Source organism: Watersipora subatra, chromosome 9 (assembly GCF_963576615.1).
Source record: "Watersipora subatra chromosome 9, tzWatSuba1.1, whole genome shotgun sequence".
NCBI classification, from domain to species: domain Eukaryota; kingdom Metazoa; phylum Bryozoa; class Gymnolaemata; order Cheilostomatida; family Watersiporidae; genus Watersipora; species Watersipora subatra.
The window spans coordinates 49,012,921-49,083,411 of record NC_088716.1 but is presented as its reverse complement, the minus strand read 5'-3'; the positions used below and the strand labels follow the sequence as shown (position 1 = coordinate 49,083,411).

The window sequence follows — 70,491 nt, the reverse complement described above, 5'->3', positions numbered from 1 at the left end:
TTGAATATATAAATATCATTATCTCGGAAATTTTAATTCTGCTCTGTAATTCCTTTACTTAAGCCAATGTCGCCGCTGCCGACCTCTCAGTTTGATGCTGAAAGAAGATTAGACAACATGTTGACTCTCAGCGAGCTGTCGAAAGTTGTGGCATTTGCTCTTCTTTTGTCATCCTGCAGTAAAGGTATGTGACTAACTGGTCTGCTAGTGTTGTGTTGGTAAAATGTTGATAAACTGTAAAAATGCCTTGTTCTTGTTCTTTCTAGTAAGATGTTATCAAGTCCTGTTAGAACTTACTTTTTATCATACTAGAGCTTGCTTTTTAACTTGCCAGAAGCTTTTGTGTATGAGTTATTTTAGTTTATTGTTACTAATAAGCTAACATGTAACGAGTACATTTTAACTTATTAATAACAATGTTGGTTTCTAGATTGTAATAATTGTTACTTGTTACAATCTAGACAACAATTGTAACAAGTAACAATAAGCTTATTGCTTATTATTACTAACCGCTGTCCAAGTTGTAGACCCTTTTAATGTTGCCCTGCTTGACAGATGTTACAGAAGTAATTTTTCATAGCAGTTGTTGCTAGCTGGTTACGTTGTCACCGCTATTTGCTTGGCAATATTTTAGCATTAGAAGACAACAGGAGCCTTCTGAGAGCTCTAAATATGATTCTGTCTGGACAAACGTATGAGCTTCCGGAAGCTTCTTCAGAAAGCAGTGAAAGCGTGGTTGAACATAACCTTGTTGAGCATAAGCATGTTGTGAGTTCAACCATTTAGTCCCTTTTCAGTCTTACACCAAATATTATAAAATCAACTTTTTCCTACACCAACTATAATTCTTATTCTATATTATTTTGTAAACTTTTTTAGCTGTTTTATTGCTGTTTTTAAACTTCATTTGGCTAGGTTAAACTGGCAATGCAAACAAAAAATTATCCACAACAAGTTGCATAAGGCCATTTCAGATTTACGCAGAATTTCCTCAATTTGTTTATAAATTAAGCGAGCAAAAAAATGTGAGCACATTGGTTGGTGTAAAAGTTTCTACAATGAAGTTTTGTCTTTCAATCCTTCTATGCATCCGTCTGTTGTTTTTGGTAGAAAAGAACTGATCCTCGTAAAAGGGTGAATGTGCAAATATCAGAAATGCGACCTAATGTTCAGGAGTTCGCTCCAGCTCCACTGAGAGATGACATGTCAGTGCGTACTTGGCAAGACCTTTGCAGGCAGGTAGGTATTGCAAGCAAAGGCTGTGTGGAAGAAGGTGCCCTCAAAAAGCATGAGGGTGCAGTAGTACATAGCTCTAGGGCTACATCATCTGTCACCTGCTAATGCTGTACACCCTTTGTTAATTAAGCGATAATCACACTGTTTTGCTTAAACTAAGAACATATCTAGTATGTGCATTTGAGAAGTAAAATTCTGGAAAATACAGGGATTAAGTAAGGGCTTACAGCAATGGTTTTTTGGAACACATGCTAAGAGAATGGAAATTAGGTGAAAGACTGCTTTAAAGGTTGACTTGCAACAAAATTCACATTACAGTTATTTAGTATCAAAAGATTCACCATGTCTTACTCTGTTGTGTTGTAGGTGCCAAATATGTGAAAATGTGATTGCAACCTCTTAAAAGCTCAAAAACGAAAAGCCGCCGTAGATTGGAATCTGTTTATTTCTCTGACATAGTCATGAAATTTGGTTATTGTCTTGTGTCACGTGATGTTCTCACGTGAATTAAAAGGCCAATAAAAAGCTCAATATAAACTTATCGTAGCACTAGTTTATGACAAACACTTCAGGTTTTACCAAAGACATCGTATCAAATATAGATGCTCGCTACTTTACAGTTTTGTTTCGGCTTGAACGAATCAAGTCGTAATCTGATCATGTGACCCAATACTTCGAAAATAATTTTTGCAGCACTTTTCGATTATCACAGGTAACCAACAGGCTCGTCATGATTATCTAACAATGATATGTACTCCTTCGGGGTAAGGCTAAAAAATTAAATGAATTTTTACGGTAATTTATAAGATATCAGTGCTAAAAGTGACAGCATTACAATGACGATAAAACAGACGTGTAAGAACAATAGACATGGTTTTATTGAATGCATGAAGTATATTTGTGAAATATTTCGACGAATAATGTTGCATGAAAGTGTAAACAGAAACCATCTAACACAGCTATGTCACATTTGAGCCGTTTTGGAAAGAGAATCCAAACTACGGCAGTCTCGTGTGGCTGCGATTAACTGTTCGTTTTTGAGCTTTTAAGAGCTTGTAATCACATTCCCACATATTTTGCACCTACAACACAACAGAGTAAGACATGGTGAATCTGTTCATATCAAATAACTGTAATGTGAATTTTGTTGCAAGTCAACCTTTAACAGTCTTCTACCTAATATCCGTTTTCTTAGCATAGCGAGGTATTTTAAACACTATAATTATGTCAAACTATTTATTGAATTTTAGCGGCTACAGTCGGCCTGTTTTCTTTGTTTTGTTCTATCGTTGTTGTATGGTATAATTTGAAAACATTTTGGTTTAAGGTGACATCATTGCTAATAAAGTAATGTAAATACATGCAACATAACACTGAGTTGCTCATCCATAAATCTAAGTTTGTTAACTTGTGAATTGACACTTATATATGCCCTAAGCGGTAATAAGGTAATCGGCGTGTTATTACTGCAAACCCACAGCAGCTTTTAGACCCTTAGCAGATATCTGGGACACCCTCTCTGTTAGTATCACCATTAATGTCATCTCTCTAGATGGCTCTTGAAATATATATATTTATAAATATTTATTCATGTTATATTTATATATACTTATATATTTTCCTGAATATACAAGCAAATCATGTGTAAAATTATTTCTTAATTTCTAATTGTTTCAATATGTAGTATTCAATAATCATTGTACATACTGACTACACTGCAGAATCCCCCACTTTGCATTGATTGATTTTCATCTTTATAGATTCCGGTCTTTTTTCCCTCTTAGTAACAAAATTTGATGCTGCATTTAAATGAATACATTCATTGTGCTGTCATGCTTTACACTATTACTTGTAAGCTGTCTTTCATCACTGATGTGCTCCTTCCACAGAGAACTCGCTATGTCATGCTGGAAAGAGCTGAAAATCAGACTGGGTATATTGTGCCAATATGGCAGCCAGATCACATTAAACAGTGGTTCTACACTGTCTCCTGTATCCCACCGCAAGGCTCTTGTGCAGGAGATGATCAGAGGTGAGAAGAGTTTCCTGATGCGCTGCAGTACGATTAGATGAGCCAGGTTGATATCATATGATTAGATGAGACAGGTTGCTATAGTACGATTAGATGAGAGAGGTGAATATAGTATGATTAGATGAGACAGATTGCTATTGTATGATTAGATGAGACAGGTTGCTATAGTACGATTAGATGAGACAGGTTGCTATAGTACGATTGGATGAGACAGGTTGCTATAGTACGATTAGATGAGACAGGTTGCTATAGTACGATTGGATGAAACAGGTTGCTATCGTATGATTAGATGAGACAGGTTGATATAGTACGATTAGATGAGACCGGTTGATATAGTATGATTAGATGAGACAGGTTGCTATAGTACGATTAGATGAGACAGGTTGCTATAGTACGATTGGATGAGACAGGTTGCTATAGTACGATTAGATGAGACAGGTTGCTATAGTACGATTGGATGAGATAGGTTGCTATCGTATGATTAGATGAGACAGGTTGATATAGTACGATTAGATGAGACAGGTTGCTATCGTATGATTAGATGAGACAGGTTGCTATAGTACGATTAGATGAGACAGATTGATATAGTATGATTAGATGAGACAGATTGATATAGTATGATTAGATGAGACAGGTGGGTATAGTACGATTAGATGAGACAGATTGCTATGGTGCGATTAGATGAGACAGGTGGATATAGTATGATTAGATGAGACAGGTGGATATAGTACAATTAGATGAGACAGGTGGATATAGTATGATTAGATGAGACAGATTGATATAGTATGATTAGATGAGACAGGTGGGTATAGTGCGATTAGATGAGACAGATTGATATGGTACGATTAGATGAGACAGGTGGATATAGTATGATTAGATGAGACAGGTGGATATAGTATGATTAGATGAGACAGGTGGATATAGTATGATTAGATGAGACAGGTTGCTATAGTACGATTAGATGAGAGAGGTTGCTATAGTATGATTAGATGAGACAGGTTGCTATAGTACGATTAGATGAGAGAGGTTGCTATAGTATGATTAGATGAGACAGGTTGCTATAGTACGATTAGATGAGAGAGGTTGCTATAGTATGATTAGATGAGACAGGTGGATATAGTATGATTAGATGAGACAGATTGATATAGTATGATTAGATGAGACAGGTGGATATAGTACGATTAGATGAGACAGGTGGATATAGTATGATTAGATGAGGTGGTTTCACGTTGTCAATTGATAATTGTATTAGACTATCAAAGATCTTAGTACTACACGCACAGATGAGCTGCTAGCCTTAGTAACACCTATCAATAGATGCACAAAGCTTTTTCTAGTTGACAGACTAGTTTGGCTAGTTTGGTGTGCTTTTGATGGATATTGTTTTACATTGAATTGCAACAAAAATCATTATTTGCCTCATTTCACAGAAATTATCAAAGTTGTAGAAAGTATCAAATTAAACTTAAAACTCAAACTTGTGAACGGTTTGTCATTCTTAGTTATGGATAAGGATATATATAATAGTACTGACGATGTATTTAGGCTTTAGTCAACAATTGTTAAAGAATTTTAATTATAACACTGCAGAGTGTTATTAGATATGAAAGAGAAAGCTAATGTATTTATAGCTGCTAATGACAGATATTCTGCAGTGATATTTTTGGTATCCATTGTTGGTGGTAAGTTGCGGAAGAAAGAAGCTTGTTGAAATAGGTGAATCTTGGCTGCTTCGTCCAATGGCAAACTGAAACTTTTAAAATGAATCAATGATGCTCTCTTGCTTCTGTTTCTTTCATCAACTGTCATAGTTACTCTTCTGTAGCGCGCTATCTAGATGTGAAGCGCGGTCAGCATGGGTGTTGGCTAGAATCGCCTCGTCTTCTCATAGTCCTGGCTTCTATGAGAGCTATGTCAAAGTTAATGTCAGCTGTAATTGTGTCGTCATGAAGTACCCTGAGATAAGCCTTGCCAGTCAGCTTGGCGTCTGAGACTGAACCAGGTCACATAGTTCTGCATCTCTGACACTTTTTATCAACTCTGATACCAATACTATTATTTATTTATTTATTGTAAGTTTGTATTTATTTTCTAAATCTGTTTAAACAAATTTTATGATTCTGTTTTGCTGATGTTTCGATTACACCAAATACAATGCATTGCATTTTGTTACACATAGCATGTATGCTGATTATATAATATAATACTTTTCACTATTATCTTGTAATCATGAAATTTGCTTATAAAAACTCCTGGTGTGGCAATAGCAATATTTTAGATATGTTCTTCAAAATTCATAAATTCCGACAATCTGCTATTTACAATGTAGGATAAAGAACTACATGTTTGACACTAATTTAACATCAGTTGACACAAGCAAGACTTGAATGCCGTTTTCCTTCATATTAATGCTAACAGCACAGTTCTTTGGTGCATCATCACTTTTTAACTGCTGGCCACTACTGCGTTAGTTCACTGCGTTAGTTAAATGTTAGTTCACAAACAGGGGCTTGCAGTTAGTAAAGAAAGTACATTCAATTCGTGCCCATCGTGTAATTTGCCGACGCTGTTAAAGGATTTCTGTAAAACCTAACAAATTATAATGTCTAGCAAATTAATAATGTGCCATCGTTCATCGTTGAAACGTATTACCTATTTTTGATGGCCTTCGGGCCTCACTCGGGACAGCACAAGCACAGCACTTATGTTTTGTGTTGGAGTTGCCCCATCCGTTAGCTTTCTGGTTGTCGATTTTACAGCCAATAATATCACAAAATTCGTTGAATTAACCAATAGTCGTTTAGCAATGGAGCATTGCTATGCGACGAGTTGGAACTTTCATTTAACGCGTGTTGCAACAGTTGAGTTTATCGATATAGCTCAAACGCGTTTCCATAAAAGGTAAAAATTATCCGTATGTTATTTTTGCTTGGCAAAAGCTATAGACATTTTTTCACATTTGCAAGTAGTGGGATACAGGCTGAATTTCTTCTACTTTTAGCCGGTAGCAGTTTTTATTTGTGTACGTGGACGCATTTTTGATGGCAAAGATCTTGTTAAGAATTACTAAGTTCTGACGCATTGAAAGTTGGTATTCGTCCGAGTTTAAACCATAACGTGCTCTGACAACTTTTTGCTTTATAAACTTTTTCCATGTGTCTTTGCTCAGAAATGAATTATTCTTATTATACACATGGTTAATACTTCGTGTTGCAGCACTGCAGAAACACTGGGTTTTTCTCAGCTTGTTGTCAGACTCGTCACCATTCTGGATTTTTAAAATTAAAGGTGCGTTATTAGGATTGCTTTACCAGCATACCTGCCAACTCTCACGCATTGGGCGTGAGACTCACGCAATCACCCCAAAGAAAAATGAAAATGCGTGAGATTTTTGCCCTAATTTCCGCAATTTTATATATACTATCATTGATATATCAATTACCCCAAAACCAAATCTCACGCGTTGCCCCGCTCTCGGGTTGGCAAGTCTGTTTACCAGATTAGTATTATCATCATTACATTATTCTGGTGCAGCAACTACTTTTTGTATTGATCAGCATACTCTGCTTTTGCTTGTCATTCCATTTTTTACTCTATGTACCTTTTTATAATCCGCTTAACAATGTTTTGAATTTTTATTCGGTGGATTCCATAATTGTGCTTTTCGTTTTTCCTCTGCCACAGTTCTCAGGAAGTTAATTGTAATCCTTCTTCTCTACATGTTGAAACCTTTCTCAAATTTATTTGTCCAGGAATAGTTTAGGTTATAGTTTAGGTTTAGTTTAGGCACTTCCACTCTTTTAATGTTTTAATATTACTGATCTGATTCCTCGATAAGATAAACATAAGTGATCTTAAATTTCTCATTAGATTTGCATCTGGTTTGCACTCTTTAAACAGTCTGTGTGCCAGCTCCATACAGCACAGCTGCCAGCACTGTAGACTGATATGTTCATTTTATTTGAAACATGGTGGTTGCTGAGAGACAAGTCTTTAAGTTTTTATACACTGCAGTAAAATTTGTCAACCTCAGCAAGATTTCACTACCTAATGTAGCTTTTTCAGTTCCTGTCCTGCTGGTCTATTCATAGATTAGTCATTTTCTTATTGTATCATCTTTGATAAGGTTTCCCCATTCTTGATAGACACTTTCTAAAGATTTTGACATCTGATAAAGACAGTTTGTTTTTTTAATAATGGTTTTGAGACTGAATTGTTTTGGAGCAATGGTAAATTTGTTTATCAGGGCTTGGATGTCACCAGGTCAGGGAGTTTCTGGGATGCTATCTTCTATAACCAGCAATTGTTTTACTAGCTTAATAGTTCCTGGGCTCTTGTTTAATTTGAGCTGCAGTAAACATTTGTTTTTTCTGCAAGTTTAGATGTTACCACCATCTGAGATGTCACTAAAAGCTACCTCAAGCACAGTAAACAGATAGCCTGAGAAGAGTATTAGTGCAGATGCATGTTGTTCATTAACCGATGGAGAGCTTCAAAAAAAGTTTTGTGCAGTCAAGCTTTTTAGAAACCTACTAAAAAACAATTCTGAACACGGTGTTAAATTTTTTACTGAATTTAACACACAGTAGCCTGTTTTTTGCGCACTCCTCATGTATCTGTTTTAAACAGCTAGACATGCCTATCACACTCCTTTGTCTCTTGAACCAGCACCAAGACTCTGGTAGTAACTTTAAAGTGCATTCAGCTGATTCAGTAGTAATTGAGAAAGAATTTTGTCTCCAATGGATACGAGTGATATGCTTTGGTAGCTCTACATTTTATTCCTATTACCCTCTTGGTTTACAGGGACAGTCCTTATGTCCTTCCAGCCGTTAGGTACAGTTTGAGCATTCCATACATGCTGTATCAGTTTGCACAGATAAACTGTCAACTTGTGGCCATCATGCTTTCACACACATACCATCTTTACTATGGCCTTCCCATTTTACTTAGAACCAATATCCAACATAGGCTCGTTCATGTCAGGTCAGTCATTCAATCATGGTACAGCTGGTCTCTGCAATCTGATTCAACATTAAAAAGCAACTCCAAAAGATGTTATTATTGAAGGTTTGTTCTCTCAAAGCACAGACTGTCTATCTTTTTTTAGAAATAAAGACGATTGAACTCATTGACCATGCCCTAAAATTATACATTTCTTGCGCGATGCAAGATTGGATTATTCTATGGCAGAACTTGTCATCCAAAACATTTTTATTATGGCGGTTAAAACGGTTAAAGGATTGTATCATGTAGTCGCTGCACAAGTACACAGTAGGTGGTCACCACATTAATCAAAGGAGTATTCCAAAGTTTTCTTTGTTTTAAGAAACCATGTCACAGATTTTGTGTAATGATGAACAGTTAGGGTAGAGCTGTCTTGTTCTGAGATAAGTCTTACATGTTTCTGCATCACATGTCCATGGCATAACGTAATAACACAAAAACTTCTCATTGATATTTTAAATGCATCATTTTGCAGCCACAACTACTATGTTTCTGGTAGAAAGAGCCAATTGTATATAGAAACTACATTCTGGTTTATTACCAGCACTAGTCAAATGCCCGGCGTTGCACGGATAATAAAATAATTGCCTAATGAATTTGAGTAATTCACCTGGAAAGCTTGATCTTCACTAAAATCTTTACTAAAACAATACCTTGTTTTGGGCCAGCTTAACAATCGTTACGCATGGTGGTTAACAGTGCTAGCTGTTAACTTCAAGCAAACGTTTCAAGCGTGAGTATCTTAACTAATGTAATGATTATTTGCCTAATGAATCCATTGTATTTTGTGTAGCTTGATGGTCAAGTTTGTCCCCTCTAGAGCTGGAGGTCCCAAGATCAAATCTAGTGCCGCGCAGATTTTTATCGCTAGATTTTAATTGCTATAACTGGACACAGGGTTTAACAAAAGGACAAACACTGATATATATAGATTAGTCTACAAAAGTTTGTGATATTGTGAGTTTTCGCCGCAATTGAGTGCATGAGTTGAGTCAATTGAGTGCATGACATTGTTGGCACTTGGCATTGTGACATGTTTCTTTCATCTACTAAGTATTTTGGTACTTATAGAGGAAAGCAACACTGACTTACTAACTTAGCTGCTAGCTACAGTAGGAGGTCATCTCACCTTAAAATATTTTATCTACTGCTTTCAGCAATGCGCAATTGGCTAAGAAATTATTCCGTTGATTACTGTCAAAGATACCTAATAAAACCTTTTAACTGAAATCGTTTGCTACAAGACAACTGTTTGGTTATCATAGTCTAAAAGCAATGATAAATACTGACAAACATTGATAAATAATGCTCACAATAACCTTTTCCCGTATGCATTCATCAGCTGTTAATAAACCATAACTGGCTATATTACTGTGTAGGGTTATGTGCCTCAATTAGGAGGGAAACTGTGGAACTTTTTCAAAATTTTGAGGGGTGCACAGTTGAAATCCAAACCCTTTGACTATACTAGCTTTCACTAACTAAAAAAAAATAAAGCTTAGTTGTTGGCCACAGCGGTTAGCTAATATGGAAGTAAGGCTTTTTATTAACTACCTAGGGTAAGGGTAGGCAACTTCTATAAGAGCTCGGGTTCTTTTTGAACAGCCTGCTGGTAACCACCCTGTGCTCGCGAGCTTCAGCTATCATACCTTGCCTATGTGCTCTGGCAGTATTTCAAATACACTACACACTTTGACCTTCCTTAACAAAGCATACTCTATCCGGCTGACAAGCTGAAGAAAACCCACCTTTCTGCTGAAAGGGAAATTTGCATAACTTATCTATAGTGAATTAGTATGTGTGGTATTTGGTTGTGCTCTGTTGCCAGTTGGTGGTTATATAAATACTTTGTAAAATCTAGGAAAAGCATGAGAAGAAGGTTTGCTCAGAAGTACAAGAGTTCTGTGCGTGTAGATTTTATACTGACAAAAAGTGTTTAGTTTATGGTACTTTGTCCATCTATAAGTTCTGCATAAGGCGCAATGAAGGGAGTGATCATTTTTTTACATACACTTTATTCTATTTATCAATATAAATATTTGTTGGTGAAGAAATATATCACAGCATTTATGCACTCATACCTTTTACACCATTTGTGTAGTTATGACTAACTCATCAGTTGTGTATTAAAAGTGTTTCATTTTTTTTCAGACAACTCACAGATGCATCTAGATTAGAGACTTCTGCAAGAAATCAGGAAGCAGAATAGCCATTTTATGATGAAATAGTGGATATTGCTTTTTATACACTTTTAAAATATAGCTGGTCAAAAACACAAAAGATTGTTTTTTGAATAGCATAAGTTTTTATCTAGCTCAGCTGCCTGCTGTAGCAGCATTGCTCTGCGCTGACAACTTACCAGCGTAGTCTTTTGTTCTGCATTTTGAACCGCATGTGGGTGACAAAAACGGGAGACATTCCAGCGTCCAAGTTATCCAGGCTAAATGTTTAGGAATGTAGATGCCGCTGGTTTGAATATTTTAAAAGTCAGAAGTCACAAGCTGGTTTGAATATCTTGAATTTCAAAGGTCACTAGAATTTATTGCAGAAGATTCATCCCTAGACTCACCTTGAGAAAATAAAGTTCATAAAGCTATGTTAATGCCTGGTTCCCATATACGTCGCAAAGCACCGGCGGTAATATCGCGCAGCAAAACACTTGCGGTGCTCAGCGCAGTTTAATGTTCACATAAAAGCCACATCGTTAATAATATCGTAAACATAATTGCGTAATCAAATAAAATGCTCGCTCGCTATGCCGCTCTTATAATGGTGACCTTTACCCGTACAGTGTATTTCGGGCAGGTTTTGCCTGCGGCAGTTTGCGAAATTTGAACAGCGCTAAACTATTGCGATGCCGCCGGCAACTACCGGCGAGCCTCGGCGGTCCTCGGCGCATACGTTCCCATTTCATCGCTAATAGCCTGCGGTGTGTCGCCGGTGCTTTGCGACGTATATGGGAACCAGGCTTTAGTATGTGAATATTTTGTTGTTATGCCTGAGATGCTGAATGTCTTATGCATTGATAGAGGTTCCTGTCTCAATACATCACAATAGAGTATGTCGAGCATATCCGAAACAGTTAAGAAATATGATGAAACTTTGTCAGCGATGAAGTCACCCCAGGCTACATACATAAAGGAAGTGTTGTTAAGAGACAAGCAACTTTCAGAAATGTGAGTAGCTTGTCTACATAAGGCTTTCAGTACGTACACAGATCCGTTGATAGCTTTTGTAAGACTTACTTTCTGTTAAACATGATTGCTGATCTAGGTATCTACGTATAACATTGTATCGTAATATAATAGTAACATAATGATAGTATATGTATAGATATCTATGTATGATCGATAAATAGATTACTAGACTGAAACAGAATGATTCTCTCATTAAAAGTAGTATTCAATTTTATGTATTCATCAAAATCTACTGAAACTTTGTTACGTTTCTAGTCTGCATTTTGCTGCTACAAAATTTTGTTTTGAAATTGATAGTAATTTTTAATCAAACCTTCAGTGCAGGTTTAGAGCTTAATATTTTTTATTAGGAAAATAACAGTTTTTTTATATTTTATGTATAACTGATATGATCAAAGTTGTGGTCAATAATGCTGCCAAAATGCACTCATGTTCTAAATCTGTGTACCTGAGTGAAGAGTTGTCTACAGCTGTGTTTATCTCAAGTTAAATTAACAATGTTGTAAGATTCCCTTTGCTACCAGATTCTGATACGTTAAAAAGGTTATAGATAAAAATTGTGGAATGCCTTGATTACAGTTTGTTCAGGACTAGCTAAATTTTGTTACCACTTCATGTAAGGTTCACCATAAGCTCAATGAATATGTCCTTATGTATAGCTTTATTTGTAAAAGGTGGAACAACTGTAAAGATTTTCAAGCTTTTTCGAACGACTATAACTTTTGAATTTTATATCATGAAAAAAGTACTTTGATAGCATAAATTAGGAGAAAAAATAAAACGTTACCAACTAATGGCTAAATAAAGTCTACTTTGCTTCGATTACAATGAAAAATCACTTGGTATACAATTATATCATGGTAACTCGTTTCAGTGTTGGCATCACAAGGCAAAACATCGTATAGAGTGGTATAGAAACCCATTGTAATTATCTAATGCAAACACTATATTATATGTTCTCAAATATCATATACAGTAATACTTCAACTTACGAGTGCTCCAACGTACGAGAAACTTGAAATACGAGCCATCTTTTAAGCAAGTTTTAGCACCAACATACGAGCCATATTTGAGATACGAGCACTTGAGCCAGTTGCCAAGTATGCCGGAGGTGTTTTATGACAACAGCATCAATCTGTATTTTCAACTGCACAGGTTATACTTTTGTACCGTGTTTTTGTGCACGCTTTTCAGTGCAGAATTATGTGAATTAAAAATACTGTGCGTAGACCGAAAGTTTGCTAGTAAAATGAAAAATAATGCAAAGAAAAAACAAATGATAACAATTAATATTAAACGGAAAATTATTGAAAAATATGCGAAATGTGTATGCATGATTGAGCTAGCTCAGCAATATGACAGAAATACATCCACAATTATCAAACAGAAGGATTATATTCAGGGCATTTAGCTCGCAAAAGTACTAACCATAGGTTCTAAACGGCGCGGCGATCTTCACCATCGCTGATGGAGAGACCGCTCAGGCATTGGATATACAATAAACAATTGGCCGGTGACAGTGTAACTGAAACGACGCTTTTTGAAAAGGCCGTTGCTATCTATCAAAACTATAAAAATAGACATTCGGACAAGTTGGCTAGTGGTCGTGCATTAAACCTTTGTGACGACACCTGTGTTCGTCCTAATCGCGACATGTTGAAAGGGTGACAAAGGCAAACGTCCTTAGATAGGTTCATTTTAAAACGGCCGGCTAGTCGTGAAAGCGAAACAAAGGAAAAATTAGCTAACCAGCGAGAAACTTCAAACTATGAATGCCGAAGAAATTTTAATTACTTTAAGTTAAAAATGAAAGTTTGCTTTTAGATTTGCTTCCAAGTTTGTCTTTTAAGACTTTGATAAAATCCAAATTTATCAAAGTCAACTGTTGTAATGAAGGATAACTTATATATCTCTCTCCGGCAAATGCTAGCGTTAGCTGCTATTGTATGTATTTAATTTTACATTTTGATTTAACACATTTCCTTGCATTATGTTTTATTTGTTGCTTTTTGAAAGCATGTGGTAAGTTAGGACAATAAGCAACATGTTCTTTCTGTTACAATATCTTGTTTTGCGTGTTTTATTTGCATTTTACAGAGTATGGAAACCAATAAATATATATTTAATTGTTCTGTATATAAAAAAATTGCACCAACATGCGAGTAAATTGACATACGAGCTCATTCTCGGAATGCATTAAGCTCGTAAGTTGAAGTATGACTGTATAATTATATGTCGATAATAGCATATCGGCATTTGTATTATTTCGTTGTAATCAGTACACCAACTACTAACTTTTAATTTCGAGAAATTTTTTATTGATATCGTATAGCGAAAAAGGTTGGAAAAAAATTAGCTCTCGTGTGGTGGGCACAAAAACAACATCGCGTTCCATATAGTGAGGCAGAAAAATCTCATATAAGGGCATCGAAAGCCGATGGCACACTGTATCAATTAATAATAAAAAGTGCACGTTTAGTGTGTGCGACCACGAAAGGAATATACAGTATATGATAAGAGCAATAGGTGTGATAAGAACGGCCTAGCCTTGTGGTTACACGCACTTGTTAGTAGACACTCGATTTGAATGTCATGAGTTCTAATCCAGTACAAAGGGGATTTTTTGTGGCTAAATTTTTATCACTATAGCTGGACAGACAAACAACAGACAAATTTTGGTATTTATATATAAAAACTAATCTTTGCTATGATAAGAGCCATAGCTGTCTGTCTGAAGCCACTCTTGGAATGTCAAAAAAAGAAGTAGGTATATCGCACAGGAATTAAATTCAGATACTCGGCTTGGTGGATACTCTACTCAGCCAACCGATACTCTACTCAGCCAACCCACATCATCATGGAATAATTGTGCAAATCATAATTATACATGATGATCTCACGTCATCGCTGGTATGTTAGTAGTAGTAGTACTACATGCGTTAGATGTTGCTAGTGATATGGAGTTTTACCGGTTTTCTCCAAGCCTTATTTAGCAACATCATTGTTGTAGTGACCCTCATGAATCTATGCATTTGTCGCTGCCTGGTAACGCGCACCTCAAAGAAAACCAACAGAAATTGGTTGATGCCGATATTGAGGCATTAGCAGTGGTGTTGAAAGGTAACACTTACATCACAAGCTTAGACCTGCGCTATAATAGGCTGACAGACAGCGGGGCCAAGGTCATAGCTCAGATTATAAAGGTAAGTGGAGTAAATGACTAAGTATTTCTTTGCAGTTTTATAAAATATTTATTTTCTGTAACAGAGTCTGTTAATTATAGGAAACTCAGTCCTTGGTTCATATCAACCTGAATGGAAATGACATAGAGGCAGAAGGAGCAAAGGCTTTAGCAGATGCTCTGCAGGTAAATTTATTAGTTTATCCTATTATTAGCTCTAGCGAGGTGCAGGCCAATTTTAAGGTTTCTAATACAGTAGACACACCTATAACGTGAATCCTACTAAACGGAAGGAATTTATGTAAAGTTTTGCTTTGTTATAAGTAAGAAATTCCATATAACGTAAAGTCTCAAATCTCAAGTCTCAAAGTGTCAAGTCGGTGCAAGTTCTCTAAGTTGACTTGAATAACAAGAATTTCGTATTTAGCCTTAAAACATTGCTTTCTCTCTTGTCACAGTGAGGGGAGAAAACGCCGTATAGCGGTATAAGTATAGGGTATAAGGCTATTATATGTACTAGTACCCTGACAGTCTAGTTCGTTTTGAGAAATCATCAGGAGTGTCAATAAAGCACAGAGAATAAGTAGTTGCGGAGTTATTAAGAAAATCTTGAAGGAAATGGATCGGTGCAGGTGTTAGAGTGTCGGTATATCACGCTGAATGTTCCGAGTTGTAGTCTTGTCGAAAGCTATCTTTTATTCTAACCTCAAACCCTGGCAACAGATAGATGGACTACAACTCTTATTATAGTAGAGATGTATTTTTGTTTCACTTTATTTTAGACAAATAAAATATCTTTTTACAAAGTTTATTTTGCAAAATAGCTCTTGCTGTCTAGAAGAAACAGGGAAAATTGATGTACATTGAAGTTGAAGGCGTGTGCGCGCGTTCCTTGACTTGTTGTAAAATTACCATAATCGTCGACTATAAGAAAAAGGAGAACAGTTGTCGTTACCAAAGAGTAATACTACAGTTACTGGATTGTCATTAGATGAAAAGGTCACGTCTAGTTTTTTCCTTTTGTATGGCCAAAGAGATGAGTTTGGAAACATCTTGGAACAGATGTGTCAATTTACATGTATTCTACTGTTTGAATAACGTAAAATCCTATAACATAAACATTCTTGGAATGGATTATTTACATTGCAGGAACTTCTACTGTATATAGTAACTCGAGAACTAAGACTAGAGAAATACAAAACTTTTTATGGGATTTAACTAAGCTTACCTGGCAATTTACTCAACTAGGATGTCTTGTACATTGAGATGTTACTGTCAGTTAGCAGTGCCTACTTTGTGAATGCAAAAAATAATCTTCAGCCACACATTGATGTACGTGGATACTGTAACCCCTCGGTACTTCGCTGCTCACCTTTAACAGTCTCAGTATTTCGCAGTTAAAAAAATGTTTGTTAAAAAGTGAAATATAAAAGAAAATTAACCAAAAAACATTAAAAATTAAAATACATAAATATACATACATAAAATACATAAATCACTCTCATACTCAGACCTAGTGAGATTTCTCCATAAGGACAATTTTTTCAAACATGTGGCTTCCTTCTCACAACAAACCTAGTTAATCGCAAGTGCGAATATTCAAACTAGATGATTTTGAAACTACGTGCATACTACGTAAGTACATTCTCTGGCCTAGAATACTGCGACTGATGTTGGAATATAAACTGAAAATCAACTAAGATAACTACAATTTACTTACTTATTACATAGGAAATAATTACTATATGTTTAGAAAGCAGTTTAAGTGTTCTGGTGTTAAACTTGTGACTCATACACTTACATTAAAAAATTACTTTTTGTTTTCCGGATTTTCTCATATCGCAGGAAACGCCAATACCCATTAGCCACGAAAAGTGATGAATTATTGTAATTAATTCGGAGATTTGCGTCATGCATGTAGTTTGAGTCAAGTGAGTGGAATAAATTTTTTTTATAAGATTACCCTCTATTTTGTTCAGTTCAGTCCAAAGCTTAAAAAGCTTGCTATTACAACAAATTCTTTTAGTAAATGCAGATGGCATTAAAATAAATTTATTATTTAAAACTATGTAAAAGACTAATTTACACATAAAAGCTAAATTAATAAAGTAATAATCTATAGAAATAAGTTCCTGCTGTTTGTAATTTGTATGAAGGTTTGAATATTAGCTCAAATCTTTTTAAGTGATCACAAAGTTAATGTTTGGGTGTTTCCTAGCGAAAAGCTATTCTGTACACAAATGATTACTGGCTGCTTTGGATCTGTAGACCACTTATAATCCAACTTTATCGTTTCGTCCACCGCCCTTCATTTATGCGAGCGACCTCATTAATTTTCTCCCTTACGACATGAAGTCAAGTGCTAATTGGTTCTGCTCTGGTTTATATTTTAGGAAAATGATACAGTGAAAGAGTTGAGACTTAGAAGTAACAAAATTGGAAATGCTGGAGGAATGGCTTTTGCTCAAATGCTGCAGGTAAGAATTCTGCAACAAATGGATTATGCCTTAAACTTCATTGCTTTTTTATATAAGAAAAAGTTTTTGGCTAAAGCAGCTACAAGCTTTTTTGGTGGAGTAGCTAATGTTTTTGGTCCAAGTGGAACTTAAAACATGCATTTCACATTTAATGTTATTCATAACTCTTTCCATACATAATTATTTTTTAGTTGGCGTGTAATTTATTTTCAGAATGTTTGTAAATGGGCCACATTTTGTAACACAATTAGAAAAGTATTGATCCAATTGCCACGAAATAAAAACGAGAGTGATCAGCACATTTCTTCTACCAAAAGGACTAGTTTTAACAAGTGTAAATAGTGGTAATAATATATTTATATTTTCTATAATTCAAGATTCAAAATATCGTTAATTTGCTGTAAAACATTTCTCTCTACTCTACTTTCCTAGAAACATTAGCTACAACGTAATCACAGTTGCCATTGGAATCATCAGATTCATTGCTACTTTTACTACTATATGTGGCGTCAGGGTCTCATTGAGATAAAATATTTGCAGCATCTTATGCACAAAATCAAGACAAGTTTTCTTCACAATCATCATCCATCTTGAATATAAAAGTATTGAATCAAACGATTATATTACGGTATTTTCCATATTTACAGTTACAATGGAGTGTAATAATTAGTCAGATGAAATGCCTCTTTGTTTATTTTTGGTAAAAAAAGAAATCATAGGTCTACTCTTAGTAGATCTATGATTAAGTTAAGCTACATCACTTTTCCTGATGATGCATCTGGCGGCTTCTAAATTTGCGTCCCGTATTTAATACACGATGCCACATGTCACAAAAGTGGAGTACCGCATGTCACTAAAGTGTAGTGCCACAGGTCACTAAATTGGAGTGCTGCATGTTATTAAAGTGGAGTGCTGCATGTCACTAAAAGCGAGTGTCGCATGTCACTAAAGTGTGGCACCTCATGTCACTAAAGTAGAGTGCCGCATGTCACTGAAGTGGAGTGCCGCATGACACTGAAGTAGAGTGCAGCATGCCACTAAAGTAGAGTGCTGCAAGTCACTAAAGTGAAGTGCCATATGTCACTAAAGTGGAGTGCCACATGTCACTAAAGTGGAGTGCTGCATGTCACTCCAGTGGAGTGCCGCATGTCACTAAAGTGGAGTGCCACATGTCACTAATGTGGAGTGCTGCATATCACTAAAGTAGAGTGCTGCATGTCACTAAAGTGGAGTGCCACATGTCACTCAAGTTGAGTGCTGCATGTCACTCCAGTTGAGTACCGCATGTCACCCAAGTGGAGTGCTGCATGTCACTAAAGTGAATTGCCGCATGTCACTAAAGTGGTGTGCCGTATGTCACTAAAGTGGTGTGCCGTATGTCACTAAAGTGATGTGCCGTATGTCACTAAAGTTATGTGCCATATGTCACCAAAGTGGAGTGCCACATGTAACTAAAGTGGAGTGCTGCATGTCACTCCAGTGGAGTGCCGCATGTCACTAAAGCGGAGTGCCGCGTGTCACTAAAGTGGAGTGCTGCATATCACTAAAGTAGAGTGTTGCATGTCCCTAATGTGGAGTGCCGCATGTCACTGAAGTAGAGTGCGGCATACCACTAAAGTAGAGTGCCACATGTCACTAAAATGGAGTGCCACATGTCACTAATGTGGAGTGCCGCATGTCACTAAAGTGGAGTGTCGCAAGTCACTAAAGTGGAGTGCTACATGTCACTAAATTGGAGTGCTGCATGTCACTAAAATGGTGTACTTTAGCGAAAGAGTTCAAATTAAAATCTGAAGCCAGAGTCTATCAGTTTGATGAAGCCAGAGTCTATTAGTGTGATGAAGCAAGAGTCTAGCAGTGAGATGCACTCGCTATACTAGCCCTGAGGCTTTGCCTCAACCTCTCACTGAAGACATGCTATGCTTATATTTAGCCAATTCTTTACAACCATAGTTCATACCAACAAGAGAAGAAAACTCTCTTTCTTTTTTAGGATTATATAAGTATTTGTAATATATGATTGCAAAAGATCATACTTTATTCGATTAAAACATTAGATTTGACATTTTTAAATGAGAAACTTAGCTTGCTGTATTTCAGTTCAGCAGAGTGAATAGCCAAATATAAGATCAATGAAATGCATAAATGCTTATTGTTTCAAGCCACAGATTTGTTATTATATTTACTAGTACGCTGGCAACCAAGTGTACTTTGAGAGATTGCCAGGTGTAATAGCTATATGTACAATAAGTTTCCAATATGGCAAGGGGGTGAAGTGATGCAGTTGGTAGTATGCCTAGCTGCTAAATGAAACACCGGAGTTTGATTCCTGTGTGAAGCAAGCTCTTAGCGGTGCTTAGACGGACAGACAGGCAGACAAACCGACGAACAGACTTGGTTCTTATTATAGCAAAGATTATTCATCATGATGTTGTGAGTATCACTAGTTTATAGAGGTTGTAGACAGACCATTTGTATTATAGGTGAACACAGCACTGCAAAGGCTGGACCTGAGTGACACAGACCTCAGCACTGAGTCCATCATTGCCCTTAGCACAGTTCTTCGGAGCAATCGAACCCTCAAGTTTCTTGAAATCAATCGTCCTCTTCTTTTCACACACCAAGAAGAGCCAACCGTACACTTTGCAAAAATGCTAAAGGTGGGTTGGTGGTCTGTAGGGTTGTTTTATTTGGGCAAGTCAACTGTAGTATGCATAACTTTTTATTGGTGTTGGTAATCCTCAATGAAAATATGTTTTTCATGACATGCCAAAAGAAAAAAAATAGGTTAGTCTGCTAATCATAGCATCTTACTGGTCTGCAATCATTATACCTCACTACTTCGCAGTTCAAAGTTCACGGCTTCAGTACTTTGGAGAGTAAAAACTATTTATTAAAAATGAAAAATAAACTAGAAATTCCTCTGTCATACAGCCCACGACCAATGTGATAATGGAAAAAAGAAAGGGTACTGCTGGTTGTTGAAAAAGTAGTGACAAAAGATCAGAATTCTACAAAAGTAGAATTCTTTAATTAGATGTTGTAGGCTTCGCCTACAACATCTACTAAAGAATTCTCTGAATCAGATGAGTTGTTGCTGTTATTTTGAGTAGCGTGTTGTTGAACATTAGCATTTGATGTTGATGGTTGCTGTGAGGACCTTCTATTTCTCTTCCTCCGTAATAATTGGGAGACACGTGGATGGCCAGTGCGACGACGTGGTGTTCTGGGAAGTTGTATGTCCATGGTAGTCGTCAAGTTGTTTTGAAATGAAATTCGAAAGGTCAATTATGCAAAACAAAATGACCTTATCTACTACTATCTCAAACCTATGTTTTACAACAATAAAATAAATATTAATTCAAGCTGTAGGCCTAACCTACTGTACGTAGTTTAACTAACAATAGCAATAATGAAATATACAGTATGTTTATTATATCTCTGAAATGCAATATTAAAAGTAAAATGGCAAGCTGCCGTGTAATATACACAGTTTGAAAGTTGCGTTGGAAAGTTAAAAGTTGGTTGTGTTGAATGTAGAATGGTTTTGACAGCGATATGTAACAGAAAGCAAGCATTAGCATTAACGCGTCTGGCAGTTTTCTGCAAACTGGAGTACCCTAGGACACTTATATTTCACTAGTATTTAGTTTCGTGAGTAGCATACAGATTAAAATTTTGATGCAACTTAATTTCGCAGCTGTGATGAGTGCGGAAATATAGTGATGTGAAAATAAATGCAGTGGAACAAACATAATTAGATTCCTCAGGTTCGGTTCACCGGTAAGAAAATGTTTTTCATTTTGGGACTAGTTTGTAGTTGTAAACCGCAGGTAGAGTTGTGTGGCCAAGATCGATAATGTAATTTGATCGCTTGCTGCCATTTTTTTCTTGGACTATCAATGAACAAAGCTATTTAATTCCGCGTTTTCGCTCGTTCGTTATGATAGTTTAGTTTCGCTCATGAAATTTTCGCGAGAGGATGACTCCGCGAAAACGCGAAAGTTAGATGAGGCGAATACATAAGTGTCCTAGGGTAAAATAAAGAAATATTCTTGTCACAAAGGGGGGCATTGTAGTTTGGCCCTAGCTTGTAGATAAGATGTAAAGAAATCTGGCTAATGTTCTAGATAATTTAATGAAACCTTCGGTAATTGGACAAAAAACATAGGCTGATAAATTGTGTACCACATTTTCGTACCTGTAAATCGGTCTACGCCTCAAACGGTCTACGTTAATTAAAGAAACCTTCGGCAATTAAACAATGCAATCATTATATACCTCGATGTTGTAAATTCTAATGATTAATCTTATAATTAAATATTATAATAATTTTTTATAAAATCAAATAATTAATTTGAATAATAAAATCGGCAAAAAAGAAACAATCACTTTTCAGTACTTCTAAGTTAATTACAGAAACCTTCGGCAATTGAACAATTCCATAGACTGGTGAAATGTGCACGCTTTTCTCATGAAATTTGGACGACCTAATAGTTATACTATCTGTTGGATGGCCTTATTAGCGTTTTGTTGGCCGGTCTTAATTTTGATTAGAAAAGGTTTCTCAAGTTTCTATTTCAATTTTAGGCCGAATTAATCTGTCTATTTATGTATCATCCGATCAGATGGGTTAGTTTTAGGATATTGCGGTAACCTTTCAAAGACTTGGTAACATATTTAAATAGATTTATATGTGTTTTGTATCGTTATTATACTTGAACGACTCCACACAAAAATGGTTAAATTTGTCAAAGAAATGTCGGTACAAGGGTTCGGTAACGCCGTTAACGGATAATTTTTCGGGAGTTGTGTGCACATATGCATTTATTATAAATCTCCCAAACCAATCGCTTCGCTCGTGTTTGGTCGTGGGATAATAATAATAACAAAACTAAAATACTTAAAATACATAAGTCTCTCTCAAACCAGCTGAGAGCCAGTCGCGTGCATCATTGTGATAATAGCCATTGCAGTTTGCTGTTTTGCTCTTTGGTGAAGTGTAAGAGTGGTAAGTACCTGTGACATCCTTTACCATGCCTCTTAAATATCCTTGACCCTCAAAATTATTATGCTTATATGACCACCTGATCCTTACTGATAATACCTTAGTAAGGCATATACATAGATTTGGCTCAGCGAATCTAGTGAAGGCCTCATTTTCTGCTTCAGAAATCTTATTGTTGTTGAAGATGTCGCATTCCATGGCTCTTTAAGGTGCTTATATAGGAATTAAATCTATTAAAATTTATTTAAATGTATATTTCAAATATGCGCCTAATAAATTCATGTTTGAACTTACGCCAAAATCAATTATAGATTTGTTTCCCTTCCAGTTGGACGACGGGCTATGGAAATGCTGACAACTAAACAATTGGGGTGTTTTTATGTTTTCAGTGCCGCTTAAAGATAGAGATTTCACCTGCGTAGTTCTTCCACTATCTAAATATGTTTGAAAAAAGCAAATATATATTTAGCTGCTATAATATTTTGCTGACTTTGGTCCCGTCAATCTCAATTGTTTCAGTCCTTTTTAAAAATAATATTTACTCTGTGTGAGATTACACTGTAGGATATTCTAGGTTTATTACCAAGTGTGCAACAAATCTTAATAGATGCGTTAGAGACTTCAACAAAAGTTTACTACAGCATGCTCATTGGTTATGTAGCAGTCGATTGCTAAAATTAATGCCTGTTAATAATTAATCTGTGTAAAACGGTTTTAAACTCCACCTTTGATGAAAATGTCTTTTATTGTCATTGTTACTCCAATATCAGTGAAATATCTTATGCTAAGACGTAGAACTGTATTACATGTAATGACTATTAATGGAAAACACAATTTATTTGCATAAAAATAATGAAAGTAATGTTTTGAAGAGGTTAAGTCATTTTTAGTCAATTGAGTGTTATCGTTGGAAATATCTGAACATATGACACTGTCTGCAGGTGAACACCACTTTGGAAGGCCTCAGCATGATGAAATATGACATGCGAGACTTTGGGGTTGGCCAAATAGCTGAGAATATTCTAGCTAACATGTCCCTGACTCACCTTGACCTCAGCTGGTAAGAAATGTTGTTAACTTTTTCTGAGTAGTAGGACCATGAGAGATGTCAAAGGTATAAAGCTTCATAATTTCCAAAAATCACCAGACGATTCGATATTACAAATTTGCAATAACGAATCGTGATATATCACGATTCGTTTATTTATAGATAATTCGCAATACATCGCAATATTATTTTGTAAAAAAGATTTGTAAATTTTTGTTAATATTTTTTTTGTTCATTTTAACTTAAGAAATAAATTGTCTTTTGTTTATGATGGTTAGGAACATTGATTGTATGAATTCTTGTGTGCATGGAAGGCCATGGAATGAGTTTATTGTAAGACTAAAAGGACTGTGTGTTTTAGTTCCAGTATTGCTCAATCTGATAATCATAAGGTGTGAGATAAATTGCTATTACATGATTGTTAATATCTATCTATACATTTATCTGATTGTCGATATTTCTTTAAATGGTGGGATTTTCAAATCGTCTACCATAAAAATCGCCACCAAACAATTAAATTGCCATATTGTGAAACTCTAGCCTTTGGCCTACGTCTCCGCCACTTATGGCAAATCTTAAGTTTTTTTACAACGGCTCTTTATTGCTTCAGCCTCCATCACCATCTCAAAACCATCATTTTACAATAATCCATTTATTTTTATAATTCAAACAGTATTCAAAATTAGGGTCATGTCCAGGTGGGTTAAAGATGAGTGCGGGGCAGCCATGTGGTTTCATCTATATGAAATTTTGCTATAGCAATATTCTTCTCAGCAATCATTCCACTTTTTTGTGAGATCATACAGATCATCCGCGATTGAATCGTGGCGCCACACAATCCTTCACAGCTTCTAAGAAAACCTATACTTAGGTAGATGTCTGTAGCAACGCTACAAACCTTTGACATGGCTTGCAGCTCAGTTTGCTACATTGCGTTTTGCATTGTGTTTGACATTCCACTTACATTACTCAGTTTTTAAGAAGAAAACAAACAACAGAAGGATGTAGATTAAAGATTGATTGGTGTAAACATTTAAAAATTTAAACTTTCAAGTGTTTTTATTTATATATGAAGCCCTAAGTCAAATAACACTTGCACACGCTTTGCTGATCCATTTAAATGTGCCAGATAATGTCAAACTTTGTTTAGCAACAGAATAACTCGGGACGGAATGGAACTGCTAGCCCGTGTTCTTAGAAACAATACAGCCATCAGTCACCTAGACTTGAGCAACAACAGGCTAGAGTGCTCAGGAGCCAAGTTCTTAGCTGATGCCCTTGCGCACTCCAACACTAACCTTACTTGGTAAGAATGCGTGTCTAAAACCAGGAATCCAATCTGTCGTTAAAATTTCAAAAACAAGAGTTGTAAGCCGCTTATTTACGAGGAGGTAACTCCAACATATTCAGTGACACAGTTTGTTATATTTGGAGTAGAGTACTACAGTTTTCCTGCATTTATGACATTTAACGGAGTCTAATGCTGATGATGAAACGGAACATCTGGAAGCAGAGTGAAACATTAGTATTTGCAAACATTAGTTCAAGATCATCGAATGTAGTTTATGTGTTGCGAGGCAGTTGGATTGAAAACAAATTTAGCCTGTGATTAATACAATTGGTTTACTGTGCTGCTTTGTCTGAAATCAACAGTCTAGACCAGTTTGTTCATCTTTTTAATGGTAAGGAACAAAAGCAAAGAGAACTTACAAGTAAAACAATTCGTATGAATAACTTTCACCTATGTAGCTTTTGATAATTGACAAGCAATGTTCATTTCGCAAATCTATACTAGCTAATCCAGATGCTTGTAAGCTAATTGCTTGCTATTTTATGATATTCCAATTCATTTTGACCCACCCTTTATGTCTGTGTCACATACAACAGAACTGGGCTACTGAAAAACTTGTTGTGCACTGAGACCGCTATAGATGAAGCGCATAGATCACTATAATTTCAAAATATGATGCAGGTATCGACTGTTTACAGTGTGGTGATTATTCTCTGGCATGACTTGGTAGTGAGCTCAGTGAATAACTAGTTTATTTCTATTTATAGAAATCCTAGTTGTGACGCTTTTACCAGCTTTTTTTGGCTGAGGCAAATATGTGAGACTCGCTCAACTTTTGTCATTGAAGTTTAATACAGTATGCATCTGCTGCGTTCTCCATATAATCTTCAACTGCTGTAGAGCGAACTGAATTTTGGAAGGTCTTCACTGATGTTATTGATTTCATGATAAGCATGACACCGTCAAGACTAAAAGACCAATGCTCAACAATCTCCAAGTGTGTCATTTCAAAGCATTAAATACAAAAACAAAAAGGTGGCAAAGTAAAGAAGAATAAAATAAAACATACCTATTAGTTTCCTCAAATCAGTTTACTAGTAAAAAAGCAAACAATGACTCATCCCTGTTAAGGCTCACTATAAACTCGGCAGCGGTCCATTGTCTGCTAACATAAACATTGCGTCTAGTGTAATGTAGGGTGCTGGTGTGTGCAAGCTACAGCTGCACTTTAGCTGGCCTATATTAAGCGCACAACTTTAAGATTATATGATTGTAATATCACTACAGGCTGCAAGTTGCTATTCATTGCCTCTTTTCTTGCAGTGTCTCCGTAAGGTTCAACAATATTAAGGGGAAAGGATTGTGTCAACTTGCTGATGCACTCAAGTACAACACTACCCTTAACAAGCTCTATATCTGGGGCAATGTTATGGACGAGCCTGCATGTATTGTAAGTCATCCAGCCACATACATCACCAGTTATTTTGCTATTAATATGCTTTGACTCACCGGTTTGCATGTAAAATATTTGTTACTTGTGGATTGCAGGCTATCAATCAGCTGTTGCATGCTGGGAGGCTGCATGAAGGTGACTTAGATGTCCAGCCTTACGTCATTGATGAGGTGACATACCTGTGTGAGCTAAACAACGCACCACATCGATTTGATTACTGGAAACCGGTCTATGGTGATGACATACCAGATGCAATGGTTTGACATTGGGCTGTAGTTGTCTATTTATATATATAAAATTCTAATGGTAACAATTTATCAAAGTTGGTGAAAATCTTTATTTATCTTATATGGTATATTATAGCATATGAGAATATATTTAAAATATATTATCACAATTATTTTACATCAAGATGTTATTGTTGCTCAAGTCATGAGATTTGTCATCCAAAATCTATTTTGAGTATATATTAGCTGTCCTCCGTATCCAAAGATGGCTTCTGACGAACGACACTTCTTCATTGACCTCTATTTCTGTTGAGAAATTGCTAGCTTCCAATGGTTATCTTCTTGTTCTTTAGGTTACGTTTCACTATGTCTTTGCACCTCAATTGCGGCCTGCCAATACCACAATTCCCTTCGCTGAGTTGTGAATAAAGAATCTGTTTGGGTAGTCTGGAGTCTTCCATTCTGTGCGCATGACCCATGTACCTAAGTAACCAACTGACTTGGGATTTCTTTTAAAAGAGTTCAGCTGTGAATAAAAGTTTACCTACCGTATTTTCAACGGAACTTTTTCATTTGGTTTTGGGCCTCTAGTACCTCTCTAGTCTCTAGTGCCTCTAGTAGGTTTCTAGTATCTACAGGAGCTATTAGGACTAACATTCCAATTGGATGGTGAACTTTGTGTCTAACTCTGTCTAGAAGATGTACAAGATTTCGGTTATGTTTAGCTTTTTTGCTGCCCTAAAATGTAGCTAAAAAGCTAAGGTAAAGCTTATAGAATGAAACTATAGTTAACATTGCAGTCTACTCTATCATTAAATAAAAGCGTAACACAAAATAAATTCAATCTAAACACATAGAAAATGTTCCATTTTCTATGTGTTTAGACTGGCTTGTGTTCAGACTGGCTTGTGTTTAGAAAGACAGTGAAACTCCATATAGATCATAGGTCCATATAGTTCCTACTCTATGGATGATGCTCTGTGTATAGCAATATTCACTTCATCTCTTCTCTGATAAGCTCACTACTAGCTCCAGTTCATTTCACTAAATATTTACGGAGTAAGTTTGATAGTTGTGAACTTCTCTGGTGTTTCTCAGCATTTCAAAGCAAATCTAGTTTTCTAGTATGTCAGATAGAGTAACTCCCTCAAGTCTACCTCATTGCACACTCACCAAACATTCCAATCTGATATCTTCCTGAGCCGTACTTTACTAATGCCTCATCATATGATATTCTAACAACTTCTTCCTTAACCTCCTCAAAGGTGGAAAGATTTTGTTGCTCGCCGAGGTCCAACGACTCTTCCATTCTGGTTGTTGACATAATACTACCTCCCTACAAGCCCAATTAAGTCAGGTTTCCAGTACGCTATTGATTGCTTTTCTTGTTAGAACTGGCATGAAGACATGAAACCAGCATCTACCTTGTAAATTACTAACCATCAACTTTGATGGCAGGTAGCATTACCACAATTTACCATAAAACTTGATATAAATGGAAAGAGATATTACAAATATTGGCTAGTGTCACCAGCGCTGAAAAAACAAAATTCTACACTCATTATTAGAGCGGTATGATTGAAATCAAATATTATGCACACATTTTGTTTGTCATTCATAAAAAATGATGGGAACTCCGATATTTAGAATTTTAGCTATAAAACTTTGCTATAAAAAGGCACCCCTTCGTTGTAGATTACAATGCATTGAGCAACAAATTTATGCAATTGGAGATATATGTAGCAGATGTTTCAAGGATCATAAACAATTTATACAAATAACGTACAAATGAAAAGCACCAAATGAAAATCATTAACTGGGAGCTAATAACCTACCATTAGGAATAGCTAGATGAATGCCTGGCGTTTCCCGGGTAATAAAAAGTCTTTGATCAGAAAATGGATTTGTATTTAACATATAACAACAGTTATCATTCCAACTTTCAAACTACATATCATGAAAAAAGTGTTTTGTGCAGTTCAAATAAATTAAGAGAAAAAATAAAATGACTGTAAGGATTTTCAAACTTTTTCAAACAGCTGTAAATTTTGAACTTCATATTATGAAAAAAGTGTTTTGGGCAGTTGAAATAAATTAGAAGAAAAATTAAAACAACTGTAAGTGTGAAATAAATAGCAAGTTGTGGCTAAATAAAGTATGTTTTTACGATTGCAATAAAAAAGTATTTAGTACACAATTATATGATTTTGATTTATTTCAGTGATGGCATCGTAGGGCGAAAATGTCGTACAGAGTAGTATAGAAACCCATAGTAATTATCTAATGCAAACACCCCCTGGTAAAAATCATCAAAATTTCATATACATACTGTACATATTAAAAATTAGCAACAACATAATATATCAACCTTAGTAACTATAGTTACCTACAGTAACTTTAGTGTATTTAGTAATTATGATATGCAAGAAAGTGTAACATTACGATGTACTATGTGCAGTATGTACCATGGGGAGTTCTTACCTTCGAGACAGATGTATACCATGAACGCAAATTTAACTTGAATGAATTTAGCTTACTAAACACATACTTAAAGCTAAGTGTTAGTATGTATTTTACTCCAATTTAAGTCTGCCATAGGCTAAAGTTTTACCACTTATAAGTTTTCGCTTTCATTTTTGCTATAACTTATAACGCTGAACTGAGATAGAGCATCTCTTTCAGGCGTTGTGGGAGGAATTTTGGTGAATAGCATATTGAAATTTTTGCTATTTTGTCGTAATCAGTAAACTCGCTGCTAAATTTTAATTTGGAGAAAAAACTTTGTTGATATCATATGGCGAAAACAAGTCAAAGAACTTTCGTCGTCATATGGTGATGGACAAAAAAACATGTTCAATATCGTAAGGCAAAAAATCTTATAACAAGGGCATCGTAACCCAATGGCACACTGTATTAATTAATAGTTTAGCAATCGCGGTGCTAAATTATTAATTCGAGCATAACCACAATGTCGTAGCCTTGTGGTTACGTACACTTGTTAGTAGACTTGCAATTAGAATGTTGTGAGTTCAAATCCAGTACGAAGGTGATTTTTTGTTGCCAAAGCTTTATCGTTATAACCACACAGACGAACGACAGACAAACGACAGACAAATATTGAGATTTATACATAGAGTTAAAGAGCTCATGTTTGAAAGCATAGTACAATATAACACTAACTCAATTTTATAACCCCATTGTAAAGTCACGCTCTCCATTTAGCCAAATATTCTTGCTAGCAGCTGATTTATATTTGTGAAACCTAGGTTATGTGTTGTCATACTCGAACCTTGTCAGTTTTTACCTGAAGTTATGTTATGACACTTGCACCGTGTCAGGTTTTACCTAAGTTATGTGCTATGACCCGGAAAACCTTTCAACATGTTATGCATTATCTGTTATGTTATGCATACATCTGTTACAAGAGGTAAAAGTATGCTTAATTATGCTGCAGATACGCATTTTTAGAGAGTTGCTTTCATAAACTACCCTGACTTCTATAAGAGGTTAATATAGTTTATAAAAGTGGATCAACAGAAATAATGCTCCAGTCGCGCTGCATGACCTGTGTCACAATAATGTTGTTATTGCTATGAGACTGATATGCAGGGATCTTCCATTCAAGTTCATATCTCTTTCAATGGTGCCTGTTTCATATTATATTTATTTCAGATAATGTTTATTTCAATTATATTTATGTTTATTCATTTATATTTATTTTCTATTCATATAATAATATAATACTATACTATAATACTATTCATTCTATTTATTTATTTCAATTCTATTTAACGTCCATTTAAGAGGTTGTTATCATGTTTTTTGTATATCTATAATATGTCATTTAATATTGCACAAATATTCAAGTGGAAATTTATTTATATCATGTGCCTATTTATGTTTGTCTATTTCACACATGTTTAATAGGATTACAAATATGCCTGCAGCATGTCAATTAGTACCCAAACCATAAACCAAATCTATGGTGTGAATTAGATATGCGAGACAAAATATCTAAGAGGTATTTCTTGTGCAACCTCCGTGGTAAGTTGTGTTGTACATCATGCTTATTTAAGACATAGAATCATGATTTCATATTAGATATAAATTTCATGCCTATGTCATGCAGGGTATATTATACTTGTAGCCGAGCTTCATCATAATGAAGCAACTATGGTTCAGTGGTTAGTGTGCTGACAATCAATAGGTCAGCGGTTCGAATCCCACAAGGACCATTGGTGGTGTTAGGAGGGGCATCCAACCACAATTGCTCCTGCGCCAAATCCCATGAGCAGATGATCACAGTGTATTTAGTTCCAGGACAAATCTGATTCATATCAAAGTCCCACACATGCAGAGAGGGAATAAATCTTGATAATGAAATTAAATTGAAAAGGAAATAATAAAATACTCCATAAATACGAAATCACAGAAAAAATCTGACTAATATCATAAGTCTGAAATTTTTAGTTTAAACCAGAATGTAAAACCTTCAAAGACTGGTATATCTGTTATTTAACAGAATAACAGTTCAACAACCCTGCAACATGTACTGTAATCAGAGTGACTATTCACATGTGCTACAATTCATCAGAAGGAATAATAGACAGTTGTATAGTTAAATTGGTCTGTTGCAAAGAATAAGTACAGTCAAACATGGATAACTCGAACTTCAAGGGACCGAGCAAAAGTGTTCGAATTATCAGAGCGTTCGAGTTATCAGAGCACTGTCACAAGTCCATATATTTACTTATTTATTAGTAGATACATGTACATATACAAACTATAATATAAATCAAAAGCACAAATGACTTGTTTCAAATTTAATGCTTCTAATGTAAAGCTTAAAACGTTTTCATGAAAAAGTATAGAGATTTTTCTATCACTTGAGATTGGTTTGTTGTTTGAGGTGATGTTATTGCCAGGACGTTTTTCAGATTGACATTGGCAAAACTTGATTGTTGTTGAAATGCTCAAAAGAAAAGACATTTTTTTCTTTTGGGGTTTTACCCACGATCAATTTTGCCGTTTTTTCTTGAAGTTTATGCAGATTACCTTACTTTACCTGGGATTCGTTAAGAGCAACACTCCGAGGCAGTTCAATTAAAAGTTTTACGAGGTTTTACGGTACATTCTATATCACCCACGCTTTTTTAATAGATACTTATTGAATGTACACACGTATTCTGTGTTTAGGTCAAACGATGAATAGTTTTTTGTAGCTCAGACAACGTATACGTTTAATTACAACATTTTTTAAGACGTTTTAAACATTCAACATTCCGACGTTGATTCAACACGGAATCAACGTCGGAAAACTATTCATCACGGGTTAGCCGGGTCACGCACTCAAGGATTTTCGCCACGCACATACAAAACAACATGCGATTTTTGTTTTGTATGTGCGTGGCGAAAATCCTTGCGCGCGTGACCCGGCTAGCCCGTGCTATTCATCGTATCGCAGTATAAATCAAATTTCACCAAACTTTTAGAAAAGTCGTTGACAAAAATATTTTGCCGATGGTGGTAATAACGACGCTTATGAATTACGAAAAGATGAAGTTTACCTCTATGGCTTTGAATAAAGTGATTTTCTAAAGCGATAACAACCGTTTCGGTAGCCGTTGGGCAAAAAACAGTTCGAATTAACAGTGTTGAGTTTGAGTTATCTATAGCAATTTATCATTACGTGGGAACGGACCAAAGGAAATGTTCGAATTAACCATGTGTTCGAGCTATCTGTGGACGAGTTATCCATGTTTGACTGTACTTTCTTTACAAAGATATCCAACTTTGGAAAAGATAATCAGCCCAAGTACTGTACACAACCCTCGCGGTTCACTTACCGCTTCATGAGTAGATCAATGAAGTCATATCTCCGGTTTGCATGCAATTCTTAATATGTGCAGAAGTTACGATTCATTTAATGTGCGTTGACCATTAGAAAGCAGCATAAAACACATGTAGCTTGCATTTCGAGTTATCTTCTGATGCGGTTGAGCTCGATGTTGAATATGAATTCTTATTATTGTTAAATTAGCATGATGCATGCTGTGCAAAGTGTTGCTTTTTATATTAGACTCTACAATGATTTTAATTTCAATGTATGACAGGCAAAATGAGAAGAAAAAGCGCATACTAGGGAAAAAATAAAGGAATGGAAGTAAACAAGTACAAAAATGAGCCAAAGAAGGAGAGACCCAAAAGGAAATGGGAAATGCGATCAAAATGAAGTAATAGAAAATGAGTTACAAAGCTATGGAGTTGAGAGAGAAGAAATGAGTTACAAAGCTATGGAGTTGAGAGAGAAGAAATGAGTTACAAAGCTATGGAGTTGAGAGAGAAGAAATGAGTTACAAAGCTATGGAGTTGAGAGAGAAGAAATGAGTTACAAAGCTATGGAGTTGAGAGAGAAGAAATGAGTTACAAAGCTATGGAGTTGAGAGAAGAAGAAATGAGTTACAAAGCTATGGAGTTGAGAGAGAAGAAATGAGTTACAAAGCTATGGAGTTGAGAGAGAAGAAATGAGTTACAAAGCTATGGAGTTGAGAGAGAAGAAATGAGTTACAAAGCTATGGAGTTGAGAGAGAAGAAATGAGTTACAAAGCTATGGAGTTGAGAGAGAAGAAATGAGTTACAAAGCTATGGAGTTGAGAGAGAAGAAATGAGTTACAAAGCTATGGAGTTGAGAGAGAAGAAATGAGTTACAAAGCTATGGAGTTGAGAGAGAAGAAATGAGAACAAAAATAGCCTGATGAAATAAAAAGAAAAAGCCAAACAAAATTTGTAAGGGAGAGAAAGAGATAGGATGAGGAAATTTAAAGGACCAGAAGTGAGCAAATGAGTAATGAGAGAGGGAAATTGAGGGAGAGTAAGCGTGAGACAGAGAAAATAGAAAAGAAGAAAACAGAAAGGAAAAGGAATGTGAAAGAATAAAAGATAAAATAGGAGGGTGAAAGAAAAAGTGAGAAAGTGAAAGAGAAAGTGACAGAGGCAGACAAAAGCAAGTGAGAGCAAGAGTGAGTGGAGCAAGTAATAACATGAGAATGAAAAAAACTCAGTAGAGCAAAAAGAAAGTGAAAGAGAACAAAAAAAATGAAAGAGAAAGAATAAAACAAAAAGTGGGCGTATAAAGCGAAACCATGAAGTAACTGCAAAGGAAAGTGAGTGAGCCAAAGTGAAAGAGTAAGCGAAAGACAAGTCAAAGGAAAAAAATAAAGTGAGATTGAGAAAGAGAGTGAAAGAGAAAGTGAGAGATTCGTTGGATAACTCTATCTTGATGATTCGGCTTAAAATCAAAGTTACAGCTTGGGGTTAAGTCAAGGTCAAGACTGTTTCCATGACATCTGTAAATGTCAAGGACTTTCTGTAAGGATCTCGAATGCCAATGGACTTTACGTGACTGGAGCCTGGACTTGATCGCTTCTTATCACAAAGCTCACGCGTTAATTTCAAATCTAACTAGACTAAAAGAGAAAGTGAGAGATTGAAAGAGAAAGAGTGAAAGAGAAAGAATGAAAGAAAACAAGAGAGAGTGGAAGAGAAAGCGACAGAGTGAAAGAGAAAGTGGGAGAGTGACATGCCGCTGTGAGTCAGTGTAATTCTGGAAGAAAAACAGTAGGTAACAATCAGATGATTTTGAGGCACTCTTGTGCTTGCTCTCACAACACATTCAACAATGCCAGTATTACCTGCAAATTTGCTTGATGAGAAGCTAACAAAAACTAAAGCAGAGTAAATTTGATTGATTTCAATGCTTTGAACACCATGGCATAAGTAGACAGAATATAATACATACAACACATGAGCAATGCAGAAATCACAACAAAAACTTAATGCAGTGTAAACAGAGGAATTTGCAATTATTTTCTTTTGAATGTGCAACTACAGTTCGTAAACAAGTATTTGAAATGTTATCATTTACTATTTAAGATTTGCAGTACAGTAGATAATTCAAGTTTTTTCCTCAAAATGCTTGTTGAAAGTTTAAATATACTTATCCATAGTTACCTGAACTGAAATTTCTGTTATCAGGTAGATTATTCTTGAGGCAGCAATGCTAGAAATGAAACAGCTCATGTAAAATGCAGTATATAGCGAGTTGCAAGAACTTCTGAAATATCTTGGAGAGGTATTTTTCCAAGGCACTATGGAGCCAATCGACAATAATTATCCTAGGGGTTAATCATCTCTCTCTCTTTTTGTTTCCGTTTACAGCAGTTGAAAGAATTAAGTAGATTCTCTGTCTCGACCTCTACAAAAGTTATCATGCTTATTAACACTTTTACAAAAGAGAGTTCACGTATTTGTATGTCATAGGAATCACTATAGAGGTTTAAAGCTATTGAAAAAGAGAAAGCATGTTCATGAAGCTAAATAAACTCATAGCTTCAAAAAGCATAGATATGTGAATGGTTCACTAAGAAACTGCCCGCTCGCATCGTAGCACCTCTATTATCTCAAACTTCTATCCAATTTATCCTACACTTTTGAAATTTAAATTTATTAACTTTCATAAACCAAGTAATGTTGATAGTCAGTGCCTGTTAGAGTTGCATTTCTTTCATCAAGTGACCACCTCTATCAACTTTTGTATAAGTTTTCCCTTTTATAACTAGCATTTTTACGCTGCATCGCCACTGAATTCTTAAAAAATTGTATTGGTTATAACTTTCATGAATTGCTGCCAATGCTGATTCTGTATTCTGCACTATCATGTAGAAACACTGAAAAAGACTTTTGAACGCATGAGATTTTTCTCTCACATAAATTTACTGCCCAACTAAATAATTCAATAAATATAGCAAATACTATAACTTTTCTGAATTGCTGCTATTGCTGACTTTTGTCACCCTTGAAGAGCAGTACAAATATTTAATACTGTCTTCGTGTCTTTAACTTCTCACAGCATTCTTAGATAAATATTTTAGTTATTTAAATTTAAAATAAAAACTCCGTGATTCCATTGTTAAGCATACAGATCCGTACGCAGTTATTTCCTATAATTCAGCCAACTCCAAATGTTAAAACACGGCTGTAAAACTAAACAGTAACAAAGCATCAGTGAAACTATAAGTCATGACAATAAATCAGGCTAGAGTTTATCTATCAATTAATTCTGTAGTTAAAAACACAACTACATTCAAAAAAAGTGGCCTGGAAGGTAAGCTATGCTAGATAATGCTTTGAAGTACGTACGATGCATGTCATCAGGTAGTGTCTTTCCCCTGGTCTCTGGCAACGTCACAGCACAGAGACCAGCAATGAGAGACAGTCCTCCAAAAATGACATATGGCAAGTTGGGCCACCAGTTGTTCTGCAACGAAAAAGACTTGATAAGAAACACATAAAACGAAGAGTCATTTGTATGCTACAAGCTTTTTGATCATCATACTTGTAAGCTGAAAAACTTTTGGTAGTGGAGATAATCAATTTAACCAATCAAAAAGTAAGAATGCATGATGGTGCATGCTGGTTGGTCAAATTTACTATTAACATCTTCTGTCGCTTACATCCTTGAATATAAAATTCTCTTACAAGCCAGTTGTCCAGCTTTTGTAGCTGAGGTTCTTGTTAAATAGATTAGGAAAGAGGTACGTATGTGTCCGTTTGTATAGCTTTCAAGGCTTGACACAGCACTTGGTATGTTAAGAACTTACGCTATAAACGGTAAGAGGGGCTAGAGCAGCGCCTGCCCGAGCTAAACTTGACCCTAGTCCAAGTGCAGTCACTCTCTCCTATAAACATGATATAAGATGGTATCAACTTGCTGGAAGACTTGACAGCATCTATAACTACAGTCATACTTCGACTTACGAGCTTAATGCGTTCCGAGACTGAGCTCGTATGTTAATTTACTCGCATGTTGGTGCAATTTATTTATATATAGAACCATTAAATATATATTGATTAGTTTCCATACTCTAAAAAATGCAAATAAAACACTCAAAACAATATATTGTAACAAAAAGAACATGTTGGTTATTGTCCTAATTTACCAAATGCTTTCAAAAAACAACAATTAAAAAATAATGCAAGGAAATGTGATTAATTAAAATGTAAAATTAAATACATACAATAGCAGCTAACGCTAGCATTTGCCAGAGAGGGAGATATAAGTTATCCTTCATTACAACAGTTGACTTTGATGAATTTGGATTTTATCAATGTCTTAAAAGACAAACGTAGAAGCAAATCTAAAAGCAAACTTTCATTTTTAACTTAAGGTAATTAAAATTTCTTCAGCGTTCGTAGTTTGAAGTTTTTCGCTGGTTAGCTAATTTTTCCTTTGTTTCGCTTTCACGACTAGCCGGCCGTTTTAAGATAATCCTATCTAAAGAGGTTTGCCTTTGTCGCCCTTTCAACATGTTGCGATTAGGACGAATGCAGGTGTTGTCACAAAAGTTTAATGCACGACTACTAGCCAACTTGTCCGAATGTCTATTTTTTATAGTTTTGCTAGATAGCACCGGCCTTTTCATATAGCATCGTTTCAGTTATGCTGTCACCGGCCAATTGTTTATCCAATGCCTGAGCAGTCTCTCCATCAGCAGTCGTGAAGATCGCTGCGCCGTTTAGAAACTATGGCCAGTCCTTTTGCGAACTAAATGCCCTGAATATAATCCTTCGGTTTGATAATTGTGGATGTATTTCTGTCATATTGCTGAGCTAGCCCAATCACGCATACACATTTTGCATATTTTTCAATAATTTTCGGTTTAATATCAACTGTTATCATTCGCTTTTTCTTTGCATTGTCTTTCATTTTACTTGCAAACTTTCGGTCAACGCAGAGTACTTTTAATTCACATAATTCTGCACTGAAAATTGCACAAAAAAACACGGTACAAAAGTATAACCTGAGCAGTTGAAAAATACAGAGTGATGCTGTTCTCATAAAACACCTCCGGCATACTTGGCAACTGACCCACTTGCTCGTATCTCAAACATGGCTCGTATGTTAGTGCTAAAACTTGCTTAAAAGCCGGCTTGTATCTCAAGTTTCTCGTACGTTGGAGCACCCGTAAGTTGAAGTATTACTGTATAAATAGCTATTTCTTGAGTTTTAGATTTGAAGTCTAACAGTTATCAGCTGATGTATTCATAACCTTCACACAATGGTTAGATTTAGAACTTGGAGTTGTGAACTCTCGCCCAATGGTTGGTGTGGCAAGTCCCCATACTCTGCAATCAGATTTATAATTTGGAGTTGTGAGCCCTTTCCCAATGGTTAGAATTAGAACTTGGAGTTATAAGCCTTCGCTCACTGGTTAGATTTAAAACTTGGAGTTATAAACCCTGGCTCACTGGTTAGATTAAGAACTTGGAGTTATAAACCCTCACCCAATGGTTAGATTTAGAGCTTGGAGCTGCAAGCAAATCAATGTTGGAAACTAGGTGTTTGTCTGATCAGCTGTTCACCTTCGCGCCAATCTTTAGGAGATTATAAAAGCCACGTTCCAGAGTCTATTAAATATAATAGTCGGAATAAAAAACACAAGTAAACAAAACTTACCGTTGTTGGGTATATCTCAGCTGTGATTATATAAATCATTTGAAAGCTCATGTCGATGAGCAGTTTGCCGATCATGCTCATTGCAATTACTGCTGCATTTATATCTGAAACAGTGAACTTAACAAATTAATACATTTTCCTTCAACACCTCAAATTTTACTATAATAACTTTTACTATAATAAGAGTCATATTTGTTTGTCTGTAGCCACAGTTAGAGCTTTAGGAAAGAAGATTGCCTCACATGAAAGGCAGACTCGGATATTCCATTTTGCAACCATCAACTGGGCTACTCGACCATCGTTCTGCTCCGTGGAATCATTGTACAAATACTTATTACATATAAGGATCTCTCACGTCGCACATGACTGTCAGCGTACTGGTATAAAGAAATAAAAAATAGTGAAGCTTGGATCAGACCGCAATACATGCGATGTTTAGCCTATCTAGCCTTGAAGCCTTGTGTTTAGCCTTGGAACAGAAGCTATGAATCTGATAATAATTGAAGAGTTTTGACAAGTAATAGTGAGTTAAAAGATGAGCAGAACAAGTTTTACTGCTTAGCTTTATCAAATATAACAACTAAAACGAAAACTCCTGAAGCAATTCATGACTCTAACATAAAATAATAAACATCGTTTAACATAATTTTGTAATGCTTTGTAACATAAGAATATTTTGAAATGTTATATCCAAATGGTATTGTCATACATTAAGCGACACAATGACTTTGTCTTTCTGACAGACACAGGCTAAAAAGGCTCTATTAATTCTTTATTCTTTGTGTTGATAAGTGTTGAGCTGATAAATTATGGTAAATGATAAATGAAAAAATTCATGGTTGCTTTTCCGAAGGGTTTCATTACACTAGCTAGCATACTTGTTATTCTATTTATTTTCTTTATTTTCTCTCAAGATATTCCTCTGCGTTCGGTTAATGTGCAAAAATTACGAACCAAAAATGATCTAGTACCAGCCCTTAATATAATATTAATACTTGTAGAACCAGAACTCTCTCTGTAGATTTCCGATACCTGAGTAGTAAGTACAGTGTCCAGCAATGCCAGAGTTGATAAAGCATGATAAAGTTGAGAACAAGCATCAATGCAAAGCTTAAGGTATACAGAGCTGTAATTCTAGCAACTTTATTATACGGAATTGAGACCTGGACTATATCATTGTACTATATTATATATCATTGTACTATATTATATACCATTGTACTATATTATATATAATTGTACTATATTATATATAATTGTACTATATTATATATCTTTGTACTATATTATATATCATTGTACTATATTATATATAATTGTACTATATTATATATCATTGTACTATATTATATATAATTGTACTATATTATATATAATTGTACTATATTATATATCTTTGTACTATATTATATATCATTGTACTATATTATATATAATTGCACTATATTATATATCATTGTACTATATTATATATAGTTGTACTATATTATATATAATTGTACTATATTATATATCTTTGTACTATATTATATATCATTGTACTATATTATATACCATTGTACTATATTATATATCATTGTACTATATTATATATCTTTGTACTATATTATATATCATTGTACTATATTATATATCATTGTACTATATTTTTGATTTTGATTTGAGTTTATTTTCATCATGAAAACAGATGCACACAGAGACAAACTAAATAAATATACATATATGAATAAGCAATCATAATACAATAGGAGTGATGAAGGCCTACGTGCACAATAGCAGGGCTAATCAAGGTGCATGGCCCGAGTTGAAATTTTTTTTAATATAATAATGTTCACATATTAAGACCTAAAGCCATCCCAATGAGTCAAGTAAATGCCTCTTTAAAGCAATCCTAAAACTATTTGAATTTTCAATGTACCTGATCGATATTGGTAAGTCATTCCAAATACTGGACAACTGGTAAGTTACCTTTTGATGTCCAGCTGTAGATGTAGACTTAGGGTAAGGTAAGGCATAAGAAGAATAACGAGTAGCATAAGAGTGTTGTTGAACATGAGTGTCAGAGTAGAATGATGAATGAGCGAGAATCTCTAAACGGAGTTTGTATAAGTCTTTAATTGGAAGAACATTAGCCTTTTTGAACAGATCAACTGTGTGGTCTATGAATTTTTTATGGAAGATTATTCGCATTAGACGCTTTTGAATCAGGAATATTTTATTCAAATGACACTCTGCAGAATTGCCCCATGCTTCTAAACAATAAATTAGTTCACTGTATATTAAACTGTTATAAAGCAATATTAAAATGTCAGTTGGAAAAACTTCTGAGGCTGAAAATTATACCCAAATTTTTATGCAGTTGACTTCTCAAATAATCAATATGAGAAGACCAGCTTAATGAGTTGTCAATAACTACTCCTAAAAATTTCACATTTGTAACATTATTTATTGGCTTACCGTTGATACTTATATTTTGACTAAATTCAAATTTGTTTTGATGATTTTTGATTATTATAAAATTTGTTTTATCAATGTTAAGAGTTAGTTTGTTTGCAGTACACCAATTTTGAACTCTATCTAAAGCTGAATTGATTTCATGGATATTATCATTTAATTTCTTGTCAACAAAAAACAGATTTGTATCATCAGCAAACAAAATAGTAGAGAAGGGTTTCGAATAATAAATTAAATCATTTATATAGTGAAGGAACAATGTAAGGACAAAGATAGAACCTTGTGGAAGCCTGCATTCAATTTGATGTGATTCTGATAGAGTAGATTTATTTAGATATACTGACTGAGTTCTATCAGAAAGGTAACTTTTAAATAGTTCGACAGTGCTACATGAAAAATTATAAGCTGTGAGTTTTTGAAGCAAAATAGAGTGATTTATGGTGTCGAAAGCCTTCAAGAAGTCGATAAAAATACCTAGGACAATGATTTTTCCATTTAAAGCAGAAAAAGACTAATTTGAAAAATCTATTAGAGCATTATGTGTGCCTTTCCCTTTTTAAAACCCATATTGATGTTTGGTCATAATGCTGTGTATTTCCAAATGATTCTGCACCAGAGCGTTCACGACTTTCTCAAAAACTTTTGAACAAACTGATAGAATTGATATAGGTCTATATATAACTGCTAGACACCATTTTTGATCCTTTTTTAAAAAACGGCAGTACCTTTGCAATTTTTATGTTAGTAGGAACAGAGCCAGTGTTAATTGCCATGTTTATCATATAGGTTAAGGGTAATGAAAGGTAGGGTGCACACATTTTAACAAGCTTAGCGGGAATCAAACCCAATCCTGCAGCTTTCTTTTCATTTAGACCAGTTAATGTGTTATTAACAACACTTTCATCTACATGACATAATTTAAATGCCGGAAAGCTTTTAGACCTAATTGAATGTAAGTCGAGTTGGCTTTCAGGAAAAGCTTTAGCAAGCTGAGGTCCTATCTGGGTAAAATAATTGTTAAATTTATTTGCTATCTGTAGTTGGTTTGTTAGGATTTCATCATTGCTATCTGAAAGCAACTGAGCAATTTTGTCTTCGATAGCTTTCATTCCACTAGCTTGCTTGACCACTTTCCCCATCTCAGCGGAGTTGGAAGATTCAGCTATTAGTTTTTCGTAAAACATACATGATATATAAAATGTACATAATACACTATATTATATGCCATTGTACTATATTATATATCATTGCACTATATTATATATAATTGTACTACATTATATATCATTGTACTATATTTTATATCATTGTACTATATTATATATCATTATACTATATTATATATCATTGTACTATACTATATATAATTGTACTATATTATATATAATTGTACAATATTATATATAATCGTACTATATTATAGATCATTGTCCTATATTATATATTAGTGTACCACGCGCAAGTGTAGCTCACCAAAAACACAATTGATACTCACCAAACGCAGCAAAAACAGGTATGATTGCAGAGACAACGGCTGCTATGAGAAAGGTGCTGGATATAGCTGGCCTCCGACCCAGTCGCAGGTACCAAATTCCAACAAACTGTAACATGCTCACAGCTTGTAACAGGTAGTTGTTGGTGAAGATGTTGCCTGTCAGGTTGGCTGTAAAACATTGATAACATGACTGACTTCAGCTAGAAATTAATGATATGACGACTCAATCGTTTGGCGACGATTTTAAAGGTAGACGATTTGAAAATCACCATCCTTTAAATAGATATCGACAATCGTATAAACGATGTAATTGTGTAATGCCAATTTATCTGACATCTGATGAGTTTCAGAGTGAGCGATACTGGAACTAAAATGCACGGGTCTGGAACTAACACACCGAGAGATTGTAATAATAGGTATAACAGAGAGTATATAGGAGTGAATATAACACACCGAGCAATTGTAGTAATAGGTATAATAGAGAGTATGTAGGCGTGAATATAACATACTGAGAGATTGTAGTAATAGGTATAGCAGAGAGTATATAGGAGTGAATATAACATACTGAGAGATTGTAGTAATAGGTATAACAGAGAGTATATAGGAGTGAATATAACACACCGAGCGATTGTAGTAATAGGTATAATAGAGAGTATGTAGGCGTGAATATAATATACTGAGAGATTGTAGTAATAGGTATAGCAGAGAGTATATAGGAGTGAATATAACATACTGAGAGATTGTAGTAATAGGTATAACAGAGAGTATATAGGAGTGAATATAACATACTGAGAGATGGTACTAATAAGGGTAATAGAGAATACATACTGTAACATAAAATATAAACTGTAATAAAATAAATATAAAGTCTAATAAACTGATATTAAATATAAGTGACTACAAAATATTAGTCAACCATAAGTACTGTTATAGCATGCAAACAAGAAATCAAACAAAAGGGGCACTTCAAATGGCAAACGCAACAACATTTTAACAAAAATAAATAGATAAACAAGGTGAGTCTATCAATGCTAAAGTTATTAGTGAAATATTACTAGATGAGTATTATCAGCCTTACTAGTTACTAGTTGTTTATTTAAAGATGAAATCACACAAATTTTAGTAGATTTTATTAGAAAGTATCAATATCTGTCTACCAGTTGCAATTGTTCTTGATGCTTGAGGTGATCAGTCAGCCAGGATTTTTCAAGATTAAAATGAATAAAACTTGATTGCAAATAAAATTCTCAAAAGGAAAATATGTGCAAAATAACATCATTTGTTGTTATCATCGCTATAGTTGATATCGACTATTGCATCCATGTTGAAGCATTATGCGTCTCTATTCTGTTGGTCTCCTTGCAATTACAGACGTCATAATCGCAATTCCGATTGAGCTAAGCGATTTAATCACGCTTAAGTTTTATCGATTTTAATCTTAAAACATCCGTGCAGCCAGATTACCTCAAGTATAAAAAACAATCGCAAATGCAAAATACATAAAACTTTTAATAACTTTTAATAACAAAATACAGAAAACTTTTAATAAAATCTAGTAAAACTTTGTATATGTTGCTCTATAATACGTACCAACATTAAATGTCATCCCAAAGAAGACGATAGACACCCCAAACCATTGTACACAGACGATAATAGTCTTCTTTCTAACATTGACACCTTTGAACAGTGTGAACAGGTTTCCTTCCTTTTTACGCTGTAACCAAAGCAAAGAAAAGAGAGAAGCTGAATAAGGCAGTCAAACGCTGTCTGTCAGGAAAATCAACCTCTGTACGAGTACCTCGTACATAATTAGCTCCTAGTTTTGGCCAGCGAGTACCTACTTTTGTACGAAGTCCATGTGCCTTTTTTATGGTGTAATATTAATAGTTTCCTTAATTACAAAAAGCAAGTCAATCTAAAGATATATACTATAGTAGCTATAACTTCCTGATAAAAGTAGGTAAATGGTAGGACTTGCGGCAGCAAGTAAATTGGCTCAATGTCAATTACTAGTTTATGAGGGTTAACTAGTAGTGAGTGCACCCAGCTCCCTCTACTTGTATAAATAATGTTTGTGGTGAAGTGCTGAGGAAAGGAGATTAAAACAAATAAATAGCTGCTTAAAGCTTAGAATCTGTGCTACACATTGCTATTAAGTGCATACGGCTCTGAAATGACCAGCGAACTGATTAAATTAGTAGCGCAATTTGGACCTCAGACATGGCTACAAGAAAACTGATACAGAAATTTACTAAATTAAACAATTTATTTCCACCAGGACCTTCACAACTGTCTGTAAAATACAGACTGTACATAACCATTCCAAAATTTTTTGACATCATTCTACTAGGAAAGTAGATAATGAAGAACTAGTACACCAGTAGGATGAGAGAGTAGACTTTCTATCATCACCCATTAGCAAACCAAGTCACAAAACTCTAAATGTTTTCAATATATCAATGTTATATCAATGTTTTATCAATGTAATATCAATGCGACGCCATGTTTTTATAGACCACTTCTATTAGTGTGATTTACTATAATATTCATGTCAGTCGAAGTTATAAAACGCCTTAAATAATCAATTATATTCATTTGGCCGGAAAATCAAACTTCCACTAGTGCCAAGCTTTCATGAAAATGCAAATCATTTAATTTCAAATCAACTTTTCTTTGATATTCAATGTCAGCCCCAGTCCTATCGCAGGCAGTTTCACTTTCACTTTTGCTATTCATTTCATTCGGTACAAAAAAGTTAATAATCTTGCATATTATACCAACAATGCCACCAAATAAAAAGAGAAACAGCCAAAATTTTAGAGCAAACTGAGGCGTGACGCGAAAACAATAGAGAAAGCGTGAAGCAGCTACAAGAAAACGGCCAGTAATACATGTAGATCAGTAACGAAGGCCTAGCATCACGAACGACTAGAACAAAGCAAGAAGCGTATGACAGGAGTTAGGGAAGCTGAAACCACTTAGCAAACTCAGGCGTGGAATGAACAGAACAAAAGGTTCACGCCTACAGCTAGGGAAGCTGAAACCACTGACCAGACTCAGGCGCGGAATGAACAGAACAAAAGGCACACGCCTACAGCTAGGGTGGCTGAAACCACTGAGCAAACTCAGGCGCAGAATGAACAGAACAAAAGGTTCATGCCTACAGCTAGGGAAGCTGAATCCACTGACCAGACTCAGTCGCGGAATGAACAGAACAAAAGGCACACGCCTACAGCTAGGGTAGCTGAAACCACTGAACAGACTCAGGCGCGGAATGAACAGAACAAAAGGCATACGCCTACAGCTAGGGTGGATGAAACCTGAAAGAAGAGTACAGAATGAAGTATAGGTTTCTTATGGAGAAAATAAAATGTCTGTCAAATACACTAAATGCGATCCACTTGGAATTGGTTACAAAAACAGCAATCCAACTGCAATCTTTAACTGAAAATATTCCGCCTACTTGGAAGCACCTTATCTAAGATAGTAGTTCTGATTTTGAACATTTTCTTCACATTCAAAAATATAAAAGCTGCTATCAACTAACTTCATTTGAATGCAAAACTGTTGATCAGCCTGAGTTTAAGCTAACGTTCAAGGTCCAAGGTCAAGTTTACCATTTAATTGGCCTTTTACTTTCAATACCGGCTGAACAACCCTTATTTCTTCAAGTGTATTTTACAGGCGATCAGCAAGAGCAAGCAGAACATAGGTGGAAGGAGTGCGCGCAAAATAATCTTGCACTTTAAAAACTGCTGCATGAACATAACAAATAATTATGTGCAAGATTTTAAAACTATTCTTGAAAAGGTGCCATAGAATACAGAAACGGTTGTTGTTCGTACAGGAAAAAGGCCCACAGAAAAGCATGAACAGAGATATAATACACCAGTAGTGAATTATGTTGCCATTCAATTTTTTTACCTTTTCTCACAAAATAATGTGATAGGCAGGCAATGACTAGTACCACACCTAGTAGGAATATACAGACATACATAAGGGGACAAACCTGGTGTTCGATGTATATCTCAAAATCTTTAGGAATGGGCACTTTATTAATTCTTGCAGACTTACGAAAGAAGTCAATAGCTTTCTGCCTATTACCATTGTTGAGTTCCCACCTAGGTGACTCGGGAAATATCCTAACAATATAATAACAAATGTATTAGTTAGTAAAACAACAAAAAACTCACTTTTTATTACTATAAAACTGTAAGAACAATTGGGGTAGTACTTATATTTGTTTGTTTTATTTTTATAAAATTATTACACAACAAGATGATAAAAAGTAAGATGCAATGAGAGCCCATATGCGCAGTAGCATGGCTATTCGAGGCTCAGAGCCTGAGTTAACAGATGAGATTGTTAATGAAGAAAACATGGTTGTCTAAGCAACAGAAATCGGAACAAATATATTCCAGAGACTCCAGCAAGTATTGCTTCAAAGAAGCAATAAAACTATCATGATAATCAATATTCCTGAGCCGAACTGGCAAAGGAATTCCATGCTGATGACACACGATAGGCAACCGGTCTTTGGCCACCAGTAGAAGAGGACGATATAAATCTGGGCTTTCAGTTACCCAAATTTCTTGCGATTTTTCCACTCTAAACTTTCCACAAGTAGCATAGATACTAAGGCTATATTAGAAATTATAACAAAGTCTGGTACTGAAGCTAAAATATTTTGCACGTCTAGATTTTAAAGCTTGATATGTAAGTTATGAAGTAGTGTGTTTTGGCAGCCATCCAATCAGATTTGGTGTTCCTAGTTGATAATCACTCAAGGGTTGCATATTACTGTAGTAGTTATAGGCACGATGAAGACCACTGGTATTGTTATCAGCGCAAGTTGGATCACAACTGTACTCAAATCCAAGATCAAATTACACTATGTTTTAGTAGACATCATCAGAATGTGTTGGTATTTTTCTATCATTTGCGATTGATTTTAATGTTTGAGATGATCTGACTGCCAGGGTGTTTCAAGATTAAAATCTACAAAACTCGATTAGAGTTAAAATGCTCAGATCAAGCAAAAGTGCATTTATGATGTCTATAGTTGGAAAAAGACCAACAGAATAAAGACGTGTAATGCTCCAACTTGAACACAATAGCTGATATCTACTATAGCAATGATAGCAACTAGTGACATCATGTTGCACGTATTTTTCTTCTGAGTGTTTTAACCGTGATCAAGTTTTGTCAATTTTAATCTAGAAACATCCTGGCAGTCAAATTATCTCACACGTCAAAGACATTCGCAAATGATAGAAAAATACTGATACTTTCTGATAAAATCTACTAAGATTTTTTGGACGTTTATCTTTAAGGTCAAGAAAAATTTTTTACATTATTTTCTGATAGCGACTTTGTGTTAACTTGCAAGGATAGCAACCACTATGAATAAAATGTTGGATCTGAAGTCCTATAGAAACAATCCCATGCGAGAAAATCTCTCGGCACCATGTCAGGCAGCAGTCGCTTATACAAAGCCACCAAATTTCAGGAAATTATAGCTAATTAAAAATGTCTATGTGGGTTTAGTAGGAACTAGCCATCTGAGGACCTGTGTGTAACCTTACATGTTTTAATAAAAAAAGTTTATTTGAAACATTTATCGCTTCTATTAAAAAAGTAGGAATAAGTCAATTACAACACCAGTATGGAATGATGTAGTGGAATGAGTATGATAACAAACACTGCCCTGCACAACAAACACTGCCCTGCACAACAAACACTACCCTGCACAACAAACAATGCCTTTCGCAACAAACACTGCCTACACAACAAACACTACCCAATCATTGCAAGCATGTCTCACTTATTGAAAGCTTACAAACTCATCACAAGTGTGATAGATATTATTTAAAATGATCACTGCAGTTGTAAGAGGAGGCAATCGCTGCTCCGTCTCTTTAATTATATAATGGTTTACATAAACATATAGCTGAAATATTTAGATATCTAAACGCAATTATATTTTGGCATGTTGCCAATAAATTGCATACCTCAAAATAGACTGAAGTTTGTGACTGCATGTAAACAAATGCTGCACAGCATCGTAATTTATGACCTTTTAACATAGAGACAATTTTGTAATAACGGTAACAGAAGCTGAAAGGTCATAAAAACCTGATAAGAAAATTTTTTCCCCGCAGTAAGCGGATCATGTTCAGGGGCTATAAGTGACTTCAGCCATTTCTATAATGAATCTTATCTCAATGGAAGACTTGAGCACTCTAATAGTAAAAGATAAGAGATATACAGCCGTCTGGAGACAGTTTAAATAAAGGATTGAGCTAGCTTAAAGCTTACCAATAATATGGGATATACAGAGAGAAACAGAGAGCACAGGCTAACTGAAAATGCCTCCAGTTGCTGAGCAATTGTGAGATGGCTGTGACAACTACTCCTCCAATGCTGTATACAGCGCCATGTAGCATTCCTGCTGACTCTCTAAATGTTACCATTTCACACACTGCAACAGCAGAGAAGAGTCTTTGTCGCCTCTGTTGTGATTTGGGGACACTTATCTTTGTTTGAAATAGAAAGTTGTAAAAATGTTGAAGGCAGGGTTCTACTTAGAAATTTACAAGTAATACACATTAGCAACTATGCTTTCCAAACGCAATAATTGCATATTTAATGGCAACTTGAACGCAATAACCAGCATCTACTATAGCAACGATAGCATCTAGTGACGTAAATTCACGCATATTTTTTTCTGAACGTTTCAACCGTGATCAAGTTTTGTCTTGATTTCACTCTTGAAACACCTTTGCAGTCAGATCAATTCAAACATCAAAAACATTCGCAATTGAAAAAAAGAAAATAATTTCTGAAAAAATCAACGAAAATTTTGGACAAGTTTATTTTTAACCCGCAAGCGATTCTGAGCAAAACCAAGTGCTCAGCGTCGAGCTAATTTTCTAGCTAGAAAATTTTCAGTCACATTCATTGACTTCCAAAGCCATCAATGCTTTCTGCACTAAACCTTACGTTGTTGTACAGGGTTTGAGTTGAAGCAAACAAGGGAATCAATAACCTTTGACCTACCGTACACAAATCCTGAATTCCTTGCACCAGCAGTGAAAATACCCAGCAAAAATCTCATCACGATGAGCATATAGAAGTTGACAGAGAAAGCAGCAGCGATGCCACAAAGCATCATGGACACATTGGAGATGAGCAGCAGCTTACTTCTCCCATACCTGCAAAGTCAATGTCTCTTCATAATACGCATTCAAGCCTCCTGTCATCTAGAAATCACTTTTTAAGGTCATCTCAGATGATTGGATGACATTTTAACATAAAATTGTTAGATACTTTTAAAACCAGCATTTGGTCCGAATAGAGAAAGTGAGTATATTTATGAATCTATGAGCTCGTTGACAAACTGAGAGACTGAGGCTAAATATAAAGGAATATTTATTATAATAAGAGCTATGGCGGTTCATCTGTCTGAAGATACGGTCAGTATTTGTGATAAAAGATTTGCTCTGTGCGGGATTTGAACTCATATAGATAAGTGCTACCATCTCAAGTTTGTGCTACTATCAGTTTTGTGCTACCATCTCAAGATTATTCAAAGAAACAATTTTAATATTCAAACCAAATCTAAGGCAGTGCTACAACTTTCATAAACTTTTATGTTAGAATCTTTTGAAATTTTTGTCTTCAAAAGTATGAAAATATTTTATATTTGAAAACCATTTTCCCATAGAAAACAGTTAGTATTGTCAAACTTATCTACTGCATTACCTTTAAACCACATTACTTGCAACTGATTACAAGCAGTTTTTAGTATCTGTGCAATGCCGGACATTCAGTAGTGAGGCCAGGTGGTAATCATTATGTGTGACGCAACGTTGTTGTGCGCATTTTAACCGATGTAATGAATATATTCGCTGTTATTAACCACTACGCTCAGTGGGCCAAGCTGTCTAATAGGTAAGCTCGCTGCCTCCAGAACTGGAGGTGCCGAGTTAAAATCCAGCATGGCATGAATTTTTTGTTTCTGAAAAACTTTATCATTACAAGTGGACAGACGAACGATGACAGACAGACACTGGGATTTATATATAGAAACTAGCCGAATGTTCGACGTTGCATGTGTATTAAAAACAGCTTATAAACATTGGCAGGTAATGTAGTTGCTATTGGCTAATTTGAGTAAGCTAGTATCCCTATTGCTAAACTTACTAATAAAAACCGTGAGAGCTAGCTTTAGTGACGTTGCGAGTAACAGAGTCGCTATGCATATTTTAACCCAAATAATGACTCATATCATGCAATGAATCTATTGCATCCGTGTAGCGTAATGGGTTAGCTTGTCACCTTGTGAATGGGAAGTTCCGAGATCAAGCTTTCAGCGATACTGATTTTTCATCCCTAGATTTTAATAGCTATAGCTGGACGCACATCGAACAACGACAGACAATGACAAACTTTGTAATTTATATAGATTGATGTTTAACGAAAGTGTACCGAAACTAGCAAGCTTGGGGTTTTGGAGCTTTCATAGAAAAGCTTTGTTCTAATCTAGTCATACTTACTACACAGTTGCTCCTGCTCAGCGGGAAAACTGGACTTGCAAAACATTATGGGTTCCCTTAAAACCGCCCTACCTTTCTAAGCACAAAAAGACTTAATTTTTAAGTTGAGGGAAGAATGGGGCTAACTAGCAATTGCAACTCCTACTGATATACCAATTATGTTTTTATATTTTATGAGATGTAAACAGATAAAGGTTGGGTATAACATCTCATTTGGGAGAAAGAAAGGAACGGGTCAAGACCCACCCTACCTGTCAGATAGATCAGCTAGAACTATACAACCAACTAAGAATCCAACCATAAAGAGTGAGTTGGCAACAGTTGTGTACCAGGATCCATTGCACGAGTTCAAATCCCACTACAAGAATGTTTTATCTGCATTATAATAAATTTTCCTCTTTATGTAAACTTTTACTTCAACTGATGGTTTTGTTGGGACATTAAAATGGATTAAAACAGATAATCAATATTATTATCTGTAAAATGTACACGTGCTTTTTTAGTAATCTTGTTTCCCTTGAAAGATGAAGCTTATACGTAGTGTGGTGGCCAATTGCCGAGACCAGGGCCATGCTAAAAAGAAGAGCCAACGCCGAAACAACTGACGCCATGACTGAGCCCCGCCTCGGTAGGGGACACAGCCCTCGATAAAACTTCTGGTCGGCCAAGGATCGGCTACCGAGTTGGCCTCACCACCGAGGGGCGGAGCGAAGCCACTTTCAGGAGCTATACAAGATGCTGCAGAAACGACCAAAAGCACCTGGAAGTCTCTCATCGTGCAGTTTACTGTATGCTTATTGCATCTTGAACTGTACTCTTATACTCGTATATATTTATTGCAAAAATATTTGAAAAAGTTTCATTTGCATTTTACTCGAGGGGTTTGGTTCTTGTGGAGCAAGTAGAAGAACTCGGTCGGTCCATTCTTAGTATGTTATTTGTATCATGTTTTACTCAGCGTATATACAGCTACTGTTTTACTCAGCTACATACTCAGTTAATATCGAATAAAAGTTCGTTTATGAGAGTACAAAAGGAATTATTGATTTGAATAAAAATAAATAATTAACCTGAAAAAACCCAAATTAGTAATACTTAAACGATAGTCTCTATACAATTATATGTAATATAGACTGATTTTAGAATATATTAATATTAACTCAGATCTATTTACGTGTAAACTATTATTTGTAGCTATTTTGTTAACAAATGTATAGATAAGGAGCTACAAGAAGTGTCACTACCTGATCAAATTCTTTTTAAAATAAAGAAGAAAAAGTATATTCAGATGAAATACAGTAAAAATTACATCAATAAGAGATCTGTGGGACAAACACTTCAAGGTAAAACATAATAACACAATTTTAATTATAACAATAATAACACAGTGTTAATAATAACAATAATAAAACAATTTTTTTAACTTACTAAGCTTTCAATCTCTCTTGAAGACTATAGATGTTTTAACAATTGTCTGCAAGTGAATTCATTGCCTTTGAAAGCAAGTAAATATGATGTTTACTGGTAGTATATAATTTTAGTATGATGAAAGCTTAGCGATGCACCATAATTGTAAATAATTATATTATTACATTCAGCTCTAAATACAGAACTGAAAAATGACTAGGAACCAACATTTATCAACTAACCTCCGACATCATGGTCAAGGTAAATTCTGTCTGGTCATAATCCCAGCTGTCACACTTGACGTCCTTCTCAAGAACTATAGAAGAGTTGTCGGGATACTGAACCAGAGTGTCATACGTACACTCACCTAGCAACAAATATCAGGAAGCTTCTGAGCGAGCAGATCATCACAGCATTTTAGAAAGCTAAAAAAGAACTTAAATTCAAAACATCTAATGTTTTATTCAAATTATGGGAATTTTAGTTAAAATGCTAATAGCTTACTTTTTGCACACGATTTGTCTGTAGCAAAATAAAATGACCAAATGATCTTCTAGTAATAGCTACCAACTAGTTTCAACCACCAGAGATAATCAGCATGATCTCGAATTTGATTGGTTAAGCTTATGGCACCTCTTATCTTGTGATAGCAACACAATTTGAAGGAGGTAGATTTTTAATTAGTTTTTTAATCTATTTGTGATTAATATTGTTCTGCTTTAAAAACTTTTGAGTATTTCTTGAAACATTTCGAAAGCGATTCAAGTATTTAACAATTTTAAATGGCTATAAATGAGCAACACATTACTTATTTAAAGAAATAAACCAGTAATACATCACATATGCAGAGAAATGAGCCAGCAATTCATTACTTATTTAGATAAATAAAGCAGCAATTCACTACATATTCAGATAAATGAACTAGCAGTACATTACATATTCAGAAGAATGAACCAGCAATACATTACATATTCAGATAAATGAACTAGCAATACATTACATATTTAAATAAATGAACTAGCAATTCATTACATATTCAGATAAATGAACCAGCAATACATTACATATTCAGATAAATGAACCAGCAATACATTACATATTTAGATAAATGAACTAGCAATAAATTACTTATTCAGATAAATGAACCTTACCCAGCTCATATTTAATTTTAGCAGTTTCATTGAAACTGGCTGACCAGTTGCTGGAAGACTGGAGGGGTCGACAAGTGTGACTCTGGCTGCCTCCAATGAATATGAAGCCATTATTGTTGAATACAGTTGACCAGGTCACCAGCGACATCATTGCTTAGTGAAAACAACAGACAAGAACATAATAAAATGTTTAGCACTTCGAGTTTAAAAACATAGTCATAAGCAGTGATGTATAGGTAAGACCAGCCAGTTGAAACCAAATAAAACACATTGACTGACATTTTTGACAAGATCTATTTATAGGCACTTGTATACAAGCATTTATTTCACTATATTCATTAACAACTTTGTAATACATTTTATTATTTTATAATCTATTTTATAATATGATTAGATTATATTTTTAGATGTGTTAAATTCAACTAATACTTTACATGCTTTTGTTACAATACAGCATGACCAGCAATCTTCTAGACTTTTTCCTGCGCAAACAGAGAAGATTTTTTTACTATCAATTTAGATAGCCAATATTCTAACAGCGAGAAGGGTGGTGGAAATTTTTAAAGTAGACAATTTGAAAATCACTACCATTTAAAGAGATATCACCAATCGTATAAACAATATAATAGTGTAATGATGATTTATCTCACACCTGACAGTTATCAAACTGAGTGATACTGGAACTAAAATGCACAGACCTTCTAGTCCTTTCTTAAACACACAGGCCTTGTAGTCTTATATAGAAAGCTCGTTCCATGGTCTTCCACGTGCACGGACATTCATGAAATAAATGTTTCTGATTATCACAAACCAGTTTTTTAAGTTAAAATATACAAAAAATATTAACAAAAATTTACAAGATGTTTTCATAGTAATAATATCGTGATATAGGAATATACCACAAATTAGCTATTTGCAATATCAAATCGTCTGATGATTTTTGGAAATCGTGACCCTGTACTAACAGCTAAAAGGGTAAATTAAAGTTTTCAGATATAAAATAAAGATAACATTACAGGTGATTGTAAAAAGTTAAACTGATTTGTAATACAAAACACCCAAACTGTAAACAATCAGAAAATGCAGCATAAAACTATCAAATGTACACAAATGTATTTTATGTAAGTACATAGAAATTACCACTCCGGTCGTTGGAACCTTTTAAATGAAAACATAGCCTGAGAAACAGTATTATTGACTAATAAAAAAGGATAATTTGTCTCTCAACTAACAAATACTGGTTCTCACTCAATAGATGGGGGTATATACTCCGACCTATTGAGTGAGAACCAGTATTTGTTAGTTGAGAGACAAATTATCCTTTTTTATTAGTCAATAATACTGTTTCTCAGGCTATGTTTTCATTTAAAAGTATATTACAGTATTTACAGTATATACTGTATGTAGTAGCATTCAGTATGTCTCAACTGATACGTCTACTACTAGCTCTAGTTAATTTTGGCTAAATATTTACAGAGTAAGTTTGATAGCTGTGAACCTGTCTGGTGTCCTTCAGCATTTTAAAGCAAATCTAGTTTTCTAGTCTGTCAGATAGAATAACTCCCTCAAGTCTATCTCATTGTATACTCACCAAACATTCCAATCTGATATCTTCCTGAGCCGTACTTTACTAACGCCTCATCATATGATATTCTAACAACTTCATCCTCATTCTTAACCTCCTCAGATGTTTGTACATCTTGCATCTCATTCTTTTCTTGTGACTCATCCATCTTTGATAAGAACACGTCACCTGCAGGCAAATCTAACGAATTTAAATCTTTGGTTTAGATGTAAAAATATCGAATCAATATCGAAAACACAATTATCAGCTAGAATACAAAACACATGCGTATTTTGACAAAAAATACACATGTGTCTTGTACAAAATACGCATGTATCTTGTATGATGGCGTAAAAAGATTGAATGCAGTTATTCTTCAAAATGCAGCATAAACATACTTCAATATTTACAATTTTTAGCTATAAAACCTTATTTAATATTTAGTAAAATGAGAGTATAAACATGTACCTGGTTCCAGTGTTGTACCAAACATAATAAAAAAAAATATTTGCACATTAGAAATATCTGAGCAAAAGTAAATTTTGGTCGCTACCAAACTCTCTAATAGCCAGTCATTATGTTCGTTACACAGGATACTCACCCCTCATCATTGATTCAAGTAAAATACATTGACGCAATGCAAGGAGCTACCAACTTTAAGAATTTTAATCTACTAGCTGAATGGCCAGTGTTGCACAAGTAATAAAACAATTTCCTAATGAATTTGAGTAACTTACCTGGAAAACTAGATTTTTACTAAAATCTTTACTAAAACAGTACCAGAGTTTTGAGCCAGCTTGACAATTGTTACGCGGACGGTCAACAGTGCTAGTTATTAACCCCAAGCAAGCGCTTTAGGCTTGATTATCTTAACCAATGTAATGACTATTTTTTCAATGAATCTATTGTATTCTGTGTAGCTTAATGGTTATGTTCGCCAGCTCCACATCTGGAGGTCCTGAGATCAAATACAGCTTGTGCAGGTCTTTCATCGCTAGATTTAATTGCTATAACTGGACACAGGGTTTTACAAAAAGACAAACACTGAAATTAATATATATAGATAAATGAAAAATAAACCAGTTATAAAAATAGGAGAGCAGATAATGAAATAACTGGCCGGGGTGAGCAGAGAAGCAGACCAACCTTTAGGAGAGTTTATTTGGATACATGTAGGTAAATGGATGCAAACAATGACAACCTTATGAACTTTCTAGCGTAACAAATATAAGTGAATGTTTTATCAAATATAAATTATATATCTTCAACATGGTCTGATCTAATGGCAACCACACACAATTATTGATACATTTTATAAGAATCTGAGGCTAGGCTTCAAAATAACCGAAAATGTTAGAAATATTTTTATTGCTTGTTTGGCTCAACACTTCAGCGCCTATTTCGGATAAACCAACTTACATCTTGAATAGAACTGCTAAAAATATACAGTCAAACATGGATAACTCGAACTTCACGGGACCGAGTGAAAGTGTTCGAGTTATCAGAGCGTTCAAGTTATCAGAGCACTGTCACAAGTCCATGTATTTATTTATTTATTAGTAGATACATGCACATATACTAACTATAATATAAATCAAAAGCATAAATGGCTTGTTTCAAATTAAATGCTTCTAATGTAAAGTTTAAAACTTTTTTATCAAAAAGTATAGGAGATTTTTCTATCACTCGAGATTGTTTTGTTGTTTGAGGTGATGTTATTGCCAGGACGTTTTTTAGATTAAAATTGGCAAAACTTGATCATTGTTGAAATGCTCAAAAGAAAAGACATCTTTTTCTTTTGAGCGTTTTAACCGAGATCAATTTTGCCAATTTTTTTTGAAGTTTATGCGAAGGTAACCTCACTTTTCCATGCTTCCGAAAGGCGATCGCTAAGCGGATGTTTGGTAAAAATCAAAATTCACCAAACCTTTAGAAAAGTCGTTGACAAAAATATTTTGCCGACGGTGGTAATAACGACGCCTATGATTTACGAAAAGTTGAGGTTTACCTCTATGACTTGGAATAAAGTGATTTTCTAAAGCGATGACAACCGTCTCAGTAGCCGTTGGGCAAAAAACTGTTCGAGTTAACAGAGTTGAGTTCGAGTTATCTATAGCAATTTATCATTACGTGGGAACGGACCAAAGAAACCGTTCGAGTTAACCATGTGTTCGAGCTATCCGTGGGCGAGTTATCCATGTTTGACTGTATTTACACTGTTATAATATTTCTATTAGTAATTCCACCCTCAAAGGTGAGGCCAAACTTACAGTCTCTTTAAAGTAAATTATCTGTACTTACTAACTCCCCAAAAGTCTGAAATACGGCTGGTCCACGCACAGGCTGCTGAGTAGCAGCCTCAATATCAACATGCCCTCCTTATTGCTCCTAGTAAGGGATTAACTACTGATAAGGGCGGAGTGATATGAGTAGAAGGCTGATAGTGATAGGCTGATAGTTTACTATAGGAAGGAATATCAGCGCATAGGAATAATTACTGCACATCAAGAGGTTAGTTGATAGATTGTAGCTACTGAGATGATAGCTAATAACCAGCTTTGGACAGGGGAAGGAAATTCACAAGTTTATATTTGTTATTAAGTAGTAGCTGTACATGATAGTAGAGTTAGCAATGTATAAGCATTACGAGTTTGACAATTGTGAGAACCATGGCAACAGCAAGCTTCTCGTCATTAGCTTGATGTATAGAATTGACCTGCTGTCTCCTTCAACGAGAGACTCTCTGCATAATAGAATAGAAAAATTCAGTTTACAATCCTGGTAAAAGTCAAGTGAATATATACACTAGTAGTGAGTCCATTTCAAGTTTCTAAGTAGCAAGTCATTTCAAGTAACAACTCAATTTTAAATTTCTAAATTGTTGATAATCAGAAACATTCAAATGTTTGATTCTTGAAGAAAGGTGAATTTTATTATTTGGAGAATTGTAACTACTTAATACATGACATTAGTCATTGTGAAAAATTGCTGTTGTTTTGTATGAAGAATGGCTGATGACATAAAATAATTTTATTGCCATAAATTTTACTTTTTAATTTACTATTATCTTTAAATATCACTTTGTTACACTTATAACTACTATCATCAATAAAAGTTTTAGAGCTATCGGACACTCTGGCTTTGTTTAGCTACAATTTGTTGAACTCACTGTTAACCTTTATTGGCATAAATACATTGTTGAGTTATGATAAATTCATTTAATAGTCGGGCTACAATACATTATAACGTTTAAGATGCTTAATAGAAATAAGTTTATTGAGCAAAGTTTTACTTAATTAGAATAAAAGAGAGTGATGTCAAAAACCTTCAATGCAGAAGAACAGTTCTGATGCGTAATCTTAAAAGTTCATAGATTTGTCGGTGAGAACTTTTAAGGTGAAAACTCAAGTGAAACATTTGGCCAAAAAGAAAACAATTAAGTTTGTTTGACTTTTAACTTTACATAAACAAAAGCCAAAAAAGTCAAAAGCCAAAATGAAAAGTTTTTTTTTGGCTTTCTTAAGACTTTGCTCTGTTTACTCTAGCACCAGTACCATAGTACCAGTTCTTTTACAATGTATAATGACAAAAAATGACTTGAGTGCTTGCAGATGCCAATTCCAGTTTGAAAAACTTTTCAATTTCAAGTTTTAAGGCATGGTAGAATATTTCTACCCTGAAATTTTCTTTTCTACCCTGAAACTTAAGGCACATAAAGAAGAGTGTCTGATAGTACGAGCTGATTGTAGAATAGTTAGAGTAAATTATGACTAGAATGCAGACTAATGAAGTAATCCAAGCCTGAAATTCAATTCAAATGATAAAGCAAAACCACCTAACATTGCATTTTGGATTATATGAAATGTATTTAAAAAAAGCAAACTTAGGGGAAAATGACTGCTTAATGCGGTGGTATACTACAAAGAACACCGGTAGAGATGCTAAACTGCCAGCATGTCAAATTAGTAGCAATGTGTGGACATTCTACCATTTTAAGTTGTTTGATAAATGTACTAAACATGACCTACTTAACTGGATTGCTACACAAAAATAGACATATTAAATTTGTGTTATACTATGTACCACCTGCCCAGAGGTACAGACATATGTGTATGTGCAGGCATATAATATCTTTTCTGCTCAACTCTAGCAAACTTATTCTAGTACTCTATGGCCTGATGGACAGTCTCAAGCTCAATCTAATTTTTATAACAAAATACAACTGTAACCTCTGTTTGCGTGAGTCTGAAGTATGCAATGACAGCATCACATGAAGGCATCATCTGGAGTTGTCTACCTTCGTTATCTTTATGGCACAAGTAAGCACAACTCCATATTGGTATAATGCAAACATACACTTAAAGCAATATGAAATTTGCTTTAAGCTTGTATATCTATCTATAAAAATTTCAAAGTTTTTCATTGTTAACTAAAGTATAGGAATGAAAACTATGCTTCTACCAGATTTGAACTCACGAAGATTGCAAACACAAATTGTATACCTACCAACACGGCTAAGCTGTTCTTACCATTCCCAAAGCTATTACCATATGTGCTGTATACTCTTTTCACGATTGCACATGCTAAACTATTAATTCATACAATGCGTCTACGGGTTAGAATGCCCCTGTCATAAGATTTTTTGCCTTACTTTATGAAACACTGCATTTTTCATCCTCGCCATACTCGGACAAATTGGTTTTCTGCCATACGATTGCAACAAAGAATTGTCTCGAACTTAAATATTGGCAGTCGGTGTCCTGATTACGTCAAAAATGCCAATATGCTACTTGCTCTATACATATGCTAAATGCTCTCGATCTCAACTCAGCATTATTCGTTATAAGTTATAGTAAAAACCAAATCAACAACAGATGAGTAATGAAAATTTTAGCCTATGACAAAGTTGAAGTTAAGTAAAATACATATTAAAACCTAGCTTTAAGTGCGTGTTTAGTAAGTTATATTTATTTAATTTAAATTCAATGTGTATATTATTTGTCTGTCTCGAAGGTAAGAACTCCGCATGGTACGCACTGCACATAGTACATAGGTTTTGTAACCATAACCATTAAATACACTAAAATTACTTTAGGTAACTAAGGCTAACATATTTTTTTCCTACTAATTATTAATATGTACAGTTAGTATATAAAATTTTGATGTTTTTGACTAGAAGATACTTGCATGAGATAATTACTATAGGTTTCTATACCACACTATACGACATTTTTGCTTTACGATCCCAACACTGAAACAAATTAAAATCATGTAATTGGATACCAAATAATTGTTTTTGTAATTGTTGCAAAACAGACTTTATTTAGCCATTTCTTGCTAATTATTTCACATTTACATTTAAACACCCTTACCATTGTTTTGTTTTTCTCTCAATTTATTTTAACCGTACAAAACTCTTTTTTCAGGATACGAAATTTAAAAGATTTTAAAAAATTATAAAATTTCAAAAACATTGTTCCATATTTTAAGGCAAAAAAATCTTATAAGAAGAGCATCGAAACCTGAGATTGCGCTATATTAGCTAATAATTTAGGAAGTACAATCGTGAAAAGGATATACAGTATACGGTAAAAGTGATAGGTGTGATCAGAGCAGCTAAGCCTTGTGGTTACATGCGCTTATTGGTTGATTTCCGATTTTAATGTCGCGAGACCAAATCAAACATGAAGGTGATTTTTCATTGCTAAAACTTTATCGCTACAACTAAAGAGACGCACGACAGAAAAATATTCAGATAATTATAGATATACATTAATTACTTTATTGGCAATAATTTCATTTCGAACAGAGATGTTTTTCAAATTAAGCTATACAAAAATCATAAATCAAAACAAAAAGGGCAACATTTAGCCACTAAAATCGAATAAATAGTTTGACAAATAGTGTTTAAAATACCTTTCTCTGCTAAGAGAGCAGATATTAGGTGGAACATTGTTAAAGCAGCTAGCAATGATATTTTCATAATAGTTGTTAGTGATTGTATGCAATTTGTTCATATCATGTAAGTTGAAATCAGTTGAAAACCTGTTACTGTCATGTGAAAAATGAAAACACAAACCATGAAAAATTCTGAAATGTTTATTTGAAGTAAAATAAACATTTAGCATGGTTAAAGTAAAACAATGCAAGTATTTAGAAAGTATAATGAATTATTATCATCAGTGTTATTATCATGGTTATTATTATTCTTCCATCACACAGCTATGTTGAGCGCATTACTTTTAGTATATTTTAGTTTGTTTTCAACAAGCCAAGTACCTGTCAATAATTTATGTAAAAATATATTGTTTATTTGTTATTGCTTTTTAACAACGATCCAGCTGTAAAGATTAAAATTTAGAAATGAAAGATTCGCTTTATAATGGATTAGGACATTTGCTATTCTATGAAATTTTTTAAAAGCTAATTTTTTGCTACCATTACCTATTTCTATGTGTATTTTCAAATGTGCCGTTTAAATTGCGCTGTTACATTTCTATTTCTAGTTTTTCTTAAGATTTGAGTGCTAAATCTGCAGAAGCTAAATACATTTTACGTTAACAATTGTGTTATCTGGAGTGGGCGTTGCCTCTACATTCTCTCTCCAGTCGGTCAGACAAAGTACCAAACAAAGACAGTTTGATACCTCATTTTTACGTTTTTACCCGCATCGAGAGGTATCAGTATCGTCGTAATCAAAGATTTGATGAATAGCTTCTGCTACAACTGTAACTTTTTTATACACACACTTGTATACATTAATTGTATTATTAATTCGACATATTTAGGATTTATTTTTATTTTCTCAGTTCGTATTAGTTGTATAATTTCCAAACCATTTTTCAATGTATGGTAGCAAAACAGACTTTATTTAGCCATCACTCACTAACTGTTTCACATTTACATTTAAACACTTTTACAGTTGTTTTATTTTTTTCTTAATTTATTTAAACTGCACAAAACATTTTTTTATGATATGAAATATTAAAGTTAGAGTGGTAACTGTTGTTTTATGTTAAATTAAAATAATTTTTTTGTGCGAAGGCTTTTTTATTCCTCATGCAACGTCGGGCATTCACCTAGTCATTACTATAATAAGAGCTGTGTCTGTCTGTCTGTCTCTCTGTCTGTCCAAAGCCATGCTAACAGCGTTAAGAAAAGATATCGCCTCGCATTGGAATTGAACTCAAAAACCCCAGTTTTGGAGATAGGCATACTAACTACTACACCACACGGCCACCCTGCTGTTCTATGAAATAACTGTGCATATACTTATTACATCTGCCATTCTTAGAGCATGGGACTGCCCATGTACTAGTGATCTATAATAAACAGTATTTAACTTCTCTCATGCTGATTACCTGCTATACACGTGCCTAAAGTCATAGATGCTTTTTAGGCTTATCATTGAGCCTGCTGACATGAACTCAAATATCTAAAAGCATGAAAAGATGCCCATTCGAAGCTGGCAATCATTCAGCAGAAATTAAAGGCAATGGAGAAATGTGGGTCATTGAAAGTCAACTTCAGATACGAAGGACAGCTAATATACTTATTAGAATGTTGCACTATTGCATGTATATATGCTTCAAACAGAGAGGATAACGTTTATTGGTTGCGATAAAATATGGACATTGGATTGGTTTAATTAATATTAACTTGCTCAATGGATTAACTTGCAATGTATAGTTGAATTAAATGCTGGTTTTTAAATATATAGTTTATGAAATTGACGTGTGGTATTGCCTGTAGTTATTTGCGGCACAATCGTTGACAGTGTCCAAATCAAAGAGAATAAAAGTGATTGTTCTTTTTATTTTATTTTAACTTCAACAGACAACTAATTAAAGAATTACTGTAATAAGAATCATGTCTATCCATCCATCCATCTGTCTGTCTGTCTGTCCGTCCGTCCGTATGTATGTCTGTCTGTCTGTCTGTCTGTCTGAAGCCACAGTAAGAATCATTGAACAAAATATTACACCACTTAGAAAGAAAGCTTACAAGATATAGGAAGCAAACATAGATATTCAGATTTTGAAGCGTGTGCTAACACTATGCCACCAACCACCTGATCATATCTATAACAATAGTCATTACACATGATCACGGTGTGGTGGACGCTGAGCGATGACTTTTAATTTTTGTAAAAATTTCTATATGCCTATATCTTGCATGTTGTATTTGCTCTTGTTTTATTATATTGTTAATAACTTGTTCATTATACTTATTGCTATTATGTTTTGCTTTCGTCGTATCGCTGTTGTACTGTATTTTAGCCATGCCAACGCATTAGCAACTCCATTTATATTTATTGTTATATGGTTTTCCTTACTTAGTTCCATTATCCGGAACGAGTGAATTTATTGTATATAAGGAAGTGCATTCGCTCAATTAGTTAGAGAAATATTAGTAAGCTCCTCGACTAATTGGTTTCCCTTCCTTAATAACACAACTGGAAAGCCATAGTCATTCTCTCTTCTTTCTGCAACAGTCTAGATAGTTGCAACAGGACTGTCAGTGTACTAGTAGATATAAAAATTACAAAAATATATAATTTTAGTGACATCGATGATATTCTATTAAAGTTTATATTCTAATAGTTTATAACTCATTTGCAAAGTTAGATATAATTAGATATAGTTATATTAAATTGTCAAATAATTATTTCTACATGAATGTTATATAAATGAATTTAATTAAATTCTGATATATTAAATAAAAAGTATGAATAAACCGAGACACACAGAGTTAAGTTAAGAAATACAGCTAACATTTGGTTTATATAACATTTAACATTCTGTTACATGTTATACTATGTTATAACTCTGCTATTATAGTAGCCCTGCAATCAAAGTTTTTAGTACTTTTGATCTGCCTACAAGACCAATAACTTGTAATGCTTGTTGAACTTAGACATTTGCAAGTAAAAAATCATTATGGAACCAACTAATGGAAATACAGATTCTATGGTTTAGCTTACTAATTTGTTGTAAATTAACCAAAAAGTAAGCAGTATAAATGGTCATACTATACATGTACACAGAAAAATAAAAAAGTGAAACCACTAAAAAAAGTTTTTTGTTATTAGTTTTTGGTGTTAATTGCTGTCAATTTTTATAAGCTAAATTGCAGCCACTCAAGATATTCTCTCACCCATGCAATAATTTTATCAAGCATTTAATATTCCGCAATGCATTCTGCATAATAAAATCTGCAGAGGAAAAACTTTCTCACGTTGAGTGAAGGAACTTTGCTGTTAAAAAGGTAATCACCCAAAACAAACAATATCAATATGTATGCAGTTCTGTAGCATAACTATCATTTGACGTACTGTTGTGTAAATACACTTTAGCTATCTTAACTGTATATTTCCAATTACATAGTAACGTTGCCATTTCTCTATAATTTACTAGAATATAAAGCTGCAGCTACACCGTACAATCAAAAATTAAAAACATCAAGAATCTGAAACTGAACTAAAAATGTGGAAGTTAGAAAACTCTTTAGTTGGGCTTTAGGCATGCAGTTGCCTCTTATGAGTTCAAAAACCAGATCTATAAAAATAATTAACAAAAATCGGAAACGGCTTATAGAAGAAGCATCAAATTTGTACAAATCATTGTTTTGTAATAATAAGAAATAAGGAAATGACTGCCGCTATTAGGGCAAAACCTTTATAAAATGTTATTGCCTTAACAGTACTTGAGTACTTGTATAACCAACAAAAGATAGGTGATCATAAAAAGTCATTATGTACATAACCGTGTTGATATCACTAATGGCTTTATCTCACTATTGCTTATCTCTAGATAGAATGCTTCTGATCGCTTAATCATGATGACTATTTTTTGACCAACGCCAGAACCTGGCAGCAAGAAAACAGTGGAGCTAGGATAATTTAAACTATTAAGCTGTGAGGCTGGACAGAAGGCATCATTCAAGGCTCAAGTGCAATTGTACCCATAATATTGTAGCCTCAATAAGATATTTGTATATGTAATATATACTGTTATTTTTTGGAAGAATCTCTACAAAGTAAATAAACTGTTCCAGGAACGTTAACGTTACAGGGAATTTATGTTATAAGTACAGTGAAACACATGTTAATTGCCTTATTCATTCCAAGATCTTTCCAAACTCACCCCTTTGGTCATGCAAAAAGGAAAAACTTGACTTAACTTTTTTAATTTGTGGGCTTTACCATAACTGCAGTATTATTGGCTTACATTGACAAATGTTCTCCTTTTTATGATCCATCACACTGGTTTTATAGACCATGATTGCGGTAATTTTTCAACAAGTTGATGAGAACTGCACATTTTCGACGCTCACTTACAACGATTTGTTTATTTTTTCTAAACAGCAAAGTCTATTCTACTAAGTAAAACTAGTAACAAATATTTTGTGTGTATACAATAAGGCAAAACAACAGTTTTTTTTATTTAAAAAAAACTGTTCTACATATTTGTCGTCTATCTTTATTTAGGGGTCAAGAGTAAAATGAAAGATAACTTTCAACGATACTCCAACTCGTGACATTCAGACTGGTAGACTGACGCTGTAACACCTGTACCAATTGATCGCCTTTGTATTTATGAACAATTATGCAGCTATCCTATTAGCCTTTTTGTTGACACGTTTAACGATCTACTATGACAAACTAAAATGTAATGAAAGCTATATACAATAGATATAACACTATACACACAATTTTAATTTAAATTAACATTCAAAATGAATTTGAAAACTCACCCGACTTTACACTTTACGTTATACGGAACTTTTAATGTAGTAGGAAGCAAATACTCTGGAATCTGGAAAGTCTGGAATTTACGCTATAGGAGGTATGCGTTTTAGAAGCATCTACTGTATATATCATATCAACTGTTGCCTCATAGAAGACTCCATATGATAGTTGTGTATGCAATATATACTTTTATCACATAGAAGACTCTCCTTGATAATTGTGTATATCATTTATACTGTTGTCTCATGGAAGACTCTCTTTAATAGCTATACATGTAATATATACTGTTGTCTTATAGAAGACTCTCTATGATAGTTGTACATGTAATATATACTGTTGTCTTATAGAAGACTCTCTATGATAGTTGTAAATATAATATAATTATACTATTGTCTCTTGGAAAACTTTCTCTGATAATTATATATAATATATACTGTTGTCTCATGGAAGATCTTCTAAGGTAATTGTATATGTAATATATACTATTGTCTCATAGAAAACTCTGCAAGATAGTTATATATGTAATATATACTGTTATGTTTAAAAATAAAAAAGATCCATGAATGAACACTACGCTGTAATGATGTCTGAATCATGTGATAACATACTCACTGTCTAATGATGGGTCTCCTAATATAAGTTTATTATGATTGTTTGTACTTAACCAGTTCTTCCTTGATTTATTCTGATGTTGTATATTCCGTATTCTCAGGTTGTGGTTTTGAATGCCAGTAGAGATAAGTTTCCTTGTATCCTTTTTAGAGTAAATATACTCTTCTTGTTGTTATGTTCAGATATTATTCTTTAACAACTCACTTTCATTAACACTTCTTTAAGGTCACCAACCTTTATAAGACCAATGTTCTAAGCTACTTCAGAATCTATCTTTGGCACAACCAATCACAGTAATAGCTTTCGGCATCATTATCAATAGATTGTAGTTTTTTTTTGAAAAGCACTAGTAAAATATTGATAACAACAGATTAGTCTGAGACATTCACATCTGTAATCTTGGTAAATACTTATATCAATCAGTAAGTTAGTATTTAAAAACTACTCATTATCTATCGTGTACTGACTGTTAGTATAATGATTCAAGTATTTTAATTTATCTTGCCATGCTACAGTCAGTTTCCTTTTTCAAAGCTTTCTCCAAGTTACTTTGTTGGTTCTGTTCAGCAATATCTAAAGACAGCAACTGTTATTTTAAGTTGCTGAAAGCGACTATGTGTGTTGTATAGTGTGTTATATTATTGTCATTGTAACTCTCTGAGACACTCATCTGGTTATTGTAAAGTTTGTTGTTTTCCAACTAGCCTTATACCATTCTGGATGAATGTCCAACGTTGCACAGGTTATAGAACAATTACCAAATAAATTTGAGTAACTTATCTGGGAAGCTAGATTTTTACTAAAATATTTACTAAAACAATACCCACATTTTTGGTCAGCTTAACAATTGTTACACGTAACGGTCAACAGTGTTAGTTTTTAACCCCAAGCAAGCGCTTTAAGCGTGAGTATGTTAACCAATGTAATGATTATTTGCCAATTGATTCATTGTATTCCGTGTAGCGTAATGGTTAATTTTGCCGGGTTAGTGGTTAATTTTATTATGCATACATGGACACAGGAATTAACAAAAACCAAAACACAAATACTGAGATTTATATAGATATATATAGATTAACATCAAAGCATATTCTCTGTAAATACAACCACGTAAAAAAGTCACACAATAATATCAGTGCACTGTTATTACTTTTAATGTTGTTTATTTTAATACCAGTTCACAGTTATTAAAATAAAAGATTTTGTTGCTAATATAATTATTACATAAAAAAATAATTATGCTTGTTTAAAAAAGAGAATGAGTTGATGCAGTAACAAGTCTATTGGGAAGGGTCCTTTCAATATTTCTAGGACACGCTTAGATCAACAAAGCTTATTTAATCTTCTTGTAGTGGTCTAGGGCCGGTCTGAAACTGGAAAGGTTGAAAGTCAGCAGCTTGATGTCGGTAGTCTAATTCAATCTCTCACACAGCAGGAGCTAGTAAAACTGTCTGGTAAGGGTCATCATCTAATATTTTTGCAACCATAACAACATCAAGCTTCCTATTATCATCTTTGATGTATAGAGTTGACCCGCTGTCTCCTTCAACGAAAGGCTCTCTGCATAACAGATTATAAAAAATTCAGTTTACAAACTTTGCAAAAGTTAAGTGAATATGTGTACTAGTAGTGAGTTCATTTCAAGTTTCTAAATTGTTGATAATCAGAGACACTCAACTGTTTGATTTTTGAAGGAAGATAAATTTTATTATACAACTTTATGTATGCAGTATTAACAGTAGAACATCTGAATATTGCTCTTCCTTACCTTGTATTGGCGGTTAAGCTGAAACCTAGAAAATCAGCATACACTGTCTCTGCTTCCTCATCGACTGTCTCATACGGTGGAATAAGACAACAGCTTTGCTCCTCAATGAATGCATCAACTGGGAATTGACAGAGCTCCCTCAACGCTTTAGCAGTTACAACAAGTATTCTATCAAAGTGAGACTGCAGTGGCTATAGGGCTTTTCAATTTAGAAAATGGAATTGTATGAAAGAATACAGTTTTTTAAGCCACATGCACTAACTGATAGCCAGCTCTTTAAAAAATCATCCCTTACAAACTATAGTAGGCTCTAATTTATTTGAAAAAGCCACGACTGTACGCTCTATAGAAGTTTGTTAGAACTGGCTGATTTACAAATCTCAAATTTACTTGCCATGATAACTGCCTCCTACCAACAACCCCAGAGCACTTGATTCTTTTATTTATTTTCTTAGCACTCAATACGTGTTTTTATTACATTTTATGTATTATTTCATCATCAACTTACAAAAGCATTGATATGGTACACTTTATGAGCATTAAGAAGGTCTTATGATCACCATGAGCAGACAACTTACAATCATGCAACCTTTTGTTGAGCTGATGAGAAGTTTTCATCATAATGTAGGCTCTAACATTCTTTATTAACATTTAAAATTTGTATAATTTTAATGAAATAAAAATTATACACGTGACAACATGGAGAAAAACTGCTTGCTAAGAATAGATCTTGTTTAAAACAAATACATCATTCTATTTATATTCTCTGTTATTCTCTTAAAACTTGACACTTTTTAGCTAATGTAAGTTGTAATCATCCCACGACCACACGAGCGGAGCGGAAGTGTGGGAGTTTTATGATAAATGCATGCGCACACAACTTACGAAAATTATTCATCAACAATGAGACGAACCCTCGTCAAGAAATTTCATCAAAAAATTTAAGCATCGGAATTTAAAGTCATTAAAGTATACTAACGATACAAAACACATTTAAACCTATTTAAATATGTTACCAAGTCTTTGTAAACCAACGATAATATCTTAAAACTTACCCATCTGTTCGGATTATACACAAATAGACAGATTAATTTGAACGAAAATTGCCACAAAAAGCTTGAAAAGCTCGGTTTAATAAAAGTTAAGACCGAAAATTGAAACGCCAATAAAGCCGTGCGACCGATTGTAGAACTATTTAGCAGTGCGCATTTCACGAGAAAACCGTGCTCATTTCATCAGTCTATGGCATTTTTCACTTGTAATCGAATTTATTCGAAGGTTTCTGTAATAAACGTAGACCGTTTGAGGCGTAGACCGATTTACAGGTACGAAATTGTGGTACACAGTTTATCAGCCTGTGTTTTTTGTCCAATCACCGAAGGTTTCATTTAGAGATGCCCCGATTCTAACTTCACCAGCCGATTCAGATACCGATCCGATATACCGATTCTTATAGAAAAATAATCCGATTCAGATACCGATTCAGATCTTTTGTGTTGCATAGATAATCATTAATTTTATTATGCAAATATAAATTTAATGCAAAGAAAATATAAATATTGATGCATTTATTTGTTTGTATTTATGGAAAAAGATATACATGTCTATTAAATTCACATACTGACATACCGTGTATCTAGTAACAAAACAGTCCATGTTTCTTGTAATCTGCTATTAATAATGGTAATTACTGTTAGCGGTACATCTTTCTCTGTGATAATGAAGTCTGTCTTCTACTGCTGAACGAACTGGTGCACCGGTACAAGTTTAGAGCAAATAAACGTTTATCTAAATTACCGTTAGTGATTCAATTATCTCAGTGAGACGTCCTTATCTTCCATCACTAGCGATGTAGCCAGTCGTACTGAAGAAGGATTCACTTGCAACAGATGATGGAGGACAGGCTAAATACCGATAAGCCACTCAGGTTATTTTATGCGATGCAAACGATACATCATATCATCAGGATCAAGAGAGATACGTAAATAACTTTATGCATTGACTGCTCAAATTACTTTCGTAATGCTAATACATAGAAATGTTACACCGCACGCACGCATTCTTGTTTCCATCATGGGTCTCTTGTTCGTGATTGGCTGCAATAAATCATATCGCTGTAATTGGGAAATACTGCACTTGTTGATTACGTCCTGTCTAAAGCCAAAAGATTCCTCGGCTGTGTTGACGTTTATCAGGCTATAGACATGAAATAGATTGTATACCTGTTGACCTGGTTTCATCTCTGGAAGGTCTTTAGCACGATGACGTTTATTGTTGTCTTTCCTTGCTCTCGCTCTACATCTCGCTATGCCCTGATGGCCCTCGTGTACGAGATTGAGCATCTCTAGCTGAAGACCGCCAGGTATTACAAGTCTCCCATCATAGAGCAACACTTCCTTATCTACAGTCAGATAGCCCTGATGATCAAAATAAGGTGTAAGTGATGGATGTTCACTTTTGTAGGCTGGCCAGCCACGTTGACAGAATTCTATTACCTTCCGCAGGATTGGGTCATCGTTTTGAGCATCCCGTATGCGATTCACAGATGAGTGCTTTGGTATGAACACCTTATTGAAGTATTCCACTTCATCAATGAACTGCACTTCGCTAACAGTAGTCGGCGCTCAATTAGTCCTTGATAGATAGTCTGCTACATGGTGTTTCGACCCTGGGATATAGGTAACTGTGGGAGAATACTTCATCAGACGAAGACGAAATCGAAGAACACGGGCCGGCATATCCGCAAGATTCCTTGAATTGAGCAGCGTGACTAGAGGCTTGTGGTCTACCTCTACGGTGAACATTAGCCCGTGTAAGTACTGGTTGAATCGTTCACAGCCCCAGGCTACTGCCAGCGCCTCTTTCTCGATGACTGCATATCTTCCTTCAACCTCCGTTAAGGATCTTGAAGCAAAGCTGACTGGTCGTCGTGTACCATCAGCTTGAATCTGAAACAAGGCCGCTCCTACTCCGCTGTTACACGCATCTGTGGCAAGTACTGTCTCCAGTTTTGGGTCATACGGAGCAAGAACTTTGTCAGAAGCCAGTATTCCTGGCTAT

At 34.7% G+C, this 70,491-nt stretch overlaps 2 protein-coding genes across 2 annotated transcripts; one reads left to right on the top strand and one right to left on the bottom strand.

Annotated features, from left to right (window-relative positions):
- Positions 1-11,335: 11,335 nt before the first annotated feature.
- On the top strand, positions 11,336-26,193 carry LOC137404038 (leucine-rich repeat-containing protein 34-like). The gene is made up of 9 exons (XM_068090190.1): positions 11,336-11,451; positions 14,483-14,675; positions 14,756-14,839; positions 17,047-17,130; positions 19,614-19,790; positions 23,080-23,198; positions 24,337-24,492; positions 25,801-25,927; positions 26,026-26,193. The coding sequence occupies exons 1-9, from the start codon at positions 11,336-11,338 to the stop codon at positions 26,191-26,193; spliced, it is 1,224 nt and encodes a 407-aa protein (XP_067946291.1).
- An 8,138-nt stretch (positions 26,194-34,331) lies between these two features.
- Positions 34,332-54,456, bottom strand: LOC137405165 (organic cation transporter protein-like). The gene is made up of 13 exons (XM_068091391.1): positions 54,329-54,456; positions 52,738-52,890; positions 51,829-51,953; positions 50,431-50,537; positions 48,681-48,835; positions 47,940-48,102; positions 45,631-45,763; positions 43,212-43,335; positions 41,622-41,789; positions 37,673-37,776; positions 35,817-35,894; positions 35,356-35,473; positions 34,332-34,411 (listed from the first exon to the last, which is right to left on the bottom strand). The coding sequence occupies exons 1-13, from the start codon at positions 54,441-54,443 to the stop codon at positions 34,332-34,334; spliced, it is 1,623 nt and encodes a 540-aa protein (XP_067947492.1). The 5' UTR covers positions 54,444-54,456.
- Between the last annotated feature and the right edge of the window lie 16,035 nt (positions 54,457-70,491).

Bases quoted from the DNA above. Each gene is read 5' to 3' on its own strand.
- LOC137404038 (XM_068090190.1), top strand. From the start codon at position 11,336: ATGTCGAGCATATCCGAAACAGTTAAGAAATATGATGAAACTTTGTCA. The intron at 14,676-14,755 runs GTAAGTGGAGTA...TGTTAATTATAG, and splicing joins TCATAGCTCAGATTATAAAG to GAAACTCAGTCCTTGGTTCA. The intron at 19,791-23,079 runs GTGGGTTGGTGG...CACTGTCTGCAG, and splicing joins ACTTTGCAAAAATGCTAAAG to GTGAACACCACTTTGGAAGG.
- LOC137405165 (XM_068091391.1), bottom strand. From the start codon at position 54,443: ATGCAAGATGTACAAACATCTGAGGAGGTTAAGAATGAGGATGAAGTT. The intron at 48,103-48,680 runs GTAGGTCAAAGG...CTGCTGTTGCAG, and splicing joins GAATTCAGGATTTGTGTACG to TGTGTGAAATGGTAACATTT. The intron at 34,412-35,355 runs GTACGTACTTCA...TAACTTTTGTAG, and splicing joins ACTACCTGATGACATGCATC to AGGTCGAGACAGAGAATCTA.